The sequence below is a fragment of the Eleutherodactylus coqui genome, chromosome 2 (assembly GCF_035609145.1).
Source record: "Eleutherodactylus coqui strain aEleCoq1 chromosome 2, aEleCoq1.hap1, whole genome shotgun sequence".
NCBI lineage: Eukaryota > Metazoa > Chordata > Amphibia > Anura > Eleutherodactylidae > Eleutherodactylus > Eleutherodactylus coqui.
Genome location: NC_089838.1, coordinates 341,444,544 through 341,508,623, shown reverse-complemented (window position 1 = coordinate 341,508,623; position 64,080 = coordinate 341,444,544). Strand labels below are relative to the sequence as shown.

Genomic DNA, 64,080 nt, shown 5'->3' with positions numbered 1-64,080 from the left:
AAAGGCATGAAGTTTCGGCAAATCATCCATATTTACATCATTGAGCCATCGGGGCTGCGCCCGGCAGGCGTCTGCGCCAAATCCTACTGGTGACTAATCCTATCTAGATTGTAGTTCCAGAAAAGCCCATTGAGTCTCCCTCTCATGGTGCCGCCACTGCAGCCCCTACAGGAAGCAATGATGTCACATGACTGCTGGCGCTGCAGTGTTATGAATGGCGCATGGTCACCAAGGCCAGTGATTGGCTGCAGTGACTCACGAACGATGCATGTGATGCTATTGCTTCCTCCATCGGCACGGACTGGCGGTAATGGGCAGGGCTGGTGCATGCTGGGAACCCCTTCACGTAGTCCGCACCCCCACATAGTCGGATGTGTTCGATGTAGCCTACCGCGAAGCATGTTACATGAGTAACTGTTGAGGTTGCGGTGTACTCGGCCCCAGCAGCGTGCAACTAGCGGGGGGAAGACGTAAGCGTCGAGACTCCCTTATGTCGCGAGCCGGTGGCTGAACCCTCAGAGCCTGACGGACGCTTCTTCTCTGGCGCTCATGTGGCCGTAGCGCCGTTTCCATAGATCGCACTGAACACAGCGACAGCAGAGCGGGCGCACCCCTTTCTGTTGTGTGAAGCGCAGTCCACAGCTATCCATTAACTCCTTCACTACCACAGATATGCCTTTTGCCGGCCTGTATCAAGAGAGATTGCGGGGCGCCCTCTCTTCATACATCCCGGGTGGTGGCTGTTTCTTCCAGCCGGCCATTGGTGGCAACACCATCCATGAGCCATGTGGCTACTCGGGGCTGTTAACCTTTTAAATGCCGCTGTCAATTCTGCTGAGATCGCAGGGAGCTGTGCGGGTGTCATGGCAGGCAGCGGCCTTCTGAACGGCCCCAGTGCTGTCATGGCAGAATGCCTATCGAGCTATCCCCGTGGGGTGGCCTGATAGACTGCCTGTCAGATAGCGGTCATATCTTACATCAAAGCCCCAGAAGTTGTTGTCCCCTTTGTGGACTTAAGAATTAAAAAAAAAGTAAAAATAAACTTTTCCTAAGTAATAAAAGTTCACCCCGCCCACTTTTACCATATTTGTAATAAAATTCTAAAAAATAGAACAAAAATCCATATTTCGTATCGCCACGTCTGTAAACGTCCGATCTATCAAAGTGATTTTTTTGGTCGGCCTGTCTTCAAAAAGAAAATGCAATAAAAAGCAATCAAAAAGTTGTATGTATTGCAAAACCATACCGACACTACGTGCGGGCCGTCCCACAAACCACGAGCCGCGCACAACCACGCCAACGGGAAAATAAGAAAAGCCACTGCGCCCAGAAGATGAAAGGGGGGAGAAGAAAATGGAAAAAAGCTCCGTCACTAAGGGGTTAAAGGAAATGATGCATCACCTAAAATGTGTTTAACCCCTTCCCATACGGCGGCGGGGATCAGAGATAGAACCTCAGCCGGCTGACACGGCGGAGCCGCAGCGAACACCGCCCAGAGCAGGCAATGGAAATTTTTTTTTCCTGCAGATGAGCAGAAACCAAACAGCCATCTTTCCGCTGGCGGAGGAAACAAAGCGTTCGTGCGGACGGCGGCCATCAAAGTCAGTGGAAGCCCTTTATCCTCATGGTGGAATGGTTGCAGGATCCGCGCCATCGCAGCCTTATCTGTACTCCGCCTGCGTGCCGGCCCGTCCACACCTAGCACAGGTAAAGACGGCTCCCCACAGGTATGTTGCAAGTTTTCAAGTCTTCACCCCAAGGAAGTGCGTGAACGAGGCTTGTTATATTGCATCCCCGAACTAAAAGCCGTCCTACAACGCTCCAGCGCGGGAGTCTCAACATTTTGCTTTGATTCTGGGGCCAATGTTAGAATAGCACCCCCTGCTGTCTACACCCTCAGGTAGTCCGGGACCAACATTAGAATAGCGCCCCCTGCTGTTTATACCCTTAGTTATTCCGGGACCAGCGCTACAATAGCGCCCCCTGCTGTTTATACCCTTAGTTATTCCGGGACCAGCGCTACAATAGCGCCCCCTGCTCAGTCCATCCCCAGATATTCTAGGCCTAATGTTAGAATAGCGCCCTCTGCTGTGTATTCCTAGATATTCCTGTATTTTTGGCGCTTCTGCACGGGATGGTTATCGTTCAGAATCAGTCAGGCTCCGCGGCAATTTGAACGATAATCGTCCCGTGTAAATGCATGCAGGAACCTGCCGTTTTGTGTACACAGCCGTCTGTCACTTCTGAACACCTGTCTGCTTACTGTGAATGGAGGCGATGCCAATGGTACACCGGCGCGAGAATCACGGGGCCTGACAGCTCGTCCCAGTATGAGGACCATAATGTTATATAAACAGCAGGGGGCGCAATTCTATCTACATAATCCGGGACTAACATTAGAACTGCGCTCCCTGCTGTATCTATCACCATTCCTGGACTATCTGATGTTAGAATAGCGCCCCCTGCTGTTTAGTGCTGTAATATCCATAAATAGTAACCTTTTCAGAAAGGGTAAATACAACTATTTATAAGTCCTGGCGACATTTTTCATGGGACGGCGGCGGGCCGTATTCACGCGCGAAAGTGCGATTTTGGTCACTAAAAAGTTGATTTTTTTTAGTGCAGTTTTACTGTTTCAGCAGCTCTTTGCATTCACTTGTCGCTGCGCGTTTCTTTATTCATGTGATCCCCTTAGTAGCAAGTGATAAAAACTGATCGCACGCATGGGGCATCCGAGCGCAATCCATTATTTGTTCACACTCAAATAGCAGCGCTGCTTTTGGTGTATTTTCTATCAGACCACATGACAAATCTGTGGCAGGAACGGCTTCTTTTTCTGTGCGAGTTCTGTCCGTAGCGGAGAAGACAGAACAGTCACCTGCCTTCGTGGGTCAAGGGGATCATTACAAGAGCCAATGAGTGGCTCCTTGCAGCACCAGGAGTCTCCTGTAGTAGGCATCCTGTATTATACCCCAGAGCTGCACTCACTATTCTGCTGGTGCAGTCACTGTGTACATACATTACTTATCCTGTACTGATCCTGAGTTACATCCTGTATTATACCCCAGAGCTGCACTCACTATTCTGCTGGTGGAGTCACTGTGTACATACATTACTTATCCTGTACTGCTCCTGAGTTACATCCTGTATTATACCCCAGAGCTGCACTCACTATTCTGCTGGTGGAGTCACTGTGTACATACATTACTTATCCTGTACTGACCCTGAGTTACATCCTGTATTATACTCCAGAGCTGCACTCACTATTCTGCTGGTGGAGTCACTCTGTACATACATTACTAATCCTGTACTGATCCTGAGTTACATCCAGTATTATACTCCAGAGCTGCACTCACTATTCTGCTGGTGGAGTCACTCTGTACATACATTACTAATCCTGTACTGATCCTGAGTTACATCCAGTATTATACTCCAGAGCTGCACTCACTATTCTGCTGGTGGAGTCACTGTGTACATACATTACTTATCCTGTACTGCCCCTGAGTTACATCCTGTATTATACTCCAGAGCTGCACTCACTATTCTGCTGGTGGAGTCACTGTGTACATACATTACTTATCCTGTACTGCTCCTGAGTTACATCCTGTATTATACTCCAGAGCTGCACTCACTATTCTGCTGGTGGAGTCACTCTGTACATACATTACTAATCCTGTATTATCCTCCAGAGCTGCACTCCCTATTCTGCTGGTGGAGTCACTGTGTACATGCATTACTTATCCTGTACTGCTCCTGAGTTACACCCTGTATTATACCCCAGAGCTGCACTCACTATTCTGCTGGTGGTGGAGTCACTGTATACATACATTACTTATCCTGTACTGATCCTGAGTTACATCCTGTATTATACTCCAGAGCTGCACTCACTATTCTGCTGGTGGAGTCACTGTGTACATACATTACTTATCCTGTACTGACCCTGAGTTACATCCTGTATTATGCTCCAGAGCTGCACTCACTATTCTGCTGGTGTAGTCACTGTGTACATACATTACTCATCCTGTATTATACTCCAGAGCTGCGCTCAGTATTCTGCTGGTGGGGGCACATGGAGTAAGCCGCTGTAACTAAACGTTCCGGTACAGAAATATTTATTTCACAATTTCTATTTTGTTTTCATCAAAAATATTTCTATAAGAAAAAATAATTCTTGGCAGGAAATAATTTAAAAGCATTTTGTACAAAAGCAATGAATGTCGTTAATTATCTGGCCCCGCCCCCTGCGACTTCCGCTGCTGGACAGTCTGGCCCCGCCTCCTCCTCTCATGCTTTTTGGAAACATGAAGGCAGCTTGAGCTGAAGATCAGCGGCGGCACCATGGTGAGGGGCATCACGCGTGACTTCTAGGAACGCCCACTATGATGGCGGGGAACGGCTAATGGCAGCTGCAGAGGACTCTCCTTTAGTATAATAGACAGTGCGGCTGGAGACTGGGTGTTTGGCATCAGATGGTGCCCCCTAGAGTGTCCTAGATGGGTGGTGGGGGGGAAATCTTCTTGAGTCAGGGGTCCACAAATGACACCATGATGTAGCGCGTCCCCCAGGTGGTGGGCAGCCCCTCGTGGTAATGCGTCAGCCGGCCTGGGTGGATAAAGGACCATCCTTTGCGTGGCGACTCAACGTGGCAATTGTAGCGGATAAATCTGCAGCCGCCACCCTGTGAGGGAGGAGACTCCTTTTAGTGCCCAACCAATGCCAGCGGTGGTCGGTACCCAGGATTACCGCTGGGCATGACCAATCCTAGCAACCAGAAGGTGCCACTCACCTCATAGTCGATTCCCTTATTGTTGAGGGCGACATTAATAGTGAAGGTAGAAGAGTCGTGGTGCGGGCGCAGAGAGGGCTGCTCGTCCGGCCGGTACCGCACGATGAAGTTCAGTAACGCCTTGGCCTAAGAAGATAATGGCAGTCAGCACGGGTGTCAGGAAGGCCGCCAGAAGGGGCAGCAGTGGGCGTTACCTTAGTGTAATATCCGGGGTACAGCTTCTCGGTGACCGGGGCGATGTACTCCTGGAGAAACTTCAACCATTCCTCCTGAAACCCGACCTGCGTCATGTGGATATCCACCGTGGGCACGTTCTCGTATCCGCCCGCCAGACGCTTGTCCTGAAGGAGAAGACAAAGACCGCGGGCGTGGGAAAACTATCACTTGTGTCGCTAGTCAGCAGACGGACATTAAAATTACGCCCATTTTTAGCAAAGAAAAAAAGTGCCAGAAAATAGTTTTACAAATAAAAACAAGAGTGCAGAGTGTCCTTTAGAAGGTGGCTCAGTGGTCAGCAGTCACTGCAGGGGTCCGAGGCTCAAATACCATCAAGGACAACATCTACATGGTGGTCAGATTTGAGCCTTCGCACTGCAAAGCAGCAGCACTAACAACTGAGCCACCGCACTCTGAAGGAGGAGGAACCAAAGAGTTCATGCAGATGTGGCCCTTGTACAGGTTTGAATCCTTGGACTCCAGCACTAAAGACTAAGCCACCATGCTTGATATTCCTTCTTCTCCTACCTCCTCATGAGGAGAGGGAGAAGCAGGAAGGGAAGAAGATCATCTTATTCTTGTACTTCACCTCCTCCTCCAGCGAAGGACGAAGCTTGGTGACTCAGGGGTTAGTACTAGTGCCTTGTAGCGCTGGGGTTCCTCGGTTCATGGGTGATTATGGACAACATCACCACGAAATTTGGTTTCCATGTTCTCCCGAAGACAAGAACAGTGTGGTGGCTTAGTTGACATTGCTGACTTGCAGTGCTGGTGGAGCTCAAGGTTCAAATCTGATCATGGGTAACATCTGGATGGTGTTTTTACGTTCTCTTCCTCTGGCGGAGGACAGATGTGGTGGCTCAGTTGTTAGCACTGTTACTTCGCAGTTCCGGAGTTGTATGTTCAAATCTGACCAAAGGTGAAAGTCCATGCAGATGTCCCCAGCGCTGAAAGGCAACAGTGCCAACAACGGAGCCGCATTGACAGAACACACGGCTGTCCCAACACACAATCATGCTTCGGTTGGGTACAATGACCCGAATAGCTCACTAATTCTAACTTCGGCTACACGGTGGGCATACGGTTACACACGGGTCACTCCTTACTTCATTCCTGCCCCCAGACCACTTGCCGAAGTTCTCCATCTCCTCCACAAACTCGTCACACATGACGTCCTTGAAGATGGGGAACCAGTAGACATCCGGACAGGGCTGTGAAAAGCGACAGCACACATCAGACACTGCGTACACAGCTGCGTGGAAGGACATGTGACCCCATTCGTACCGTCAGTTACCTGCTCATAGTACTCCTCCTCGAAGATCCGGGAGTAGTTCTCATGGATGTATTTCTCCTTCCAGTCCTGGAGACAGAAGACAATATCAGACACGTGGGAGCAGGGCGAGCAGAGTGGAGGAGGGGCTGGAGGGCAGGGCGGGGCTCCTTACCACAGGGTTTTCGAAGATCTGCCATAAGTCGCTGTGGAGACGGGAAGTGTTGTATTTGGATGTGGAGATTAGGCGGCCAAATTCATCCCGATTACTGATGTGCAGGAAGACACCCTGCAGAAGAAGAGTCATAAGACCGCACCCCAACAGTCATCACCGAAAAGGAGGTGCCATGAGACCGCACCCTAACGGTCATCACCGAAGAGGAGGAGTCATGAGACCACACCCAACAGTCATCACCGAAAAGGAGGTGCCATGAGACCGCACCCCAACACTCATCACCGAAGAGGAGGAGTCATGAGACCACACCCAACAGTCATCACCGAAAAGGAGGTGCCATGAGACCGCACCCCAACACATCACCGAAGAGGAGGATTCATGAGACCACACCCAACAGTCATCACCGAAGAGGAGGAGTCATGAGACCACACCCAAACAGTCATCATCGAAGAGGAGGAGTCATGAGACCACACCCAACAGTCATCACCGAGAAGGAGGTGCCATGAGACCGCACCCCAACACATCACCGAAGAGAAGGCTACATGAAAGTGGACCCCAGTCATAACTAAAGAAAAGGCGTCATGAAACGGCACGGCAACAGTCATCAATGAAGAGGAGGAGTCATAGGAACGTACCCAAACAGTCATCAATGAAGAGGAGGAGTCATAGGAACGTACCCCAACAGTCATCACCGAGAAGGAGGTGCCATGAGACCGCACCCTAACGGTCATCACCGAAGAGGAGGAGTCATGAGACCACACCCAACAGTCATCACCGAAGAGAAGGCTACATGAAACTGGACCCCAGTCATAACTAAAGAGAAGGCGTCATGAAACGGCACTGCAACAGTCATCAATGAAGAGGAGGAGTCATAGGAACGTACCCAAACAGTCATCAATGAAGAGGAGGAGTCATAGGAACGTACCCAAACAGTCATCAATGAAGAGGAGGAGTCATAGGAACGTACCCCAACAGTCATCAACGAAGAGGAGGCACCATGAGACCGCACCCCAACAGTCATCAAAGAGAAGGCTACATGAAACTGCACCCCAGTCGTCACCGAAGAGAAGGAGTCATGCAATGGCACCCCAACAGTCATCACTGAAGGAGAAGTCATGAGACCACACCCAAGCGGTCATCACCGAAGAGAAGGCGTTAGTAGACCGCACCCCAACAGTCATCACCGAGAAGGAAGAGTCATGAGAATGCACCCTAACGGTCATCACCGAAGAGGAGGAGTCATGAGGACGTACCCCAACAGTCATCACCAAATAAAAGGCTACATAAAACTGCACCCCAGTCACCGAAGAGAAGGTGTCATGCAATGGCACCCCAACAGTCATCACTGAAGAGGAGGAGTCATGAGACCGCACCCCAATGGTCATCACTGAAGAGGAAGAGTCATGGGGCCACACCCCAAGTCACCGAAGAGGATGAGTCATGGGGCCACACACCAACAGTCATCACCGAAGAGGAGGCTCCATGAGACCGCACCCCAACAGTCATCACCGAAGAGGAGGCTACATGAAACTGCATCTCAGTCATCACTGAAGAGAAGGCGTCATGAGATCGCACCCCAATGGTCATCACCGAAGAGGAAGAGTCATAAGAACGCACCCCAACGGTCTTCACCAAAGAGAAGGCTACATGAAACTGCACCCCAATCGTCACCGAAGAGAAGGCGTCATGCAATGGTACCCCAACAGTCATCGCTGAAGAGGAGTCATGCAATGGCACCTTAAGTCATTGCCAACGAGGAGGCGCCATGAGACCGCACCCCAACAGTCATCACCAAAGAGGAGGCGCCATGAGACCGCACCCCAACAGTCATCACCAAAGAGGAGGCGCCATGAGACCGCACCCCAACAGTCATCACTGAAGAGGAGGCTACATGAAACTGCACCTCAGTCATCACTGAAGAGAAGGCGTCATGAGATCGCACCCCAATGGTCATGACCAAAGAGGAGGCGTCATGAGACCCCACCCCAACGGTCATGACCAAAGAGGAAGCGTCATGAGACCGCACCCCAACGGTCATGACCAAAGAGGAGGCGTCATGAGACCGCACCCCAACGGTCATGACCGGAGAGGAGGCGCCATGAGACCGCACCCCAACGGTCATCACCGAAGAGGAGGCGTCATAGATCTGCCCCCATTATCTTAATCACCTACCTTGTCCCTCACACTCTTGCAGAAGGACATGTCGGGGTCTACACCTGACAATGTGAAGATGTTCTTGTGTGAAAACTCCCGACGAAGCGTCTCTCCTTTAATGAGGTAAGTATGGGCGATGTACGGGACGTTCCACACCCCACTGCAAGACACATAAGAGGTGTAAGCCTGCCCCCTGCAGCGTTATCAGTCATCCCGCCCAGCTCAGGATGTCATACATTTACTCACATCCTCTTTCCCTGCACAAGATCCACATAGTCCTCAGAGCGGGCGTAGTACCCCTCAGGGCTGAGTGCTCCCCAGAAGTTGGACCACAGCTTCCCACTGCGGGACACCATGGGGGCGATAATTTTCCTGTAAAGAAAAGTTTGGGGGGGGGGGTTCGGATCAGGTGTCATCGGTGGCCCCTCCCCTCGATTGTGAACCCACACTGACCGGTTCTCCTGAATCAGGATGTACAGGGTGTCAGGGTTGGTCAGTGCCACGTCGGCGTCCAGGCTGAAGTAGTAGTCACAGGTGTCATCCAGCCGACACAGGTCCCTGCACGGAAACACATCAGCATCAGTCCTGACAGGTTCTGCTCCATACTTAGAAGTGCACGTCCCTGGCCCCGCCCCTTCCCCACAGGCCCACATCCCTGGCCCCGCCCCTTCCCCACAGGCCCACGTCCTTGGCCCCGCCCCTTCCCCACGTCCTTGGCCCCGCCCCTTCCCCACAGGCCCACGTCCTTGGCCCCGCCCCTTCCCCACAGGCCCACGTCCCTGGCCCTGGCTCCACCCCTCCCTCACAGGCCCATGTCTCTGGCCCTGCCTTGGCCTCACCCCTTCCTCACAGGTCCATGTTTCTGCCCCGCCCACATGAGACCGTAACCCCCGTACTCACATGCCCATGTCTCTGGCCTCGCCCTGGCTCAGCGCCTCCTCCGGTCCAACCACCTTCACGCTCAGAAACTCCTCCTTGTGCTGTTCAAAGAAGTTCTGGATGTGCTTCTCATGGTAAACTTCCTGCAGGGAAGCAGCCAATATATAACGCACTGACTAATAAGGGGCGTAACGATGGCCGGTCCCCGAGGGCGTGAAGACTTACGCTGTTGTGGATGTAGAGGGACAGGCGGTTACGCGGGTAGTTTATGGTCAACAGTCTCTCCAGGGACTGCGGCAGGAATGGTGTCGGCAACTCAATGAAGATGGCCAGCAGCACCCGGGGCAGATCGTCATCCTGCGGGAAACAAACGTGACACTCGTCAGCCAGGGCTCCTCTAGGAGCACACCGGGCCCTGCTGCACTGCATTGTGGGAGACATAGTGTTTACATCACAAGACTGGACGTACACTACATCTCTCACAGCGCATGATAGCATCCCCGCTAAGCTGTTAGGGGTTTCCAAGTGTAAGTGCAGCTCTGGATGTGACTGGAGCACATGAGATGATGGAGTGATGAGTATACAACATATAGCAGAATTATGAGTGCAGCTCTGGATGTGACTGGAGCACGACATGATGGAACAGCAGAATTGTGACTGCAGCTCTGAGAGTGATGAGTATACAACATATAGCAGAATTATGAGTGCAGCTCTGGATGTGACTGGAGCACGACATGATGGAACAGCAGAATTGTGACTGCAGCTCTGAGAGTGATGAGTATACAACATATAGCAGAATTATGAGTGCAGCTCTGGATGCAACTGCAAAATGATGTTAAGCACAATTTCCCTGTAAGCCGCTGATAACAGAGAACGATAGAGTGCTGAAGCCTACTGTAGGGATCCAGGCTGTACCTGCTGATAACGTGGGGGATGCTGCACTCACCTCCACCTCAGAGAGGTCCAGCAGGGTGTCGTCACAGACTTCGCAGCCGCCTTCGTGCGTCCAGGCGTTCGGCACGTAATTCCCCAGATAGTTCAGCTGCAGCTAGAGAAGAACAGGTCAGAGATGAGAAGGATGCTGGGTAATACCAGAGAGGGCACCAGGGGGCAGCAGCCAGTACCTTGGTGGGTCCGTTTCCATGGATGACGACCGGGATGGTGTCGTACGCAACGTTCCGCGCCCGGACCTTGTTCTTGTCGAACTTCATAACGACCTCATCTGTGAGAAGCAGAACGGGCAGCTCGTTACCTGGCACAGCGCCACACCACCGGGAACCCACAACTACCTACCGATGGCACCGTTCAGATTCTGGAAGATCTTGGACTTATGATCGAGGCCGATGGCGAACTTCTCCTAAATACAGAGAGAAAGCAAGTCAGGGGGGCTCTGCAGGCAGAGGAGAAGGGACAGGAGTGGGACCTTATCCCCCCAAGGCAGAGGAGAAGAGGTGAAAGTGGGACCCCCCCCCCCCTCAGGCAGAGGAGAAGAGGTGAAAGTGGGAACCCCCCCCCCCCTCAGGCAGAGGAGAAGAGGTGAAAGTGGGAACCCCCCCCCCCCTCAGGCAGAGGAGAGGAGGCGAAAGTGGGACCCCCCCCTCAGGCAGAGGAGAAGAGGCGAGAGTGGGACCCCCCCCCCCTCAGGCAAAGGAGAGGAGGCGAAAGTGGGAACCCCCCCCCCCTCAGGCAGAGGAGAAGAGGTGAAAGTGGGACCCCCCCCCCCCCCCTCAGGCAGAGGAGAGGAGGCGAAAGTGGGACCCCCCCCTCAGGCAGAGGAGAAGAGGCGAGAGTGGGACCCCCCCCCCCTCAGGCAAAGGAGAGGAGGCGAAAGTGGGAACCCCCCCCCCTCAGGCAGAGGAGAAGAGGTGAAAGTGGGACCCCCCCCCCCCCCCCTCAGGCAGAGGAGGCGAAAGTGGGAACCCCCCTTCCCCCCCCCCTCAGGCAAAGGAGAAGAGGCGAGAGTGGGTCGTTCCCCACCAGGCAGGGGAGAAGGGGCGAGAGTGGGACCTACCCTCCTCCTGGGCCGAGGAGAAGGGGTGAGAGCGGGACCCCCCCCCCCCCCCACTCCCGGGCAATGGAGAAGGGGCATGGAACGAGAGCGGGACTCCCCGGGCAGAGGAGCAGGGGCACGGAGTGAGAGCGGGACTCCCCGGGCAGAGGAGTAGGGGCGTGTGGTGGAAGCTGGGGCCCCTCGGGCAGAGGAGCGAGCAGCATGTGACATCTGGGCCCCACTTACCCTGAATTCCCCATCCAGATACACCTTAGTGTAGAACAATTGGTCGTCGTCATCATCTTTGAACTTCCACAGTTGGGTGATGCGGTAGAGCTGCGGGGCGAAGCCGATGAAACCTGCGGGGGCGCCGCACTTATATTACATGGAGGTCGCAACCATTGTCACAAAGCACACTGGCCAAGGTGAGAGGGGGTGTGGCTTATCACAACATATGTTTTTGACCCAGTTATTCTAGTGTCCCCCATTGGTGGCCCTCCGGCCGGGCAGCAACACGGCGCCATCAAGCATTTAAACTTGCTCTGTCTGTAGCTCACTGCTGGCAGCCACCATTATCAGGCTGTGACCCCTGACCTCGCCACCGGCGGGCGAACTGCCTACAGAACAGCATCAGTGTGCAAGACTGCAGACGGTGGGGGATGGGGAGGTCAGGGGTCATAGTCTTGTGGGGTCAGCTTGCTGCCGGCGGCTCTCAGCTATTGTTTTTCACTGGCCATTAGACGGAGCGGCGACCTACCGGCCGAGTGGCCACCCTACATTACACCAATAGTAACACGAGCATTAGACATGGCGGCCGCCGCGCTCTCACCTCCGGAGTTCAGGAAGCGTTTGCCGTTGCTGACGGGTGGATATTTGTCAGCGAGGGACCAGTCAGGCCAGCAGAAGCCCTCCGCAGAGAAGACCACCTTGTGATCCAACTGGTGGAACTTCCAGAGCAGCTCGATGGGGCTTCCAGCCAGGACCACGTCATAACTGAGGAAAAGATGGTGGACAGGGGTCAGACGGTCTGCAGGCCCCTCCCGCTCCACCGGCCACCATCACTCACCTGTCTACAAACATGATGATCATGTCCTCCTGCTCCCGGTACTCTTCCAGCGCCTCCTTCAGCCAGCGCACCTTCTGGCCCCCGCCGACCGTTCGCGCCACGTCGCCGCCCTTCCATTCCTGTCCCAGGCCCAGAGTCTGTGGGAAGAGGGAGAGAGGGTTAGCGAGGGGCCGCCAGACACGGTCTACAAGAATGGCGCCGAGTCCAGGATGCCTCACCTTCACTGTGTAGTTAAAGTGGCGAGCGGTCCTGAGGAAGCGCTGGTAGCCCTCCGTACTGTCTGTGGCCACCGTGATGACGACCAGCTTCTCTGCAATACAAGACAGATGAGGATGAAGGGGCTAGCAGGATCCAAGCGCCATATATACAGGGTAGAGGGATGGACTGCCGGCGGGATCCGAGCGCCATATATACAGGGTAGAGGGATGGACTGCCGGCGGGAACCGAGCGCCATATATACAGGGTAGAGGGATGGACTGCTGGCGGTATCCGAGCGCCATATATACAGGGTAGAGGGATGGACTGCCGGCGGTATCTGAGCGCCATATATACAGGGTAGAGGGATGGACTGCCGGCGGGATCCGAGCACCATATATACAGGGTAGAGGCATGGACTGCCGGCGGGATCCGAGCGCCATATATACAGGGTAGAGGGATGGACTGCCGGCGGGATCCGAGCGCCATATATACAGGGTAGAGGGACGGACTGCCGGTGGGATCCGACCACCACATACAGTTAGGGCCAGAAATATTTGGACAGTAACACAGTTTTCGCGAGTTGGGCTCTGCATGCCACCGCATTGGATTTGAAATGAAGCCTCTACAACAGAATTCAAGTGCAGATTGTAACGTTTAATTTAAAGGGATGAACAAAAATATCTGATAGAAAATGTAGGAATTGTACCCATTTCTTTACAAACACTCCACATTTTAGGAGCTCAAAAGTAATTGGACAAATAAACATAACCAAAACAAAATATTGTTTTTTCAATATTTTGTTGCGAATCCTTTGGAGGCAATCACTGCCTTAAGTCTGGAACCCATGGACATCACCAAACGCTGGGTTTCCTCCTTCTTAATGCTTTGCCAGGCCTTTACAGCCGCAGCCTTCAGGTCTTGCTTGTTTGTGGGTCTTTCCGTCTGAAGTCTGGATTTGAGCAAGTGAAATGCATGCTCAATTGGGTTAAGATCTGGTGATTGACTTGGCCATTGCAGAATGTTCCACTTTTGTGCACTCATGAACTCCTGGGTAGCATTGGCTGTATGCTTGGGGTCATTGTCCATCTGTACTGTGAAGCGCCGTCCGATCAACTTTGCAGCATTTGGCTGAATCTGGGCTGAAAGTATATCCCGGTACACTTCAGAATTCATCCGGCTACTCTTGTCTGCTGTTATGTCATCAATAAACACAAGTGACCCAGTGCCATTGAAAGCCATGCATGCCCATGCCATCACGTTGCCTCCACCATGTTTTACAGAGGATGTGGTGTGCCTTGGATCATGTGCCGTTCCCTTTTTTCTCCCCATCATTCTGGTACAGGTTGATCTTTGTCTCATCTGTCCATAGAATACTTTTCCAGAACTGGGCTGGCTTCTTGAGGTGTTTTTCGGCAAATTTAACTCTGGCCTGTCTATTTTTGGAATTGATGAATGGTTTGCATCTAGATGTGAACCCTTTGTATTTACTTTCATGGAGTCTTCTCTTTACTGTTGACTTAGAGACAGATACACCTACTTCCCTGAGAGTGTTCTGGACTTCAGTTGATGTTGTGAACGGGTTCTTCTTCACCAAAGAAAGTATGCGGCGATCATCCACCACCGTTGTCTTCCGTGGACGTCCAGGCCTTTTTGCATTCCCAAGCTCACCAGTGAATTCCTTTTTTCTCAGAATGTACCCGACTGTTGATTTTGCTACTCCAAGCATGTCTGCTATCTCTCTGATGGATTTTTTCTTTTTTTTCAGCCTCAGGATGTTCTGCTTCACCTCAATTGAGAGTTCCTTTGACCGCATGTTGTCTGGTCACAGCAACAGCTTCCAAATCCAAAACCACACACCTGGAATCAACCCCAGACCTTTTAACTACTTAATTGATTACAGGTTAACGAGGGAGACGCCTTCTGAGTTAATTGCAGCCCTTAGAGTCCATTGTCCAATTACTTTTGGTCCCTTGAAAAAGAGGAGGCTATGCATTACAGAGCTATGATTCCTAAACCCTTTCTCCGATTTGGATGTGGAAACTCTCATATTGCAGCTGGGAGTGTGCACTTTCAGCCCATATTATATATATAATTGTATTTCTGAACATGTTTTTGTAAACAGCTAAAATAACAAAACTTGTGTCACTGTCCAAATATTTCTGGCCCTAACTGTATACAAGGTAGAGGGACGACACGCGGACGGACTGCCGGCAGGATCCGACCGCCATATATATATTATATACACAGGGTGGAGGGACGACACGCGGACAGACTGCTGGCGGGATCCGACCGCCATATATATATATATACACAGGGTGGAGGGACGACACGTGGACGGACTGCCAGCGGGATCTGACCGCCATATATATATATACACAGGGTGGAGGGACGACACGCGGACGGACTGCCAGCGGGATCCGACCGCCTTATATACAGGGTGGAGAGACAACACCCGGACAGACTAGAAGGTCTGACCGCCATATATACAGGTGGAGGGATCCGACCGCCATATATATACACAGGGTGGAGGGACGACACGCGGACGCACTGCTGGCGGGATCCGACCGCCTTATATACAGAGTGGAGGGACGACACGTGGACGGACTGCCGGCGGGATCCGACCGCCTTATATACAGGGTGGAGAGACAACACCCGGACAGACTAGAAGGTCTGACCGCCATATATACAGGTGGAGGGATCCGACCGCCATATATACAGGGTGGAGGGACGACACCCGGACGGACTGCCGGTGGGATCCGACCGCCATATATACAGAGTGGAGGGATCCGACCGCCATATATACAGGTGGAGGGATCCGACCGCCATATATACAGAGTGGAGGGACGACACCTGGACGGACTGCCGGCGGGATCTGACCGCCATATATACAGAGTGGAGGGACGACACCCGGACGGACTGCCGGCGGGATCCGACCGCCATATATACAGAGTGGAGGGACGACACCCGGACGGACTGCCGGCGGGATCCGACCGCCATATATACAGGTAGAGGGACGACACGCGGACGGACTGCCGGCAGGATCTGACCGCCATATATACAGGTAGAGGGACGACACGCGGACGGACTGCCAGCGGGATTCGACCGCCATATATATACACAGGGTGGAGGGACGACACGCGGACGGACTGCTGGCGGGATCCGACCGCCTTATATACAGGGTGGAGGGACGAAACTCGGACGGACTGCCAGCGGGATCCGAGCGCCATATATATATATATACACAGGGTGGAGGGACGACACGCGGACGGACTGCCAGCGGGATTCGACCGCCATATATATACACAGGGTGGAGGGACGACACGCGGACGGACTGCTGGCGGGATTCGACCGCCATATATACAGAGTGGAGGGACGACACGTGGACGGACTGCAGAGGGATCCGACCGCCATATATACAGAGTGGAGGGACGACACCCGGACGGACTAGAAGGTCTGACCGCCATATATACAGGTGGAGGGACGACACCCGGACGGACTGCAGAGGGATCCGACCGCCATATATACAGGTGGAGGGCTGACACGCGGACGGACTAGAAGGTCTCACCGCCATATATACAGAGTGGAGGGACGACACGCGGACGGACTGCCAGCGGGATAAGACCGCCATATATACAGGGTGGAGGGACGACACCCGGACGGACTAGAAGGTCTGACCGCCATATATACAGGTGGAGGGACGACACCCGGACGGACTGCAGAGGGATCCGACCGCCATATATACAGGTGGAGGGCTGACACGCGGACGGACTAGAAGGTCTCACCGCCATATATACAGGGTGGAGGGACGACACGCGGACGGACTAGAGGATCCGACCACCATATATACAGGTAGAGGGACGACACGCGGACGGACTGCAGAGGGATCTGACCGCCATATATACAGGATCGAGGGACGACACGCGGACGGACTGCCGGCGCCAATTTATTACCGCACGAAGGGGTCAAAGTAAATGAACCTCAAAGCGATGAAGGACGTCTACGGGGGAGGTGCGAGGCGCCTCCGCACGCTGCTGGAAATCTCATCAGACCTGGACGTCCCACAATCCTCCGCTCCCGGGTATTAGTACTAATGGACGTGGCGCTGCGGCTGGACAAAGACGCCATTTTATCCCTCACAGTAACTTCAGGAGAGTCGGGGGTGTGAGTGACGCCTCGCTGTGGGGGAGGGGAGCGCAGCTGCTGGAGAACAACTGGAACGTCTCCAAGGAACCTTCCGGAGAAATAAAGACATTCCAGGAGAAAGGAGAAGATGACGAAGAGGAGGGGGGGGGGACGGAGTCATAACTCCTACTGTCATTACCAGGAATAACCCCCATTACTCCACAGAACTCCGTATACCTCCCCAGATAGCTATAAGGGTCCATATAACCCCCTCCCAGGGCCCGGCCGGACCCCCCTCCCCCCCCCCCGTCCTGTATCTCATAGCAACCAGCCCAGGTTAGAGGATGAAAGCTGCGATGTGATTGGCTGCTGTGACCTGTAGTTGGAGTCGCTCCCATATGAGTTGCGGCATGCCTGTCCCCGGGGCGGGCAGGGAGCGGCGGCGGCATCTGGTATTTCACAAGTATTTCACCCCTCGAGGTACAGAAAATACTGGAACGCCTTCCACACCTACCAGACATCTGGAGCCGAGCGCCCAAGAGCTGACACTCTGTACGCTGAGGGACCACTGACATGGCTGCATAGAGACCCCTGTGAGGGCTGGGATGGCAGCCATATTGGCTTTCCCAGCAGCGAGACCAAACACCCAAAACCACAATGAAAAAAAATGGGGTCCTATGAGGGAGGCCACGTCTATGGAGGCGAGGGAGCAGTCTGTGTAGAGGAATATGTCCTGTGCAGGAAGCAAAACAGACTATGGTGGTGGTAGTGGGAAAGGGAGCAGTCTGTGTGTGCCGGAGAGGACACGTCTGTGGGATGGGGACACGTCTGTGGGATGGGGACACGTCTGTGGGATGGGGACACGTCTGTGGGATGGGGACACGTCTGTGGGATGGGGACATGTCTGTGGAGGGTGGAGGGGGAGCAGTCTGTGCAGAGACGGGGACACATCTGTTAGAAGGGAGCAGTCAGTGTAGACACGGGGACACGTCTGTGGGGGGGGAGCAGTCAGTGTAGACACGGGGACACGTCTGTGGGGGGGGGGCAGTCAGTGTAGACATGGGGACACGTCTGTGGGGGGGGGGGCAGTCAGTGTAGACACGGGGACACGTCTGTGGGGGGGGGGCAGTCAGTGTAGACACGGGGACACGTCTGTGGGGGGGGGGCAGTCAGTGTAGACACGGGGACACGTCTGTGGGGGGGGGGGAGCAGTCAGTGTAGACACGGGGACACGTCTGTGGGGGGGGGGGAGCAGTCAGTGTAGACACGGGGACACGTCTGTGGGGGGCGGGGGAGCAGTCAGTGTAGACACGGGGACACGTCTGTGGGGGGGGGGGAGCAGTCAGTGTAGACACGGGGACACGTCTGTGGGGGGGGGGGAGCAGTCAGTGTAGACACGGGGACACGTCTGTGGGGGGGGGGAGCAGTCAGTGTAGACACGGGGACACGTCTGTGGGGGGGGGAGCAGTCAGTGTAGACACGGGGACACGTCTGTGGGGGGGGGGAGCAGTCAGTGTAGACACGGGGACACGTCTGTGGGGGGGAGCAGTTAGTGTAGACACGGGGACAAGTCTGTGGGGGGGGGGGGGGGGGAGCAGTCAGTGTGTGCCGGAGAGGACACGTCTGTGGGATGGGGACACGTCTGTGGGATGGGGACACGTCTGTGGGATGGGGACACGTCTGTGGGATGGGGACACGTCTGTGGGATGGGGACATGTCTGTGGGATGGGGACATGTCTGTGGGATGGGGACATGTCTGTGGAGGGTGGAGGGGGAGCAGTCTGTGCAGAGACGGGGACACATCTGTTAGAAGGGAGCAGTCAGTGTAGACACGGGGACACGTCTGTGGGGGGGGGGGCAGTCAGTGTAGACACGGGGACACGTCTGTGGGGGGGGGGGCAGTCAGTGTAGACACGGGGACACGTCTGTGGGGGGGGGGGAGCAGTCAGTGTAGACACGGGGACACGTCTGTGGGGGGGGGGGGAGCAGTCAGTGTAGACACGGGGACACGTCTGTGGGGGGGGGGAGCAGTCAGTGTAGACACGGGGACATGTCTGTGGGGGGGGGGGGGGAGCAGTCAGTGTAGACACGGGGACACGTCTGTGGGGGGGGGGAGCAGTCAGTGTAGACACGGGGACACGTCTGTGGGGGGGGGGAGCAGTCAGTGTAGACACGGGGACACGTCTGTGGGGGGGGGAGCAGTCAGTGTAGACACGGGGACACGTCTGTGGGGGGGGGGAGCAGTCAGTGTAGACACGGGGACACGTCTGTGGGGGGGGGGGGAGCAGTCAGTGTAGACACGGGGACACGTCTGTGGGGGGGAGCAGTTAGTGTAGACACGGGGACAAGTCTGTGGGGGGGGAGCAGTCAGTGTAGACACGGGGACACGTCTGTGGGGGGGGAGCAGTCAGTGTAGACACGGGGACACGTCTGTGGGGGGGGGAGCAGTCAGTGTAGACACGGGGACACGTCTGTGGGGGGGGAGCAGTCAGTGTAGACACGGGGACACGTCTGTGGGGGGGGGAGCAGTCAGTGTAGACACGTCTGTGGGGGGGGGGAGCAGTCAGTGTAGACACGGGGACACGTCTGTGGGGGGGGGAGCAGTCAGTGTAGACAAGGGGACACGTCTGTGGGGGGGGAGCAGTCAGTGTAGACACGGGGACACGTCTGTGGGGGGGGAGCAGTCAGTGTAGACACGGGGACACGTCTGTGGGGGGGGAGCAGTCAGTGTAGACACGGGGACACGTCTGTGGGGGGGGGGAGCAGTCAGTGTAGACACGGGGACACGTCTGTGGGGGGGGGGAGCAGTCAGTGTAGACACGGGGACACGTCTGTGGGGGGGGGGAGCAGTCAGTGTAGACACGGGGACACGTCTGTGGGGGGGGGAGCAGTCAGTGTAGACACGGGGACACGTCTGTGGGGGGGGGGAGCAGTCAGTGTAGACACGGGGACACGTCTGTGGGGGAGAGCAGTCAGTGTAGACACGGGGACACGTCTGTGGGGGGGGGAGCAGTCAGTGTAGACACGGGGACACGTCTGTGGGGGGGGGAGCAGTCAGTGTAGACACGGGGACACGTCTGTGGGGGGGGGGGGCAGTCAGTGTAGACACGGGGACACGTCTGTGGGGGGGGGGGAGCAGTCAGTGTAGACACGGGGACACGTCTGTGGGGGGGGGGGGGGAGCAGTCAGTGTAGACACGGGGACACGTCTGTGGGGGGGGGGAGCAGTCAGTGTAGACACGGGGACATGTCTGTGGGGGGGGGGGGGGAGCAGTCAGTGTAGACACGGGGACACGTCTGTGGGGGGGGGGGAGCAGTCAGTGTAGACACGGGGACACGTCTGTGGGGGGGGGAGCAGTCAGTGTAGACACGGGGACACGTCTGTGGGGGGGGGAGCAGTCAGTGTAGACACGGGGACACGTCTGTGGGGGGGGGGAGCAGTCAGTGTAGACACGGGGACACGTCTGTGGGGGGGGGGGGAGCAGTCAGTGTAGACACGGGGACACGTCTGTGGGGGGGAGCAGTTAGTGTAGACACGGGGACAAGTCTGTGGGGGGGGAGCAGTCAGTGTAGACACGGGGACACGTCTGTGGGGGGGGAGCAGTCAGTGTAGACACGGGGACACGTCTGTGGGGGGGGGAGCAGTCAGTGTAGACACGGGGACACGTCTGTGGGGGGGGAGCAGTCAGTGTAGACACGGGGACACGTCTGTGGGGGGGGGAGCAGTCAGTGTAGACACGTCTGTGGGGGGGGGGAGCAGTCAGTGTAGACACGGGGACACGTCTGTGGGGGGGGGAGCAGTCAGTGTAGACAAGGGGACACGTCTGTGGGGGGGGAGCAGTCAGTGTAGACACGGGGACACGTCTGTGGGGGGGGAGCAGTCAGTGTAGACACGGGGACACGTCTGTGGGGGGGGAGCAGTCAGTGTAGACACGGGGACACGTCTGTGGGGGGGGGGAGCAGTCAGTGTAGACACGGGGACACGTCTGTGGGGGGGGGGAGCAGTCAGTGTAGACACGGGGACACGTCTGTGGGGGGGGGGAGCAGTCAGTGTAGACACGGGGACACGTCTGTGGGGGGGGGAGCAGTCAGTGTAGACACGGGGACACGTCTGTGGGGGGGGGGAGCAGTCAGTGTAGACACGGGGACACGTCTGTGGGGGAGAGCAGTCAGTGTAGACACGGGGACACGTCTGTGGGGGGGGGAGCAGTCAGTGTAGACACGGGGACACGTCTGTGGGGGGGGGGGCAGTCAGTGTAGACACGGGGACACGTCTGTGGGGGGGAGCAGTCAGTGTAGGCACGGGGACACGTCTGTGGGGGGGAGCAGTCAGTGTAGGCACGGGGACACGTCTGTGGGGGGGAGCAGTCAGTGTAGACACGGGGACACGTCTGTGGGGGGGGAGCAGTCAGTGTAGACACGGGGACACGTCTATGGGGGGGAGCAGTCAGTGTAGACACGGGGACACGTCTGTGGGGGGGGAGCAGTCAGTGTAGACACGGGGACACGTCTGTGGGGGGGGAGCAGTCAGTGTAGACACGGGGACACGTCTGTGGGGGGGGAGCAGTCAGTGTAGACACGGGGACACGTCTGTGGGGGGGGGGAGCAGTCAGTGTAGACACGGGGACACGTCTGTGGGGGGGGAGCAGTCAGTGTAGACACGGGGACACGTCTGTGGGGGGGGGAGCAGTCAGTGTAGACACGGGGACACGTCTGTGGGGGGGGAGCAGTCAGTGTAGACACGGGGACACGTCTGTGGGGGGGGAGCAGTCAGTGTAGACACGGGGACACGTCTGTGGGGGGGGAGCAGTCAGTGTAGACACGGGGACACGTCTGTGGGGGGGGGAGCAGTCAGTGTAGACACGGGGACACGTCTGTGGGGGGGGAGCAGTCAGTGTAGACACGGGGACACGTCTGTGGGGGGGGGGAAGCAGTCAGTGTAGACACGGGGACACGTCTGTGGGGGGGGGGAGCAGTCAGTGTAGACACGGGGACACGTCTGTGGGGGGGGAGCAGTCAGTGTAGACACGGGGACACGTCTGTGGGGGGGGAGCAGTCAGTGTAGACACGGGGACACGTCTGTGGGGGGGAGCAGTCTGTGTAGACACGGGGACACGTCTGTGGGGGGGAGCAGTCTGTGTAGACACGGGGACACGTCTGTGGGGGGGAGCAGTCTGTGTAGACACGGGGACACGTCTGTGGGGGGGAGCAGTCTGTGTAGACACGGGGACACGTCTGTGGGGGGGAGCAGTCTGTGTAGACACGGGGACACGTCTGTGGGGGGGAGCAGTCTGTGTAGACACGTCTGTGGGGGGGGGGAGCAGTCTGTGTAGACACGGGGACACGTCTGTGGGGGGGGGAGAAGTCTGTGTAGACATGGGGACACGTCTGTGGGGGGGGGGAGCAGTCTGTGTAGACACGGGGACACGTCTGTGGGGGGGGGGGGGAGCAGTCTGTGTAGACACGGGGACACGTCTGTGGGGGGGGGGAGCAGTCTGTGTAGACACGGGGACACGTCTGTGGGGGGGGGGAGCAGTCTGTGTAGACACGGGGACACGTCTGTGGGGGGGGGGAGCAGTCTGTGTAGACACGGGGACACGTCTGTGGGGGGGGGGGGAGCAGTCTGTGTAGACACGGGGACACGTCTGTGGGGGGGGGGAGCAGTCTGTGTAGAGACGGGGACACGTCTGTGGGGGGGGGGAGCAGTCTGTGTAGAGACGGGGACACGTCTGTGTGTGTGTGTGGGGGGGAGGGGGCGGGAGCAGTGTGTAGAGGCGGGGACACGGCTGTGGGGGGCGAGAGCAGTGTGTAGAGGCGGGGACACGGCTGTGGGGGGGCGGGAGCAGTGTGTAGAGGCGGGGACACGGCTGTGGGGGGGCGGGAGCAGTGTGTAGAGGCGGGGACACGGCTGTGGGGGGGCGGGAGCAGTGTGTAGAGGCGGGGACACGGCTGTGGGGGGGGGAGCAGTGTGTAGAGGCGGGGACACGGCTGTGGGGGGGGGGCGGGAGCAGTGTGTAGAGGCGGGGACTCGGCTGTGGGGGGGGGGCGGGAGCAGTGTGTAGAGGCGGGGACTCGGCTGTGGGGGGGCGGGAGCAGTGTGTAGAGGCGGGGACACGGCTGTGGGGGGGGGGGGCGGGAGCAGTGTGTAGAGGCGGGGACACGGCTGTGGGGAAGGGGGCGATAGCAGTGTCTAGAGGCGGAGACACGGCTGTTGGTGGGGGGGACACGTTTGTGGGGAGGAGGAGCAGTCTGTGTAGAGGCGGGGACATGTCTGTGGGGGGAAGCATTCTGTGTAGAGGCGGGGACATGTCTGTGGGGGGTGAGAGCATTCTGTAGAGGAGTCGCCACGTCTGTGAGGGGGGGTGGGGAGAACAGTTTGTGTAGAGGTGGGGACACGTCTGGGGGGTGGATAGGGAGAAGTCTGTAGAGGCGGGCACACATCTGTGGGGGAGGGGGGAGCGGTCTGTGTGGAGGCGGAGACACGTCTGTTGGGGAGGGGGGAGCGGTCTGTGTGGAGGCGGAGACACGTCTGTTGGGGAGGGGGGAGCGGTCTGTATAGAGGCGGAGACACGTCTGTTGGGGAGGGGGGAGCGGTCTGTATAGAGGCGGAGACACGTCTGTTGGGGAGGGGGGAGCGGTCTGTATAGAGGCGGAGACACGTCTGTTGGGGAGGGGGGAGCGGTCTGTATAGAGGCGGAGACACGTCTGTTGGGGAGGGGGGAGCGGTCTGTATAGAGGCGGAGACACGTCTGTTGGGGAGGGGGGAGCGGTCTGTATAGAGGCGGAGACACGTCTGTTGGGGAGGGGGGAGCGGTCTGTATAGAGGCGGAGACACGTCTGTTGGGGAGGGGGGAGCGGTCTGTATAGAGGCGGAGACACGTCTGTTGGGGAGGGGGGAGCGGTCTGTATAGAGGCGGAGACACGTCTGTTGGGGAGGGGGGAGCGGTCTGTATAGAGGCGGAGACACGTCTGTTGGGGAGGGGGGAGCGGTCTGTATAGAGGCGGAGACACGTCTGTTGGGGAGGGGGGAGCGGTCTGTATAGAGGCGGAGACACGTCTGTTGGGGAGGGGGGAGCGGTCTGTATAGAGGCGGAGACACGTCTGTTGGGGAGGGGGGAGCGGTCTGTATAGAGGCGGAGACACGTCTGTTGGGGAGGGGGGAGCGGTCTGTATAGAGGCGGAGACACGTCTGTTGGGGAGGGGGGAGCGGTCTGTATAGAGGCGGAGACACGTCTGTTGGGGAGGGGGGAGCGGTCTGTATAGAGGCGGAGACACGTCTGTTGGGGAGGGGGGAGCGGTCTGTATAGAGGCGGAGACACGTCTGTTGGGGAGGGGGGAGCGGTCTGTATAGAGGCGGAGACACGTCTGTTGGGGAGGGGGGAGCGGTCTGTATAGAGGCGGAGACACGTCTGTTGGGGAGGGGGGAGCGGTCTGTATAGAGACGGAGACACGTCTGTTGGGGAGGGGGGAGCGGTCTGTATAGAGGCGGAGACACGTCTGTTGGGGAGGGGGGAGCGGTCTGTATAGAGGCGGAGACACGTCTGTTGGGGAGGGGGGAGCGGTCTGTATAGAGGCGGAGACACGTCTGTTGGGGAGGGGGGAGCGGTCTGTATAGAGGCGGAGACACGTCTGTTGGGGAGGGGGGAGCGGTCTGTATAGAGGCGGAGACACGTCTGTTGGGGAGGGGGGAGCGGTCTGTATAGAGGCGGAGACACGTCTGTTGGGGAGGGGGGAGCAGTCTGTATAGAGGCGGAGACACGGCTGTTGGGGAGGGGGGAGCCGTCTGTATAGAGGCGGAGACACGTCTGTTGGGGAGGGGGGAGCCGTCTGTATAGAGGCGAAGACACGTCTGTTGGGGAGGGGGGAGCAGGAGCAGTCTGCGTAGAGGCGGGGACACGTCTGTATGATCACATGCTATCTAAGCAGGTGACCGCAGACGGCCAATCATCGTCGTCAGTGCTAGGGCCCAGCGGGCACGTGACGATGTCGAACTTGACGGCACGTGATGGCGCCATCTAGCGGCGAGCAGGGATTTTCCCGTAGCGCCCCCCTCCCCCACCGCAGCTGGATGACTCCCCTCCTTCTTCCTCACCGGGTTTAACGGCGTCTTTGCTTCGGCTCTCCCCCGCCGCCGCCCCGCACAGCAGAAGCAGCAGCAGTAGTCCTCCTCCGACCGCGGGACGCTCCATCCTCCTCTGGCCGTAACACCTCAACTAGAAGACGGCCTCCCGCTGCAGGACAGACCGGCGCACTAGGCCCGCCCACGGGAACTAACTGTTCAATGGGAAGTCAGCAACTGCTCGGCGGAGCCAATCACAGCGCTCAAGGAATTCCTGAAGTTTGGTAAGCCGCAGCGCAGGCGGCCGAGAGCAGTTGCAGCCAATCAGGACGCGGCGCTTGTCACAGTTAGCCAATGGAGTCAGAGCAGACCTGGCAGACATCCAATCAGCCGGGAGGAGCTCAGTGTTATGAGGGGTCTGAGGCTGAGGGGCGCCACGTCACTGCTGCCGCCCGGCTATGGGCATCTAGCTCGGGGCATGCTGGGACTTGAAGTCTGCGCGCTGTGATGGCGCCCCTGTGTGGAGACCAGCGCTGATGACCTCATTTACATAATATTTGCATAATGCTGGGAACTATTTCTAGTAGATGCTCCACAACACTTCTGCTCGAGTCAACCCAAACAGCCAATCACTGTGAATCGGCCAACCCAAACAACCAATCACTGTGAATCAGCCAACCCAAACAACCAATCAGGTTGTGAATCGAACAGAAGTGCTGTGGAATATAGATATATGCGTGCGGGAGTGCCTCCAGAGCGCCCCCTGTGGAGGAGTTGGGTGACGCGGCATCCTAGGGCTCCCGTACCGCGTTGTGCGCCATATTCACGCTTTTCTTCAATGCACGATTTTGGTGTAAAAACACAGAAAAATCGAACATGAGTGATAAATAATGGCGCTGCCACGGATCGGGCGCACACAGCCGGAACCCACTGCGTGCCACAAATACGCCATGACATGTACCCGCGCGCCGCCAGTCCCCACACCCTACAACATGCTGCGATTTGGTTTTTTTGCGCGCGTATTTTGTGCAGTTTGTGTGAACGCCAACATGGCAGATCGCGGCGGCAACGTATTACATGCGCCAAACCTGCAGATGTCATTGGCTGTGGCGGTCCGACGCAGCACAATCGTGCCCTCATGCGAGCCGCCAGAAATATGCACGGAAAGTCTATGTTGGCGTCTCGCGGTCGGTACGCTTGTGCGCGCGGCCTCAACTACAGTACATCCAGCTTCACACGAGCGTCACGCAAATACGTACGTGCGCTGCGAACGAGGCCTTTAGCACATTGGCGCGTGTAATTTGGTGTAACACTCCAGGCGGCTCGCTGCGGCGCTACTCCGCTTCATGTAACGGCTTCCATCTTGCTGCGCACAAAACTGGCACGATGCGATTGCGCCCGGAGGTTAGACCTGTCGGCTTATTTTCCGCCATCCTGCGGCACAATTTGGGGCAGTTTAGGCCACACCCCTTCTCTTGGCCAATAACACCCGTAAAAGTGGTGGAATTTACTCCAGAAAAGTGTCGCATTTTGAACAGTAGCTCCGCCCCTACAGGGCGGGCGCCGCGCCAATGTTTGGTCCCTCTGTGACCCGCGGAGACTTCACCCACCCTGCGCACACCACACCGCCATCTTCTTCCCCTCCACACTGTAACCCGTGATCCATCCGACCAGCTGCTTTCTCCGTTGCCCCAGGCGCCGTCCGCAGTGGGCGGGGTCACAGCGGCCGCCATGTCTTGTGTGATCGGCCATCATCACCAGCAGGTCCTACAGTCGCTCCTCTGATGGTTCGGACCGGCGGACGTATCAGTGCCCCTCGTGCGCCTGTTGCCGTCCGGCGCAGTTCACAATATCGTGCAGTGAACCAGCAGTGGGCGGATCCCTCGCACTAAATGGCGCCTCGCCGTCCGCTCTTCCTGCCGCTGCCTCGCCGTCCGCTCGCCTCGCCGTCCCGCTTCTCTTCCGCGTTTCAGATTTTTAAATCGATCCGTTTTTTGGCGCTCGGGTTCTCCTTCCCTCCCGTTATTTTTGCGGCGGCTGCAGCTCGTTTTCCGTCTCCGATGGGCAAAAAGGATCCGTTTTTTTACTGGAAACAAAAGTGCCGCCTCCCGCGCCGTTCCAGCGTGACGGCGGCTTTACACGGGCGAGCGCCATGTACGGCGCAGTTTTATCGTACTCTCGAATCCGTGATTTCTGTGTGCTGTCAGTCCGTGTGATATTTACGGGCGTGGCGCCCACGCCGCTGCCATGCCAGTTTAACCACCCAAAGCCAATGAGGGCCGCGTTCTCCGCAGCATCGTGTAAACACCGGCTGCGCCGCGTTCCCCGTCTGGTGGCGTCGCTGCGAATCGCCCGCTGCCTGCGGAGGACCAGAGGGTGATACAACGCGCGGGCGTGCGCACTGCGCCGATGCAGAACCTGTGCGACGGGCGTCTTCAGCGTGTTTCTGCGGACGCACACACAAACGTTTTCTCTCCGTTCCCAGCGCGTTTCACCGTTGTGCGGTTCCCTGGCAGCGTCCTCGGCGCTGTCCTCTCGTGGGTAGCAGGCGCGCTCTGACCGGTCGTCTGCACATCGCGGGTCAGTCACGATCGCGGCGATGCTTTGGCACCAGCGCTCTCCTGGATTCGGACATGGGGCGGCTTTTCGCATCTCGCTGGTTTGTACAGTAATCCGGTGACTCATTATAATACAAGAGGGGAACCGACCAATCAAATCAATGCTCTCATTGCAGAACCTCCGCTGGAGGCTGACCTGTCGCCATGACAACAGCCAGAATCGCTCTAGAGAAAAAGCTAAGCGCTGATTGGTTGCTATGGGGACCGTCGGTAGATCCATGCCGCGTCCTGATTGACTCCCCGCTTAGCTTAGAAGGTGACGGCGCCGCTGTACTCGGTCTATGCTGCCCTCTAGCGGCGCAGTGACGCATCGCACGTCTGTACCTGAATCAGCGCTACTAGACTCATGCGCACATCGTTTCTCCGGATAGTCGTATCACGTGAGTAATGAGCGGTGACGTTTCCTTTCCGAGCATGCGCACTGTTATTTGGTGGGCAGTCCTCTTCGCGCAGCCGCAGTTCTCACGAATCGGCAGTGTGAAGCGGCGGCGGGATGCTGGAGAAGAAGATATCAGGTGAGGAGAAGCCGCGGAAACCGGGGACCACGACCCGCGGAATGTCCGCTCCGCCCGAACCCCAGCATGTCTGCACCCTGCAGCATATTTCTGATTTCAGCCGCACTTAAGCAGCGCTGCTGATTAGAGCCACCTGATTGGCTCTTCGGCAGCACGTGACTACACAGCGTGCACGCGGATTGCCTTCAGCAGCCGTGCACTACACACTACAGTTAAGCAACACGGGGTTAGGGTTAACTAACCCTAACCCTAACCCCAACCCTAAACCCTAACCCCGTGCTGCTTAACTGTAGTGTGTAGTGCACGGCTGCTGAAGGCAATCCGCGTGCACCCCTGTGTAGTCACGTGGTGCCGAAGAGCCAATCAGGTGGCTCTAATCAGCAGCTCTGCTTAAGTGCGGCTGAAATCAGAAATATGCCCCCGGCGTGTCCGCTCTGCCCGCGTAGCTAATCCTGGGCTGTATGCTTCCTCCTGTTGTGTCTGGTGACGTCATGTATCTAACCCTCCCCCTGATGATGTCATGTCCCCTCCCCCGCAGTGCGCTCTAATGACCCCTCCCAGAGGCGTGTCTTGGACTCGGCCACGCGGCAGCGGCGCCTCAACCGGCAGCTGGAAGCTTTGGAGAAGGACAACTTCCAGGACGACCCGCACGCCAACCTCCCGCAGCTCAAGCGCCTGCCGCAGTTCGATGACGACACGGAGACCGGTGAGTGCTTCCTGGTAGTGGTGGCGGGTGGAGAGGAGAGGGACCCCTGCGGCGGGGGCTTGTCCTGGTAGTGGGCGGAGAGGGACCCCTGCGGCGGGGACTTGTCCCGGTAGTGGGGGGAGAGGGACCCCTGTGGCGGGGGCTTGGCCTGGTAGTGGGGGGAGAGGGACCCCTGCGGCGGGGGCTTGTCCTGGTAGTGGGCGGAGAGGGCCCCCTGTGGCGGGGGCTTGGCCTGGTAGTGGGCGGAGAGGGACCCCTGCGGCGGGGGCTTGTCCTGGTAGTGGGCGTAGAGGGACCCCTGCGGCGGGGGCTTGGCCTGGTAGTGGGGGGAGAGGGACCCCTGCGGCGGGGGCTTGTCCTGGTAGTGGTGGGAGAGGGACCCTTGCGACCGGGGCTTGTCCTGGTAGCGGGCGGAGAGGGACCCCTGCGGCGGGGGCTTGTCCTGGTAGTGGGGGGAGAGGGACCCCTGCGGCCGGGGCTTGTCCTGGTAGTGGGCGGAGAGGGACCCCTGCGGCTGGGGCTTGTCCTGGTAGTGGGCGGAGAGGGACCCCTGCGGCGGGGGCTTGTCCTGGTAGTGGGCGGAGAGGGACCCCTGCGGCTGGGGCTTGTCCTGGTAGTGGGCGGAGAGGGACCCCTGCGGCGGGGGCTTGTCCTGGTAGTGGGCGGAGAGGGACCCCTGCGGCGGGGGCTTGTCCTGGTAGTGGGCGGAGAGGGACCCCTGCGGCGGGGGCTTGTCCTGGTAGTGGGCGGAGAGGGACCCCTGCGGCTGGGGCTTGTCCTGGTAGTGGGCGGAGAGGGACCCCTGCGGCGGGGGCTTGTCCTGGTAGTGGGCGGAGAGGGACCCCTGCGGCGGGGGCTTGTCCTGGTAGTGGGCGGAGAGGGACCCCTGCGGCGGGGGCTTGTCCTGGTAGTGGGCGGAGAGGGACCCCTGCGGCGGGGGCTTGGCCTGGTAGTGGGGGGAGAGGGACCCCTGCGGCGGGGGCATGTCCTGGTAGTGGGCGGAGAGGGACCCTTGCGACCGGGGCTTGTCCTGGTAGCGGGCGGAGAGGGACCCCTGTGGCGGGGGCTTGTCCTGGTAGCGGGCGGAGAGGGACCCCTGCGGCGGGGGCCTGTCCTGGTAGTGGGCGGAGAGGGACCCCTGCGGCTGGGGCTTGTCCTGGTAGTGGGCGGAGAGGGACCCCTGCGGCGGGGGCTTGTCCTGGTAGTGGGCGGAGAGGGACCCCTGCGGCGGGGGCTTGTCCTGGTAGTGGGCGGAGAGGGACCCCTGCGGCGGGGGCTTGTCCTGGTAGTGGGCGGAGAGGGACCCCTGCGGCTGGGGCTTGTCCTGGTAGTGGGCGGAGAGGGACCCCTGCGGCGGGGGCTTGTCCTGGTAGTGGGCGGAGAGGGACCCCTGCGGCGGGGGCTTGTCCTGGTAGTGGGCGGAGAGGGACCCCTGCGGCGGGGGCTTGGCCTGGTAGTGGGGGGAGAGGGACCCCTGCGGCGGGGGCATGTCCTGGTAGTGGGCGGAGAGGGACCCTTGCGACCGGGGCTTGTCCTGGTAGCGGGCGGAGAGGGACCCCTGTGGCGGGGGCTTGTCCTGGTAGCGGGCGGAGAGGGACCCCTGCGGCGGGGGCCTGTCCTGGTAGTGGGCGGAGAGGGACCCCTGCGGCGGGGGCCTGTCCTGGTAGTGGGCGGAGAGGGACCCCTGCGGCGGGGGCCTGTCCTGGTAGTGGGCGGAGAGGGACCCCTGCGGCGGGGGCCTGTCCTGGTAGTGGGCGGAGAGGGACCCCCTGTGGCGGGGGCTTGTCCTGGTAGTGGGCGGAGAGGGACCCCTGCGGCGGGGGCTTGGCCTGGTAGTGGGGGGAGAGGGACCCCTGCGGCGGGGGCTTGGCCTGGTAGTGGGCGGAGAGGGACCCTTGCGACCGGGGCTTGTCCTGGTAGCGGGCGGAGAGGGACCCCTGTGGCGGGGGCTTGTCCTGGTAGCGGGCGGAGAGGGACCCCTGTGGCGGGGGCTTGTCCTGGTAGCGGGCGGAGAGGGACCCCTGCGGCGGGGGCCTGTCCTGGTAGTGGGCGGAGAGGGACCCCTGCGGCGGGGGCTTGGCCTGGTAGTGGGCGGAGAGGGACCCCTGTGGCGGGGGCTTGTCCTGGTAGTGGGGGGAGAGGGACCCCTGCGGCGGGGGCTTGTCCTGGTAGTGGGGGGAGAGGGACCCCTGCGGCGGGGGCTTGTCCTGGTAGTGGGGGGAGAGGGACCCCTGCGACAGGGGCTTGTCCTGGTAGTGGGCGGAGAGGGACCCCTGCGGCGGGGGCCTGTCCTGGTAGTGGGCGGAGAGGGACCCCTGCGGCGGGGGCTTGGCCTGGTAGTGGGCGGAGAGGGACCCCTGCGGCGGGGGCTTGTCCTGGTAGTGGGGGGAGAGGGACCCCTGCGGCGGGGGCTTGTCCTGGTAGTGGGGGGAGAGGGACCCCTGCGGCGGGGGCTTGTCCTGGTAGTGGGGGGAGAGGGACCCCTGCGACGGGGGCTTGTCCTGGTAGTGGGCGGAGAGGGACCCCTGCGGTGGGGGCCTGTCCTGGTAATGGGCGGAGAGGGACCCCCTGCGGCAGGGGGCTTGTCCTGGTAATGGGCGGAGAGGGACCCCTGCGGCGGGGGCTTGGCCTGGTAGTGGGCGGAGAGGGACCCCTGCGGCGGGGGCCTGTCCTGGTAATGGGCGGAGAGGGACCCCTGCGGCGGGGGCTTGGCCTGGTAGTGGGCGGAGAGGGACCCCTGTGGCGGGGGCTTGTCCTGGTAGTGGGGGGAGAGGGACCCCTGCGGCGGGGGCTTGTCCTGGTAGTGGGTGGAGAGGGACCCCTGCGGCGGGGGCTTGTCCTGGTAGTGGGGGGAGAGGGACCCCTGCGGCGGGGGCTTGTCCTGGTAGTGGGGGGAGAGGGACCCCTGCGACGGGGGCTTGTCCTGGTAGTGGGCGGAGAGGGACCCCTGCGGCGGGGGCCTGTCCTGGTAATGGGCGGAGAGGGATCCCCTGCGGCAGGGGGCTTGTCCTGGTAATGGGCGGAGAGGGGTCCCCTGCGGCAGGGGGCTTGTCCTGGTAGTGGGCGGAGAGGGACCCCCTGCGGCGGGGGCTTGTCCTGGTAGTGGGCGGAGAGGGACCCTTGCGACGGGGGCTTGTCCTGGTAGTGGGCGGAGAGGGACCCTTGCGACCGGGGCTCGTCCTGGTAGTGGGTGGAGAGGGACCCCTGCGGCGGGGGCTCGTCCTGGTAGTGGGTGGAGAGAGACCCCTGCGGCGGGGGCTCGTCCTGGTAGTGGGTGGAGAGGGGTCCCCTACGGCGGGGGCTGGTCCTAGTGGTGGTGGTAGCGGCAGCGGCGGGCGGAAAGCGACCCCTGGGGGCTTGGCCGCGTGGTGATGACGGGCGGAGAAGAGGGGTCCCCTGCGGCGGTGGCTTGTCCTGGTAGTGGTGGTAGTGGCGGGCGGAAAGCGACCCCTGAGGTGGGGGCTTGGCTGCGTGGTGATGGCGGGCGGAGAAGAGGGGGTCCCCTGCGGCAGGGACTTAGCCTGGTAGTGGTGGCGGGCGGAGAGGGACCCCTGCGTCCGGGGGCTTGTCCCACCATTCATTCTATTTCCCTTTGTGCGAAGTCTGTTTGGTGTTGATGGTTCGGGGGGCTCTTGGGGCGGCTCGGCGGTCTCTCTATCTCCCCCTATTGGGTTGCACTTTGAGTGCCGCTGGTCTCTTGTACTTGTGGAGATCGGCTCTATGACGCTTGTGGTGCCTCCTGTGGGTGAAACGCATCGGTCTCCTATACGGGAGTATTGCAGTTTAATTGAGCCCCTCAGGGAACCTCTGGCAGCAGAGTGCTGCTGCCCCCAAGTGGTAGGAAAGCAGAATGACTTGTAATTTTTTATATCTACTTAAAGGAAAGAAGAAAAAGAAGACGCGAGGCGACCACTTCAAGCTGAGGTTCCGCAAGAACTTCCAGGCGCTTCTAGAAGAACAGGTGAGGGCGTCCTATACCACCCCGCAGGGGAAGGGGCTCGCAGCACCCTCCTGTGTCGCCCTGTGGGGGGCGCCTCCTTGCTGTCCCCTCCTAACGATATGTCTTGGTCCTGCAGAACCTGAGCTCCACCGAGGGTCCTAATTACCTGACGGCTTGCGCTCTTCCCTCCAACTTCCCTCAGCGCCACTTCTGTTCCGTGTGCGGCTTCCCGTCTAACTACTGCTGCGTGTCGTGCGGTGCGCGGTATTGCTGTGTGAAGTGTCTGGGGACGCACCAGGAGACCAGGTGAGGAAGCTCCGCCCCCATAACATACCATATCCTGCAAATCAGGTGATCAGTGTGTGATAGGTGGGAGTCCGACCCCTGGGACCCCCACAGATCCTGAGAACGGGGCCCCCTAGTCTCTCTGTATGAATGGAGCAGCAGTCACATGTGTGCGTTGTACTCCATCTTACGTTCATACAAGGAGACTTGGGGGTCCCGTCCTTGTCAGCTGCGGGGGTCCCGTCCTTGTCAGCTGCGGGGGTCCCGTCCTTGTCAGCTGCGGGGGTCCCGTCCTTGTCAGCTGCGGGGGTCCCGTCCTCGTCAGCTGCGGGGGTCTCAGGGGTTGAACATTAACACCTAACTTGTGTGGAGGAGAGAAGCTGTTATGGCGGCCAAAGCAAACAAAGTCAAAGAAGACGAGGAGCGCTAATAATGTGCGGACTACAAAACGGAGAATGATCCCCCTAGAAAGTCTGTTTATTAACCCCTTAGGGACTACCCATATGCCTTTGTACGTCCTGGCTTTCTGGGCTTTAATCTTGATTTTGAGGAACACTTTGTTTTCCGGCACCGAGCCAAGATGCAAAGGCTCATGGGTGTCAGAATGATAGATCCCCCACAAATGACCCAACTGTAAAAACTACACCACTTGTAGTACTCACTGAGGAGGGTTTTGACCCCACCGTTTCTTTTAAGGAATTAAAGGGGTTGTCCCGCGGCAGCAAGTGTGGGTAAGCACTTCTGTATGGCCATATTAATGCACTTTGTAATATACATCGTGCATTAATTATGAGCCATACAGAAGTTATACACTTACCCCTCCGGTGCTGGCGTCCCCGTCTCCATGGCGCCGACCGAAGCCTTCTTCTCCCTCAATTAGACGCACTTGCGCAGTCTGCTCTTCTGTCCAGTTGAATGGGGCCGCTCCGTCGTGCTCGACCTGTGCGGCACAAGCCAGCCGGAGCGGCCCCTTCAGCGCAAGCGCGTCTAATCCAGGGAGAAGGCGTCTTCAGTCGGCGCCATGGAGACGGGGACGCCAGCACCGGAGGGGTAAGTGTATAACTTCTGTATGGCTCATATTTAATGCACGATGTATATTACAAAGTGCATTAATATGGCCATACAGAAGTGCTTACCCACACTTGCTGCCGCGGGACAACCCCTTTAATTCCTTAAAAGAAACGGTGGGGTCAAAACCCTCCTCAGTGAGTACTACAAGGGGTGTAGTTTTTACAGTTGGGTCATTTGTGGGGGATCTATCATTCTGACACCCATGAGCCTTTGCATCTTGGCTCGGTGCCGGAAAACAAAATGTTCCTCAAAATCTAATATTAAATTTGTACGTCTTCTAAATGGTTAAAAAAAGCCCTAAAGTTTTTCCAATGTGCTTCCAGAATAAACTAAACAGATGGAAATATGTGTCTTATGAAAAATGTGTGCGGTGTGTTTGCATGTATTTGATGGAGTTGAAAATGTGAAAAAACAGCAATTTTTAGCACCGCCAATATGTGGCAAAAAACATCAGAATCCCTTCGATCTGCAAAACCTTAACGGAGTTATTCTATGTTAAAGTGACGCATCAGATCTCCAAGAGGCGGCCTGGTCACTAAGGGGTTATCAAAATCCAAACCGCTCTTGCCATAAGGAATCGCTGGGGGCTGGATAGATCTGTGTCATTCAGACCGGTCTAGAAGGAACCTGGAAGCCCCCACGGCTTCACCCAAAGTTTAATGATTTCTACAAGACGCACGGAGATCCGGGGGGGGGGGGGGGGGGGTGTTCACAACTGAACGCACATGGAGGCGCCGGTGACGGAGCCTAAACAATGGGGGGGGGGGGGGGCCACACAGTCGCCTCTTCTCCCTCTTCTCTCCTGCAGCCAACAGTCAGGTTCTGCGAGGTCTGCGTAGAGGCGACCGTGTGCCCCCCCCCCCCCCCCATTGTTGAGGCTCCGTCACCCGCGCCTCCATCTGTGTTCAGTTGTGCCCGCGTCGGATCTCCCTGCCCCTTAGTGCCCCCAGTTTTAGTAGAAATCACTTAAATTTAGCTTTGGACGTCTATCCTGAGGGCGCGTGTAATTCAAAATAAGTGATATTTTCGAAGGGTTAATATGGCGGCCGCGGTCTGTGATTACGTGTTTTTGAGAGATGTGTCTTGTTATCACTACCCCACCCCCCTCCGGGCAGGTAAAACACTGCACACAGGCTGTTCGGGGCCGTCATTGGGACCTAATTGGTCATCGCTGCATCACCCCTCCCCTCCCCCGTTCCCGTCTCCATGAGATGAGAAGAGTGCAGTATGTAAAACACCGGACATTAACCCCTTCCACACTAACCGTAATAGAAGGGGTTAATCGCCTACAGGTGATTGTATAGTATAGGGTTTTCCAGGCAGCGCCGGATACACCGGGGAGCGGGGCAGAAGCGGCTGTCCTGACCCCCTGTGGCCGGCGCTTGTAATTGCAGCTCCCACTGATTTCAGTGAGCCCCCCCAGCTTGCAGTTACACGGGGGTCAGAGCAGCGGCTTCCGCTCCGACCCCCTATGTACCGACGCTGACGGGCGCTGCCTGGTAAACTCCTTATAAATGTCATTTATGGTGCCCTCTGTAGCGGGGTCATGCCGACTTTGATGTGTGCGTCCGCCCCCTCCAGTCATGTGTTACACCCGTTAACCCTCACCCCGTGCCGCACCGCCGGCGGCAGAAAGACATTTACATTGCTCAGAAACGAGAAATCTTTCAAATGTGCTTCCAAAATGCAATAAGCTGGGCTTTAGATCGGCCGGCGGGCGGGCGGGGGCGTCCGGCATAAGGAAGCAGAAACCACTCCTTGTGAGCATTGGGGAGTCTATTATAGGTGAAGGTGATGAAAGGGTGACTGCGGCCGGGCAGGAAGGGGTTAAGAGTTAGCATTAAAGAGCCAATTAGGGTGTCTTATTTTTGGGGTTAATGGAGATATTTAGGAGGAGAGGCGCGGCACCCTACAGGATGGACTCCTAATCCCCAGTCGGCCCCTGCTGATGGCAGCCTTTAACCCTTCCTTCTCTGTCTTCCAGATGCCTGAAGTGGACGGTGTGACGCTCCGCCGGACGTGGAACTTGTGTAAATAAGGCGATGTGTAAGGATAGTGTGCTTATAGTTAATAAACGTTCCTGTTGTATCTTGGGGTGTTTGGGGGAATCACTGACTGGAGCCGCGGGCGCCGCTGATCGCTTAGATCTTCCCTGCTTCCCTCCTCCTAATAGACATTGGGCCACATTTACGTAGAAGCCGTGTTTCATACCGCGATCTTAATGCTCCTGGAGTAACCGAGACCAATCTATTAAGAGGGCCACACCCCTTTGTCCGTCTGTGCGCCAAGAGTCAGATCTACAACAGAACTCATAAATTATAGTACATTTGTTTACACATAATCCCCCATCTGGTTAAGTTCCTCAACCTTTTTATATTTTCTGCTTGTTGTCAGTGAATGGAAACATTCTAAGGTAGAAAACTCTCCTGTCCGTGATCTGTAAGCGCTGCAAGGCCCATGGCAGTGTTTGGTAGAGCTCGTCTTGTAAGGCAAGGGGGGTGCGGCTGTCCCCACATGAGGCAACAAGTTTGTTGTCCGCTCGGTCTGTCTCAGCTGATTGTGGGGATCGTCCATCTTTCCATGATGAGCAGCAGTAGGAGATGAATGTCAGATGTGGACCTGAATTCATGTGCTTATGGCTTGTGGCGGTGTCTTCTGGTGACCATATGTAAGCGCCTCATCTTCAGTTCCTGGTAGTTGTAGTCCTCCATCTTGTTGCTGGACGTTTGTAGGATAAGCTGTCAATGTTTTACTGGTGGAGATATAATGTTCCTAACTTCACCTTCTGGGAATGTAACTCGCTTCTAGCCCAGTCTCCTTTCAGTCATAGAATCATAGACTGGTAGAGTTGGAAGGCTCCTCCGGGGTCATTGGCTCCTCCGGGGTCATTGGCTCCTCCGGGGTCATCGGGTCCGACCCCCTGCTCAGTGCAGGATCACTTAATCATCCCATCTGTCCAGCCTTTGAAGACTTCCATTGTAGGAGAACTCCCCACCTCCCGTGGCAACCTGTTCCACTCATTGATCCCCTCACTGTATAATATCTAATCTGTGCCTCCTCCCTTTCAGTTTCATCCCATTGCTTCTAGTCTTTCCTTGTGCAGATGAGAATAGGGCTGATCCCTCTGCACTGTGACAACCTGTTCCACTCATTGATCCCCTCACTGTCTAATATCTAATCTGTGTCTCCTCCCTTTCAGTTTCATCCCATTGCTTCTAGTCCTTCCTTGTGTAGATGAGAATAGGGCTGATCCCTCTGCACTGTGACAGCCCTTCAGATATTTGTAGACCGCTATTAAGTCTCCTCTCAGCCTTCTCTTCTGCTAAACATTCCCAGATCCCTTAACCGTTCCTCATAGGACATGATTTGCAGACCGCTCACCATCTTGGTAACTCTTCTCTGAACTTGCTTCAGTTTGTCTATGTCTTGTATAAAGTGGGGTGCCCAGAACTGGACCCAGTATTCCAGATGAGGTCTGACTAAGGAAGAGTAGAGGGGGATAATGACCTCCCGTGATCTAGACTCGATGCTTCTCTTACATCCCAGAATTGTGTTTGCCTTTTTGGCTGCTGCATCACATTGTTGACTCATGTTCAGTCTATGATCTATTAGTATACCCAAGTCTTTTTCACATGTGCTGCTGCTTAGCCCGATTCCTCCCATTCTGTATGTGCCTTTTTCATTTTTCTTGCCCAGATGTAGGACTTTGCATTTCTCCTCGTTAAATACCTTTCTGTTAGTCGCGCCCACTCTACAAGCTTTTCTAGATCTTTTTGAATCCTCTCTCTCTTCCCTAGTGTTAGCTATCCCTCCTAGCTTTGTGTCTTCAGCACATTTGATCAGTTTCCCACAATTCCCTCCTTCAGATCATTTATAACAATGTTGACCAACACTGGGCCTAGGACAGAGCCTTGTGGTCCCCACTTGATACATTCTCCCACTTGGATGTGCAGCCATTTATGACCCCTCTTTGAGTACGAGCTTTAGTAAGTCTTCAAAAGGTAAAACAAAGAAAGGCAATCCCTCATTTTGGGGACAAGTGTCCACAGTCATTACGTAAGAAAATGCACCTCAGGGTTAAATGTCTGAAAGGACGGAGTAACTAAAGGATAAAGCAAACTTTGTATAGCAGTAAGTTACAGAAACAGACTAACTTAAAGAACCTCAACGACGGCCACATGGTTGTATGAGCAGAGCCTGCGGGGTACATACAGCAAGTAGGATTCCCCTCCGCCCACATGGTCTTCAATCTGGGCACTTGATTGTCAATAATTCTAGCCAACTTTTCAGAAGATGGAATCTAGTTAATGTTGGTGAGGGCCTTGTGACTGGGGTGGGTGCGGATGTTGGTGAGGGCCTTGTGACTGGGATGGGTGCGGATGTTGGTGAGGGCCTTGTGACTGGGGTGGGTGCGGATGTTGGTGAGGGCCTTGGGACTGGGGTGGGTACGGATGTTGGTGAGGGCCTTGGGACTGGGGTGGGTACGGATGTTGGTGAGGGCCTTGGGACTGGGGTGGGTACGGATGTTGGTGAGGGCCTTGGGACTGGGGTGGGTACGGATGTTGGTGAGGGCCTTGGGACTGGGGTGGGTACGGATGTTGGTGAGGGCCTTGGGACTGGGGTGGGTACGGATGTTGGTGAGGGCCTTGTGACTGGGGTGAGTACGGATGTTGGTGAGGGCCTTGTGACTGCGCTGGGTACGGATGCTGGCGAGGGCCTTGTGACTGCGCTGGGTACGGATGCTGGCGAGGGCCTTGTGACTGGGGTGGGTACGGATGTTGGCGAGGGCCTTGTGACTGCGCTGGGTACGGATGCTGGCGAGGGCCTTGTGACTGCGCTGGGTACGGATGTTGGCGAGGGCCTTGTGACTGCGCTGGGTACGGATGCTGGCGAGGGCCTTGTGACTGGGGTGGTTGCGGATGTTGGCGAGGGCCTTGTGACTGGGGTGGTTGCGGATGTTGGCGAGGGCCTTGTGACTGCGGTGGTTGCGGATGTTGGCGAGGGTCTTGTGACTGCGGTGGTTGCGGATGTTGGTGAGGGTCTTGTGACTGCAGTATCATACGTAATCTGTACATGAGGGGGAGTCGGAGCAATCCCCAGTGTCATACATGAGCGGGAGTCGGAGCAATCCCCAGTGTCATACATAATCTGTACATGAGGGGGAGTCGGAGCAATCCCCAGTGTCGTACATGAGGGGGAGTCAGAGCAATCCCCAGTGTCGTACATGAAGGGGAGTCGGAGCAATCCCCAGCGTCATACATAATCTGTACATGAGGGGGAGTCGGAGCAAGCCCCAGCGTCATACATAATCTGTACATGAGGGGGAGTCGGAGCAAGCCCCAGCGTCATACATAATCTGTACATGAGGGGGAGTCGGAACAATCCCCAGCGTCATAGATGTTCTGTACCTGAGGGCGAGTCGGAACAATCCCCAGCGTCATAGATGTTCTGTACCTGAGGGCGAGTCGGAACAATCCCCAGCGTCATAGATGTTCTGTACCTGAGGGCGAGTCGGAACAATCCCCAGCGTCATAGATGTTCTGTACCTGAGGGCGAGTTGGAACAATCCCCGGCGTCAAAGATGTTCTGTACCTGATGGGGAGTCGGAACAATCCCCGGCGTCATACATAATCTGTACATGATGGGGAGTCGGAGCAATCCCCAGTGTCATAGATGTTCTGTACCTAATGGCGAGTCGAAATAATCCCCAGTGTCATACATAATCTGTACATGATGGGGAGTCGGAGCAATTCAAAGTGTCATACATAATCTGTACTTTATGGGCAGTGAGAACAATCCCCAGTGTTTTAGAGGTTCTGTACATTAGGGGGAGTCAAAACAAGCCCCAGTCTCATAGATGTTCGGCACCTAATGGGGAGTTTGAACAATTCCCAGTGTCATACATATTCTGTACCTGATGGGGAGTCGGAACAATCCACTGTGTCATACATAATCTGTACATGATGGGGAGTCGGAGCAATCCCCAGTATCATACATAATCTGTACATGATGGGGAGTCGGAGCAATCCCCAGTGTCATACATAATCTGTACATGATGGGGAGTCGGAGCAATCCCCAGTGTCATACATAATCTGTACATGAGCGGGAGTCGGAGCAATCCCCAGTGTCATACATAATCTGTACATGATGGGGAGTCGGAGCAATCCCCAGTGTCATACATAATCTGTACATGATGGGGAGTCGGAGCAATCCCCAGTGTCATACATAATCTGTACATGATGGGGAGTTGGAACAATCCCCAGTGTCATACATAATCTGTACATGATGGGGAGTTGGAACAATCCCCAGTGTCATACATAATCTGTACATGATGGGGAGTTGGAACAATCCCCAGTGTCATACATAATCTGTACATGATGGGGAGTCGGAACAATCCTCAGTGTCATAGATGTTCTGTACCTGATGGGGAGTCGGAGCAATCCCCAGTGTCATACATAATCTGTATATGATGGGGAGTCGGAGCAATCCCCAGTGTCATACATAATCTGTACATGAGCGGGAGTCGGAGCAATCCCCAGTGTCATACATAATCTGTACATGAGCGGGAGTCGGAGCAATCCCCAGTGTCATACATAATCTGTACATGATAGGGAGTTGGAACAATCCCCAGTGTCATACATAATCTGTACATGATGGGGAGTCGGAACAATCCCCAGTGTCATACATAATCTGTACATGATGGGGAGTCGGAACAATCCCCAGTGTCATACATAATCTGTACATGATGGGGAGTCGGAACAATCCCCAGTGTCATAGATGTTCTGTACCTGATGGCGAGTCGAAATAATCCCCAGTGTCATACATAATCTGTACATGATGGGGAGTCGGAGCAATTCAAAGTGTCATACATAATCTGTACTTTATGGGCAGTGAGAACAATCCCCAGTGTCATAGAGGTTCTGTACATTAGGGGGAGTCAAAACAAGCCCCAGTCTCATAGATGTTCGGCACCTAATGGGGAGTTTGAACAATTCCCAGTGTCATACATATTCTGTACCTGATGGGGAGTCGGAACAATCCACTGTGTCATAGATGGTCCGTACCTAATGGGGAGTTGGAACAATCCCCAGTATCATACATATTCTGTACATGATGGTGAATTGGAGCAATCCCCAGTGTCATACATAATCTGTACATGATGGGGAGTCGGAACAATCCCCAGTGTCATTCATAATCTGTACATGATGGGGAGTTGGAACAATCCCCAGTGTCATACATAATCTGTACATGAGCGGGAGTCGGAGCAATCCCCAGTGTCATACATAATTTGTACATGATGGGGAGTTGGAACAATCCCCAGTGTCATAGATGGTCTGTACTTGATGGGGAGTGAAAACAATCCCCAGTGTCATTCATGCACGTAACAAGATTCTCTGAGATTCAAGGCTTTTAGTGTGAACTGACTGATTTGCCCAGAGAGGTTGTGGGGATTTTGGTACTAAGGGTCTCAGAGATTTGTTTTCTGGGATTTCTGAACACCGAAATCACCATCTACAGATTATGCAAAATCCTTTTTTTCTGGCAAAGCGGTGCGATGAAATGGATGAAGAGACGTCCTCCAGCTTTGGACCAATGGAAAGATGGTTGATAATATAGTTCCCTATGAATTAAAATAACCGTTAACAATAGGCAGTGTCCCTAACGAGGTCCGGGGAACGTGGGCGGGGCGTCTCGTATGATTTTACACCAAAAGCTTTTCCCTTCCTATCAGACCAACGACTTGGCGATGTGCGGCGGATCCAGCGGTGATTATGCGGCTCGCGGTGTTCTTACTTCCCTTTGGTTTATCAGCATCGGTGGTGGAAACACAAACCTTCATTGTTCTATAAATATTTTATTTATTGTTGTAATTGATTTGTTGAGTGAAACGAGTTTAAAGCAGTCAGAGTAATTCCAAGAAATGCCCTAACTATCCGCCGAGGTCCGGCACGGAGTTTCCTTGGCGCCATTAATGGCTTATAAACACAAACTCATTAGGGCTGCGCATTACGTGTGCAAAATTTGTATTTTTGTACATGTACAATAAATAGCACGTATTAAGCTTAATTACACATTGAGGAGCATGGTTGCGTGTTTTCTTGTGCACGCAAATACACGGGGCATGCATGCGCAAAACTGTAAAATACACATGCACGCAAAAACGCAACGCCCATCTCAAATACGCTTCCGCCCATGTAACGCTGGGTGTAATGTAATAATAAACAGTGACTTGCTACAACAGGTTATTTGGCCACCATATATGTAAGGCCTGATGAAGTCACCTCACCCACAAACACTACGACCTGTAGAGTGAAAACACAAATTGTAATTCAGCCCGTGTCGTATATCTTTCCATGCCAATACGCTAGCTACACCCTGTCCTCTACAGCTGTATGCACGGAAGCACCTAGCTGCAGTTTACAGGCACTTCTCAGCAACATGTGGAAAGTTTTTTCCTTTGGCCTCCTCTAGGTTAAGCAGATATGCATGGCCACTTGGCAAAACATGAGGCGCTGATCTGAGCCTATATTGCCATTCTAGTGCCTCCTTGATGCGTCATTAGTTTTTTTGTGAAATATATAGGACCAACTACCCCCGAACCCTGGGTACCTCAGGGCGAGTTCTGCATTGCCTGTATGATCACTCGTTTCACCTCCTTATTCCTTAAGCTATATATGAGAGGGTTCAGCATTGGTGTCACTACTGAGTAGAAGACAGATACCACCTTGTCCCATTTCCCAAACTCGGTGGCGGGAGGACGTAGGTAGACGAAGAAAACGGTCCCGTAGAAGATAGAGACACACGTGAGATGTGAAGAACATGTACTGAAGGCCTTCATCCTGCCTTCTGTAGACCTGATCTTCAGAATGGAGGCAATTATTAGAGAGTATGAGACCAAGACCATGACCATAGAGCCTATTCCACAAGAACACGTGAAGAAGACTGTCACCAAGTCACACAGAAGGGTGCTAGAGCAGGACAACCTGAGCAGTGGAGGGATGTCGCAGTAGAAATGGTTCAGGAGGTTTGGCCCACAGAATCGGAGATGGAAAATGCAACTGGTTTGCACTGTTGATTGCAAGAATCCAATAGATGAGGCGAGGAGGATCAGATTCAGACATCTGCTACTGGTCATTATAGAGAAGTAATGAAGAGGGTGGCAGATAGCGACATAGCGGTCATATGACATGCTAGAGAGCAGGAGAGCTTCTGTGACTGCCAGGGCAGCAAAGAAGAAGAGTTGCAGGGCGCAACCATTAAATGATATAGACTTCACCTTGGAAAACAGGTTGAAAAGAATCTTGGGAGTCACCACCGAGGAATAGCAGAGGTCAACTATGGAGAGGTACGACAGGAAGTAGTACATGGGGCTATGGAGGCTGGTGGTACAATGTACAATAGCTACCATGCCAATGTTGCCCACTACGGTCACTGTGTAGACCACTAAGAAGAGTGTAAAGAGGAAGGAGACAAGCTTCTCATCATCTGTTAGTCCGGAAAACAGGAACAACGTCACTTGTGTCTGGTTGGCGATTTCCATTGTCCTCTGTAATTATGGAAATGACATGTCAATGATACCCTATAAACTCCCCAGGTGGTTTGTGTTACCAAGTGTAGCGTTTTCAGAGCATCTTGATCAACAGGACTATGTTCACATGGTATGAATTGCGCTCAACTAAAAAAAACCAGTAAGGTGTGGAATGAATAGGGATTTCTCCCACCATGTAACATAGTATGTTAGGCTGAATGAAGACAATGCCCATGTAGTTCATTCTGTTTCAACCCTTTCCTTGTTGGTCCAGAGGAAGGCAAACTCCCTGACTGCATATGGCAGCCAGAGTAATCCCTGCATCAACATTCGAGATAAACAACCCCACTGGTCACCTAATGTCTGTATCCTGTAATATCATAGCACTCTAGACAGACATCAAGTCTCCTTTTAAACTCCTCTATGGATTTTGCCATCACCACTTCCTCAGGCAGAGAGTTCCACAGTCTCACTGCTCTTACAGTAAAGAACCCCCTTCTGTGTTGGTGCTGAAACCTGCTTTCCTCTAGACGTAGCGGATGCCCTCTCGTTACCGTCACAGTCCTGGGTATAAACAGATCCTGGCAGAGATCCTTGTATCGTCCCCTCATGGATGTATACATAGTTATTTCGTCGCCCCTTAGCCGTCTGTTTTCCGGGGTGAATAGTCCCAATTTGGATAGCCTCTCTGGGTATTCCAGTCCCGTCATTCCATATATTAGTTTAGTCGCTCTTCTTTGAACCCCTCCAGTACTGTAACATCTTTCCTGAGCGCCGGTGACCCGAACTGTGCGCAGTATTCCATGTGGGGCCTGACAAGTGCTTTATATGTGCCAAAGAAGAAGACAGATTCCGTGTCGGCTCTTCAGATGGAACACTAAATATCCAAACACACACAATAAATATATATATATATATATATATATATATATATATATATATATATATATATACACACATTTAAAATGAGCCTCCGGGTCTGGGCAGAGCTGGCTGCATCGCTGGTGACCTGGCGCTCAATGTGCATTAGTATGCATTATTAGTCTAAGACACAACATGCTGCGTTGATTGGCTAGCACTGCCCATGTGATTGGCACTGGCCCGTCAGAGCAGCATTTAGTGTCTTAGACTGCCCATGTGTACTAATGTAGTCAGAGAAGCGGTGTGGCCATCTCTGTTTGCTTTAAAGCACCAGAATGTGTAAAAATGAAAGGGCATATAAACGGAGCGGAGGCTCGGGGGCTCATCTGCTCCCGCCCAAACTTCACTTACCTGGGACATTTACACATCGGGGTAAATGGATGAATAGTAACAAACTCCTTTCCCAAAAAAAACCTCGCTGATCACATGCTCTTTTTATGAGGCGTAACTAAGCTTTCCTATACCCGGGATACAGACTCAGCTTGGCGCCACCCCTGGCCGTGGGTTGTGTGTAGTATTGCACCTCAGCCCTCATTCACTTCAATGGAGCTGAGCTGCAATACCACAAACAACCCTATGGGCAAGGATGGCGCTGTGTTTTAATGTAATTTGTACACATATATATGCACATCTGTAGGTATACACATTATAACATCGGGGTTTACATCACTGAAAGGGCAACTCAAACGTTTGCATTGAGCAAATACTACTCCACTGCACTGAAGAAATACCCCCAGCAACTGCAATCGAATACTGCCATGCAGCCCACATAATACCCTCTACCAGCATCATAAAACCGTGCAGCATAAAATACCTCCCCAAAAATGCCAAATAGCCAAGTGCAGCACTACTGGCAGCAGCATTGTCCCCCTTCCCATCCCGCCCTAACTGACTGCAGCATTGTCCCCCTTCCCATCCCATCACCACTGACTGCAGCATTGTCCCTCATCCCATCCTGTCCCCACTGACTGTAGAATTCTCCCCCTTCCAATCCCGCCACCACTAACTGCAGCATTCTCCCCCTTCCCTACTGACTCTTCCTCCTTCTTAAACCTCCCCCACCGATGGCAGCATCGTCTCCCTTCACTTCTCACTCCTCCCAGACTGACATTACTGGACAGACACTAAGTGATGCTGGAGGTGATGAGATGTTATTATTGTATCTTGACACCACCAGGAAGTCCTGGTGGAAAAAAGACTGACGGGGGTGATGCCCCCTGTACCTCATTGGCTGCAGACAACGCTCCCCTGCAGGTCCTGGCAAGCCACTAATCTGCTGCTGTTCAAGCTCACCTTGCTGATGGAAGTTTCCCGCTGGTGCTGTAAGTATCTGTGGGCATCCCCCGCTGCGTGTTAGGTCCCTGCTCCTGCTGTATTTGGTCCCTGTTGTCCGGGCTTTGAAGTAAGATCCCCGCTGCTGCTGTAACTATGCATGGGCTCCCCTGGGGCAGCGCTGCCCTCCAGCGCATACCCACCACCATGAATCGGATTCCACGCAGCCAGGGCTGAAGGAGCCCCACCCTCCCACTCACCGCAGAGGCTTTGCCGCCGGTGGTGTCAAGATACAATAATACCATGGCAGCCTGTAGCCTCCTCTCTGACCTCTTCTGTAGCTCACCTCTATCCTCTAGGAATTCTAATGAAGCTACTGAGTGAAGAGCAGTGTTGCCCTGTCATGTGACCTTGATGTCCATCACGGGTCCTTCACTCCTAGACTCAAGCTGCACGGATAATACAGGGGATCATGGAGCTCTACTAACACTGCAGTTCCTTCTCTGTTGCTCTGAGATGCAGGTTTGATATTGTCTATGGCTGCAGCCACCAGGCACAGTTAACCCCTTAGTGACGCCGCCTAGTTTGGTCCTATGGACATGACGATTTTGGAGGAATTTTCATCTCCACTTTTTAAAGTGGCATACCTATTTTTCCGTCGACATGGCGGTATGAGGGCTTGGGTACATAGAATGTATTGCGTAACTTTTTTTTATTTTTCCATGGACGGAGCTCTGTGAGGGCTGGATATTTTTTGCATGATGAGCTGTAGTTTTTATTGGTACCATTTGGTACATCCCAGAACAGGACACAGTATTGCAGATGAGGTCTGACTAAGGAAGTGTAGAGGGAGATATTTACCTCACGTGATCTAGACTCTATGCTTCTTAATACATCCCAGAATTGTGTTTGCCTTTTTGGCTGCTGCATCACATTGTTGACTTATGTTCAGTCTATGATCTATTAGCATACCAAATATTTTATTTATTGTTGTAATTGATTTGTTTAGTGAAACGAGTTTAAAGCAGTCAGTAATTCCAAGAACTGCCCTAACTATCCGCAGAGGTCCGGCACGGAGTTTCCTTGGCGCCATTAATGGCTTATAAACACAAACTCATTAGGGCTGCGCATTACGTGTGCAAAATTTGTATTTTTGTACATGTACAATAAATAGCACGTATTAAACTTAATTACCCATTGAGGAGCATGGTTGCGTGTTTTCTTGTGCACGCAAATACACGGGGCATGCATGCGCAAAACTGTAAAATACACATGCATGCAAAAACGCAACGCCCATCTCAAATACGCTTCCGCCCATGTAACGCTGGGTGTAATGTAATAATAAATAGTGACTTGCTACAACAGGTTATTTGGCCACCATATATGTAAGGCCTGATGAAGTCACCTCACCCACAAACACTACGACCTGTAGAGTGAAAACACAAATTGTAATTCAGCCCGTGTCGTATATCTTTCCATGCCAATACGCTAGCTACACCCTGTCCTCTACAGCTGTACGCACGGAAGCACCTAGCTGCAGTTTACAGGCACTTCTCAGCAACATGTGGAAAGTTTTTTCCTTTGGCCTCCTCTAGGTTAAGCAGATATGCATGGCCACTTGGCAAAACATGAGGCGCTGATCTGAGCCTATATTGCCATTCTAGTGCCTCCTTGATGCGTCATTAGTTTTTTTGTGAAATATATAGGACCAACTACCCCCGAACCCTGGGTACCTCAGGGCGAGTTCTGCATTGCCTGTATGATCACTCGTTTCACCTCCTTATTCCTTAAGCTATATATGAGAGGGTTCAGCATTGGTGTCACTACTGAGTAGAAGACAGATACCACCTTGTCCCATTTCCCAAACTCGGTGGCGGGAGGACGTAGGTAGACGAAGAAAACGGTCCCGTAGAAGATAGAGACACACGTGAGATGCGAAGAACATGTACTGAAGGCCTTCATCCTGCCTTCTGTAGACCTGATCTTCAGAATGGAGGCAATTATTAGAGAGTATGAGACCAAGACCATGACCATAGAGCCTATTCCACAAGAACACGTGAAGAAGACTGTCACCAAGTCACACAGAAGGGTGCTAGAGCAGGACAACCTGAGCAGTGGAGGGATGTCGCAGTAGAAATGGTTCAGGAGGTTTGGCCCACAGAATCGGAGATGGAAAATGCAACTGGTTTGCACTGTTGATTGCAAGAATCCAATGGATGAGGCGAGGAGGATCAGATTCAGACATCTGCTACTGGTCATTATAGAGAAGTAATGAAGAGGGTGGCAGATAGCGACATAGCGGTCATATGACATGCTAGAGAGCAGGAGAGCTTCTGTGACTGCCAGGGCAGCAAAGAAGAAGAGCTGCAGGGCGCAACCATTAAATGATATAGACTTCACCTTGGAAAACAGGTTGAAAAGAATCTTGGGAGTCACCACTGAGGAATAGCAGAGGTCAACTATGGAGAGGTACGACAGGAAGTAGTACATGGGGCTATGGAGGCTGGTGGTACAATGTACAATAGCTACCATGCCAATGTTGCCCACTACGGTCACTGTGTAGACCACTAAGAAGAGTGTAAAGAGGAAGGAGACAAGCTTCTCATCATCTGTTAGTCCGGAAAACAGGAACAACGTCACTTGTGTCTGGTTGGCGATTTCCATTGTCCTCTGTAATTATGGAAATGACATGTCAATGATACCCTATAAACTCCCCAGGTGGTTTGTGTTACCAAGTGTAGCGTTTTCAGAGCATCTTGATCAACAGGACTATGTTCATTCTGTTTCAACCCTTTCCTTGTTGGTCCAGAGGAAGGCAACCTTCCTGACTGCATATGGCAGCCAGAGTAATCCCTGCATCAACATTTGAGATAAACAACCCCACTGGTCACCTAATGTCTATATCCTGTAATATCATAGCATTCTAGACAGACATCAAGTCTCCTTTTAAACTCCTCTATGGATTTTTCCATCACCACTTCCTCAGGCAGAGAGTTCCACAGTCTCACTGCTCTTACAGTAAAGAACCCCCATCTGTGTTGCTGATGAAACCTGCTTTCCTCTAGACGTAGCAGATGCCCTCTCGCAGGTATAAACAGATCCTGGCAGAGATCCTTGTATCGTCCCCTCATGTACTTATACATAGTTATTTGGTCGCCCCTTAGCCGTCCTTTTTCCAGGTAAATAATCCCAGTTTTGGTGCCTCTCTGGGTATTCCAGTCCTCTCATTCCATGTATTAGTTTAGTTGCCCGTCTTTGAACCCCCTCCAGCACTGTAACATCTTTCCTGAGCGCCGGTGACCAGAACTGTACGCAGTATTCCATGTGGGGCCTGACTAGAGCTTTATATGTGCCAAAGAAGAAGACAGATTCCGTGTCGGCTCTTCAGATGGAACACTAAATATCCAAACACACACAATAAATATATATATATATATATATATATATATATACACACATTTAAAATGAGCCTCCAGGTCTGGGCAGAGCTGGCTGCATCGCCAGTTACCTGGCGCTCAATGGGCATTAGTATGCATTATTAGTCTAAGACACAACATGCTGCGTTGATTGGCTAGCACTGCCCATGTGATTGGCACTGGCCCGTCAGAGCAGCATTTAGTGTCTTAGACTGCCCATGTGTACTAATGTAGTCAGAGAAGCGGTGTGGCCATCTCTGTTTGCTTTAAAGCGCCAGAATGTGTAAAAATGAAAGGGCATATAAACGGAGCGGAGGCTCGGGGGCTCATCTGCTCCCGCCCAAACTTCACTTACCTGGGACATTTACACATCGGGGTAAATGGATGAATAGTAACAAACTCCTTTCCCAAAAAAAACCTCGCTGATCACATGCTCTTTTTATGAGGCGTAACTAAGCTTTCCTATACCCGGGATACAGACTCAGCTTGGCGCCACCCCTGGCCGTGGGTTGTGTGTAGTATTGCACCTCAGCCCTCATTCACTTCAATGGAGCTGAGCTGCAATACCACAAACAACCTTATGGACAAGGATGGCGCTGTGTTTTAATGTAATTTGTACACATATATATGCACATCTGTAGGTATACAGATTATAACATCGGGGTTTACATCACTGAAAGGGCAACTCAAACGTTTGCATTGAGCAAATACTACTCCACTGCACTGAAGAAATACCCCCAGCAACTGCAATCGAATACTGCCATGCAGCCCACATAATACCCCCTACCAGCATCATAAAACCGTGCAGCACGAAATACCTCCCCAAAAATGCCAAATAGCCAAGTGCAGCACTACTGGCAGCAGCATTGTCCCCCTTCCCATCCCGCACCCACTGACTGCAGCATTGTCCCCCTTCCCATCCCATCACCACTGACTGCAGCATTGTCCCTCATCCCATCCTGTCCCCACGGACTGTAGAATTCTCCCCCTTCCAATCCCGCCACCACTAACTGCAGCATTCTCCCCCTTCCCTACTCTTTCCCTACTGACTCTTCCTCCTTCTTAAACCTCCCCCACCGATGACAGCATCGTCTCCCTTCACTTCTCACTCCTCCCAGACTGACATTACTGGACAGACACTAAGTGATGCTGGAGGTGATGAGATGTTATTATTGTATCTTGACGCCACCAGGAAGTCCTGGTGGAAAAAAGACTGACAGGGGTGACGCCCCCTGTACCTCATTGGCTGCAGACAACGCTCCCCTGCAGGTCCTGGCAAGCCACTAATCTGCTGCTGTTCAAGCTCACCTTGCTGATGGAAGTTTCCCGCTGGTGCTGTAAGTATCTGTGGGCATCCCCCGCTGCGTGTTAGGTCCCTGCTCCTGCTGTATTTGGTCCCTGTTGTCCGGGCTTTGAAGTAAGATCCCCGCTGCTGCTGTAACTATGCATGGGCTCCCCTGGGGCAGCGCTGCCCTCCTGCGCATACCCACACCATGAATCGGATTCCACGCAGCCAGGGCTGAAGGAGGCCCACCCTCCCACTCACCGCAGAGGCTTTGCCGCCGGTGGTGTCAAGATACAATAATACCATGCGAGCCTGTAGCCTCCTCTCTGACCTCTTCTGTAGCTCACCTCTATCCTCTAGGAATTCTAATGAAGCTACTGAGTGAAGAGCAGTGTTGCCCTGTCATGTGACCTTGATGTCCATCACGGGTCCTTCACTCCTAGACTCAAGCTGCACGGATAATACAGGGGATCATGGAGCTCTACTAACACTGCAGTTCCTTCTCTGTTGCTCTGAGATGCAGGTTTGATATCGTCTATGGCTGCAGCCACCAGGCACAGTTAACCCCTTAGTGACGCCGCCTAGTTTGGTCCTATGGACATGACGATTTTGGAGGAATTTTCATCTCCACTTTTTAAAGTGGCATACCTATTTTTCCGTCGACATGGCGGTATGAGGGCTTGGGTACATAGAATGTATTGCGTAACTTTTTTTATTTTTCCATGGACGGAGCTCTGTGAGGGCTGGATGTTTTTTGCATGATGAGCTGTAGTTTTTATTGGTACCATTTGGGGTGCACATGACTTTTTTGATCACTTTTATCGTGCTTTTTTTGGGAGGTGAAATTAACAAATGGCATTTTGGCTCATTTTGTAGGATTTTTTTTTGACGGATATACAGAGAATCAAACAAATGAATCTGCTGTTAGGCACTCGTTTATAACTACAATACTCTCAGCCTAAGGGCTTAGTCATACAAACTGAATTGCGTGACGGATTACGCATGCAAAATGTACACAACATACGCAGTAAATGGAACCAATTGATTTCAATGATTCCGTTCACAGGAGCCTGTTTTGCACGAACTTTACGTTTGCACAAAAAATGTGCAGCATTTTGTATTTTTGTGCATATTGCATATAAAATAGTACATATTAAACCTAATTGCCCATATAAATCCATGGCAGCATGCTTGTGTATAAATACATGGGGCATGCGTATGCAGAAAATACAGTAGAATACGAGCACACGCGTTCAAAAATGCAACAACAATCATGCAAATGTGCGCATAAACAGACTTCTGCCTGTGTGAAACAGACCTTAAAGTCCCGCCCCCCCCCCCCCCCCACAGAAAACCCACAGCAACATCCCTGCCAAAAAGCGTGCCAAAAGCTGCACCATCCAGGCGTGCATCAAGTAAACCAAAGGGAAGAAATCTGCCATCACATCACAAACCATCCCCAACCCTACCGAACGGCACAGACCCACAGCAGGGATGTGGTGGGTTTGCTGTGGATTTTCCATGATGGTGGGGGCGGGGCTTCACGCTTTAAACATTATTGTGCGTTATATATATATTTTAGAATATTTAGTGCATATGAAAGCAGCTGTGATGTATGGGTAGATCTGACATGGAGTCTCCAGTGCGCAGGTGGAACTTGCCCTTTATTCTCTACCTCGACTGGTTTTGACATTTGAGCATAATATGTACCGTGTAAAATGACAAATCGGACATCTTTTATGACAGTTAACCTGTCTGTGTGTGAGAGATGGCTCAGGGAATTCTCGGCTGTGCAGGTGACGGGGTCCTTTGCCTCTGGGCTGTGTTGGTGATGGGGTCCTTTGACTCTCGGCTGTGCGGGTGACGGGGTCCTTTGACTCTGAGCTGTGCGGGTGATGGGGTCCTTTGACTGAGCTGTGTGGCTGATGGGGTCCTTTGACTCTGGGCTGTGTGGCTGATGTGGTCCTTTGAATCTGGGCTGTGTGGCTGATGGGGTCCTTTGACTCTGGGCTGTGTTGGTGATGGGGTCCTTTGCCTCTGGGCTGTGTTGGTGATGGGGTCCTTTGCCTCTGGGCTGTGTTGGTGACGGGGTCCTTTGCCTCTGAGCTGTGTGGCTGATGGGGTCCTTTGCCTCTGGGCTGTGTTGGTGATGGGGTCCTTTGACTCTGGGCTGTGTGGGTGACGGGGTCCTTTGCCTCTGGGCTGTTTTGCTGATGGGGTCCTTTGACTCTGAGCTGTGTAGCTGATGGGGTCCTTTGACTCTCGGCTGTGCGGGTGACGGGGTCCTTTGACTCTGAGCTGTGTGGCTGATGGGGTACTTTGACTCTGAGTTGTGTTGGTGACTGGGTTCTTTGACTCTGGGCTGTGTTGGTGACTGGGTTCTTTGACTCTGGGCTGTGTTGGTGACTGGGTCCTTTGACTCTGGGCTGTGTTGGTGACGGGGTCCTTTGACTCTGGGCTGTGTGGCTGACCGGGTCCTTTGACTCTGGGCTGTGTTGGTGACGGGGTCCTTTGACTCTGAGCTGTGTGGCTGATGGGGTCCTTTGACTCTGGGCTGTGCGGGTGACGGGGTCCTTTGCCTCTGGGCTGTGCGGGTGACGGGGTCCTGTGACTATGGGCTGTGTTGGTGACGGGGTCCTTTGACTCTGGGCTGTGTTGGTGACGGGGTCCTTTGACTCTGGGCTGTGTGGCTGATGGGGTCCTTTGACTCTTGGCTGTGTGGCTGATGGGGTCCTTTGACTCTGAGCTGTGCGGGTGACGGGGTCCTTTGACTCTGGGCTGTGTTGGTGATGCATCTTTTGATTCTTACCTGTGTGGAATGGACTCCTGCCAGCTGGTTCCTCATCAAATACTGCTGGAAGTCCTGGGAGTCTTTATATTAGACGAGGGCCCAAAGGTAATTGTTTTCTTCTGTTTCGTTGCTTCTAATTAATTGCTACAAATTATAAATAAGCCAATTATCCACACATTACACAGGCCTCTTGTTAGGTCCTCATTATTATTTGATATTTAATTTTTTTTATACAGTCATGTGAAAAAATAAGTGTCCCTATAGAGTTTTTGTTCCGCACATGGACATCTTAGTGGGTGAAATAAGAACAAATTGTCTTCACAGTAAGTTATTATACAAGAAGATGCCTAGATCATTTTCTTCAGATGGAAAGTAAATGCGCCCTTGGTGCTAATCCTTCTCTGTTGTTTTACACTATCTCCAGCAGGTGTTTCATGTCTTTGACATCCACTGGGAGACATTTTTCTCTCTTCCGTGGAGTACAACAGGGGAGCTTTGTCTAGCAAGCTGTATAGCTCAACAGTGAGAGCTACTGCCTGGAGTGCAGGAGGTCCCCAGTTCAATTCCTGACACCATGTATGTCATGTGTGCCCCCTAATGGTCTATTGGCACCTCCATATAGATGGTGTGTGTCCCTGTAATGGTCTCCTCCTTGCCTCCCTTGTACGCGTGGGGTGTGTGCTCCTCTATTGGTCTCCTCCTGGCATCCCCATGTAAATATCACCTCTAGAAAGGTGAGAGCTTCTTGAAGGTTCTGGAATGAAGTTCTGGTATCTTAGTGATGTCTTTTACCATTTTTTATTCTTCAGCTAACCTTCCCTCCAATTAGATGGCATTTGTCTCTTTTTAAAGGTCTCCTTCACTTGTGACCTCAGTAGTGGTGGGGGCTTCCTGTAGGTTCCAGAATAATGTTCTGTCATCTTAGAGAAGTTGTGAATCATAGATTTGAACGGTAGAGTTGGAAGGGACCTCCACAGTCATTGGGTCCAACTCCCTGCTCAGTGCAGAATTCACTAAATCATCCCAGACAGATATTTGTCCAGCCTTTGTTTCAACACTTCCATTGAAGGAGAACTCACCACCTCCCGTGGTAACCTGTTCCACTCATTGATCACCCTCACCGTCAGAAAGGTTTTTCTAATATCTAATTTGTGTCTCCTCCCTTTCAGTTTCATTCATTGCTTCTAGTCTTTCCTTGTACAGATGAGAATAGGGCTGATCCCTCTGCACTGTGACAGCCCTTCAGATATTTGTAGACAGCTATTAAGTTTCCTCTCAGCCTTATCTTCTGCTAAACATTCCCAGATCCTTTAACCGTTCCTCATAGGACATGATTTGCAGACCGCTCACCACCTTGGTAACTCTTCTCTGAACTTATTGCAGTTTGTCTGTCTTTTTTAAAGTGGGGTGCCCAGAACTGGACCCAGTATTCCAGATGAGGTCTGACTAAGGGAGAGTAGAGGGGATAATGACCTCACATGATCTAGACTCTGTGCTTCTCTTAATACATCCCAGAACAGGACACAGTATTGCAGATGAGGTCTGACTAAGGAAGTGTAGAGGGAGATATTTACCTCACGTGATCTAGACTCTATGCTTCTTAATACATCCCAGAATTGTGTTAGCCTTTTTGGCTGCTGCATCACATTGTTGACTCATGTTCAGTCTATGATCTATTAGCATACCAAATATTTTATTTATTGTTGTAATTGATTTGTTTAGTGAAACGAGTTTAAAGCAGTCAGTAATTCCAAGAAATGCCCTAACTATCCGCAGATGTCCGGCACGGAGTTTCCTTGGCGCCATTAATGGCTTATAAACACAAACTCATTAGGGCTGCGCATTACGTGTGCAAAATTTGTATTTTTGTACATGTACAATAAATAGCACGTATTAAACTTAATTACCCATTGAGGAGCATGGTTGCGTGTTTTCTTGTGCACGCAAATACACAGGGCATGCATGCGCAAAACTGTAAAATACACATGCATGCAAAAACGCAACGCCCATCTCAAAAACGCAGCTCAAATACGCTTCCGCCCATGTAACGCTGGGTGTAATGTAATAATAAATAGTGACTTGCTACAACAGGTTATTTGGCCACCATATATGTAAGGCCTGATGAAGTCACCTCACCCACAAACACTACGACCTGTAGAGTGAAAACACAAATTGTAATTCAGCCCGTGTCGTATATCTTTCCATGCCAATACGCTAGCTACACCCTGTCCTCTACAGCTGTACGCACGGAAGCACCTAGCTGCAGTTTACAGGCACTTCTCAGCAACATGTGGAAAGTTTTTTCCTTTGGCCTCCTCTAGGTTAAGCAGATATGCATGGCCACTTGGCAAAACATGAGGCGCTGATCTGAGCCTATATTGCCATTCTAGTGCCTCCTTGATGCGTCATTAGTTTTTTTGTGAAATATATAGGACCATCTACCCCCGAACCCTGGGTACCTCAGGGCGAGTTCTGCATTGCCTGTATGATCACTCGTTTCACCTCCTTATTCCTTAAGCTATATATGAGAGGGTTCAGCATTGGTGTCACTACAGAGTAGAAGACAGATACCACCTTGTCCCATTTCCCAAACTCGGTGGCGGGAGGACGTAGGTAGACGAAGAAAACGGTCCCGTAGAAGATAGAGACACACGTGAGATGCGAAGAACATGTACTGAAGGCCTTCATCCTGCCTTCTGTAGACCTGATCTTCAGAATGGAGGCAATTATTAGAGAGTATGAGACCAAGACCATGACCATAGAGCCTATTCCACAAGAACACGTGAAGAAGACTGTCACCAAGTCACACAGAAGGGTGCTAGAGCAGGACAACCTGAGCAGTGGAGGGATGTCGCAGTAGAAATGGTTCAGGAGGTTTGGCCCACAGAATCGGAGATGGAAAATGCAACTGGTTTGCACTGTTGATTGCAAGAATCCAATGGATGAGGCGAGGAGGATCAGATTCAGACATCTGCTACTGGTCATTATAGAGAAGTAATGAAGAGGGTGGCAGATAGCGACATAGCGGTCATATGACATGCTAGAGAGCAGGAGAGCTTCTGTGACTGCCAGGGCAGCAAAGAAGAAGAGCTGCAGGGCGCAACCATTAAATGATATAGACTTCACCTTGGAAAACAGGTTGAAAAGAATCTTGGGAGTCACCACTGAGGAATAGCAGAGGTCAACTATGGAGAGGTACGACAGGAAGTAGTACATGGGGCTATGGAGGCTGGTGGTACAATGTACAATAGCTACCATGCCAATGTTGCCCACTACGGTCACTGTGTAGACCACTAAGAAGAGTGTAAAGAGGAAGGAGACAAGCTTCTCATCATCTGTTAGTCCGGAAAACAGGAACAACGTCACTTGTGTCTGGTTGGCGATTTCCATTGTCCTCTGTAATTATGGAAATGACATGTCAATGATACCCTATAAACTCCCCAGGTGGTTTGTGTTACCAAGTGTAGCATTTTCAGAGCATCTTGATCAACAGGACTATGTTCACATGGTATGAATTGCGCTCAACTAAAAAAAACCAGTAAGGTGTGGAATGAATAGGGATTTCTCCCACCATGTAACATAGTATGTTAGGCTGAATGAAGACAATGCCCATGTAGTTCATTCTGTTTCAACCCTTTCCTTGTTGGTCCAGAGGAAGGCAAACTCCCTGACTGCATATGGCAGCCAGAGTAATCCCTGCATCAACATTCGAGATAAACAACCCCACTGGTCACCTAATGTCTGTATCCTGTAATATCATAGCACTCTAGACAGACATCAAGTCTCCTTTTAAACTCCTCTATGGATTTTTCCATCACCACTTCCTCAGGCAGAGAGTTCCACAGTCTCACTGCTCTTACAGTAAAGAACCCCCTTCTGTGTTGGTGCTGAAACCTGCTTTCTTCTAGACGTAGCGGATGTCCTCTCGTTACCGTCGCAGTCCTGGGTATAAGCAGATCCTGGCAGAGATCCTTGTATCGTCCCCTCATGGATTTATACATAGTTATTTGGTCGCCCCTTAGCCGTCTGTTTTCCGGGGTGAATAATCCCAATTTGGATAGCCTCTCTGGGTATTCCTGTCCCTTCATTCCATATATTAGTTTAGTTGCCCTTCTTTGAACCCCCTCCAGTACTGTGACATCTTTCCTGAGCACCGGTGACCAGAACTGTGCGCAGTATTCCATGTGGGGCCTGACTAGTGCTTTATATGTGCCAAAGAAGAAGACAGATTCCGTATCGGCTCTTCAGATGGAACACTAAATATCCAAACACACACTATATATATATATTTATAATGAGCCTCCAGGTCTGGGCAGAGCTGGCTGCATCGCCGGTGACCTGGCGCTCAATGTGCATTAGTATGCATTATTAGTCTAAGACACAACATGCTGCGTTGATTGGCTAGCACTGCCCATGTGATTGGCACTGGCCCGTCAGAGCAGCATTTAGTGTCTTAGACTGCCCATGTGTACTAATGTAGTCAGAGAAGCGGTGTGGCCATCTCTGTTTGCTTTAAAGCACCAGAATGTGTAAAAATGAAAGGGCATATAAACGGAGCGGAGGCTCGGGGGCTCATCTGCTCCCGCCCAAACTTCACTTACCTGGGACATTTACACATCGGGGTAAATGGATGAATAGTAACAAACTCCTTTCCCAAAAAAAACCTCGCTGATCACATGCTCTTTTTATGAGGCGTAACTAAGCTTTCCTATACCCGGGATACAGACTCAGCTTGGCGCCACCCCTGGCCGTGGGTTGTGTGTAGTATTGCACCTCAGCCCTCATTCACTTCAATGGAGCTGAGCTGCAATACCACAAACAACCCTATGGGCAAGGATGGCGCTGTGTTTTAATGTAATTTGTACACATATATATGCACATCTGTAGGTATACACATTATAACATCGGGGTTTACATCACTGAAAGGGCAACTCAAACGTTTGCATTGAGCAAATACTACTCCACTGCACTGAAGAAATACCCCCAGCAACTGCAATCGAATACTGCCATGCAGCCCACATAATACCCTCTACCAGCATCATAAAACCGTGCAGCATAAAATACCTCCCCAAAAATGCCAAATAGCCAAGTGCAGCACTACTGGCAGCAGCATTGTCCCCCTTCCCATCCCGCCCTAACTGACTGCAGCATTGTCCCCCTTCCCATCCCATCACCACCTCCCCAAAAATGCCAAATAGCCAAGTGCAGCACTACTGGCAGCAGCATTGTCCCCCTTCCCATCCCGCCCTAACTGACTGCAGCATTGTCCCCCTTCCCATCCCATCACCACTGACTGCAGCATTGTCCCTCATCCCATCCTGTCCCCACTGACTGTAGAATTCTCCCCCTTCCAATCCCGCCACCACTAACTGCAGCATTCTCCCCCTTCCCTACTGACTCTTCCTCCTTCTTAAACCTCCCCCACCGATGGCAGCATCGTCTCCCTTCACTTCTCACTCCTCCCAGACTGACATTACTGGACAGACACTAAGTGATGCTGGAGGTGATGAGATGTTATTATTGTATCTTGACACCACCAGGAAGTCCTGGTGGAAAAAAGACTGACGGGGGTGATGCCCCCTGTACCTCATTGGCTGCAGACAACGCTCCCCTGCAGGTCCTGGCAAGCCACTAATCTGCTGCTGTTCAAGCTCACCTTGCTGATGGAAGTTTCCCGCTGGTGCTGTAAGTATCTGTGGGCATCCCCCGCTGCGTGTTAGGTCCCTGCTCCTGCTGTATTTGGTCCCTGTTGTCCGGGCTTTGAAGTAAGATCCCCGCTGCTGCTGTAACTATGCATGGGCTCCCCTGGGGCAGCGCTGCCCTCCAGCGCATACCCACCACCATGAATCGGATTCCACGCAGCCAGGGCTGAAGGAGCCCCACCCTCCCACTCACCGCAGAGGCTTTGCCGCCGGTGGTGTCAAGATACAATAATACCATGCGAGCCTGTAGCCTCCTCTCTGACCTCTTCTGTAGCTCACCTCTATCCTCTAGGAATTCTAATGAAGCTACTGAGTGAAGAGCAGTGTTGCCCTGTCATGTGACCTTGATGTCCATCACGGGTCCTTCACTCCTAGACTCAAGCTGCACGGATAATACAGGGGATCATGGAGCTCTACTAACACTGCAGTTCCTTCTCTGTTGCTCTGAGATGCAGGTTTGATATCGTCTATTGCTGCAGCCACCAGGCACAGTTAACCCCTTAGTGACGCCGCCTAGTTTGGTCCTATGGACATGACGATTTTGGAGGAATTTTCATCTCCACTTTTTAAAGTGGCATACCTATTTTTCCGTCGACATGGCGGTATGAGGGCTTGGGTACATAGAATGTATTGCGTAACTTTTTTTATTTTTCCATGGACGGAGCTCTGTGAGGGCTGGATATTTTTTGCATGATGAGCTGTAGTTTTTATTGGTACCATTTGGGGTGCACATGACTTTTTTGATCACTTTTATCGTGCTTTTTTTGGGAGGTGAAATTAACAAATGGCATTTTGGCTCATTTTGTAGGATTTTTTTTGACGGATATACAGAGAATCAAACAAATGAATCTGCTGTTAGGCACTCGTTTATAACTACAATACTCTCACCCTAAGGGCTTATTCATACAAACTGAATTGCGTGACGGATTACACATGCAAAATGTACACAACATACGCAGTAAATGGAACCAATTGATTTCAATGATTCCGTTCACAGGAGCGTGTTTTGCACGCACATTACGTTTGCACAAAAAATGTGCAGCATTTTGTATTTTTGTGCATATTGCATATAAAATAGTACATATTAAACTTAATTGCCCATATAAATCCATGGCAGCATGCTTATGTATAGATACACGGGGCATGCGTATGCAGAAAATACAGTAGAATACGAGCACACGCGTTCAAAAATGCAACAACAATCATGCAAATGCGCGCATAAACAGACTTCTGCCTGTCTGAAACAGGCCTTAAAGTCCCGTCCCCTCCCCCACAGAAAACCCACAGCAACATCCCTGCCCAAAAAGCGTGCCAAAAGCTGCACCATCCAGGCGTGCATCAAGTAAACCAAAGGGAAGAAATCTGCCATCACATCACAAACCATCCCCAACCCTACCAAACGGCACAGACCCACAGCAGGGATGTGGTGGGTTTGCTGTGGATTTTCCATGATGGTGGGGGCGGGGCTTCACGCTTTAAACGTTATTGTGCGTTATATATATATATTTTAGAATATTTAGTGCATATAAAAGCAGCTGTGATGTATGGGTAGATCTGACATGGAGTCTCCAGTGCGCAGGTGGAACTTGCCCTTTATTCTCTACCTCGGCTGGTTTTGCCATTTGAGCATAATATGTACCATGTAAAATGACAAATCGGACATCTTTTATGAAAGTTAACCTGTCTGTGTGTGAGAGATGGCTCAGGGAATTCTGGGCTTTGCAGGTGACGGGGTCCTTTGACTCTGGGCTGTGTTGGTGACTGGGTCCTTTGACTCTGGGCTGTGTGGCTGATGGGGTCCTTTGACTCTGGGCTGTGTGGCTGATGGGGTCCTTTGACTCTGGGCTGTGTGGCTGATGGGGTCCTTTGACTCTGAGCTGTGTGGCTGATGGGGTCCTTTGCCTCTGGGCTGTGCGGGTGATGGGGTCCTGTGACTCTGGGCTGTGTTGGTGACGGGGTCCTTTGACTCTGGGCTGTGTTGGTGACGGGGTCCTTTGACTCTGGGCTGTGTTGGTGACGGGGTCCTTTGACTCTGGGCTGTGTTGGTGACAGGGTCCTTTGACTCTGGGCTGTGTGGCTGATGGGGTCCTTTGACTCTTGGCTGTGTGGCTGATGGGGTCCTTTGACTCTGAGCTGTGCGGGTGACGGGGTCCTTTGACTCGTGGCTGATGGGGTCCTTTGACTCTGAGCTGTGCGGGTGACGGGGTCCTTTGACTCTGGGCTGTGTTGGTGATGCATCTTTTGATTCTTACCTGTGTGGAATGGACTCCTGCCAGCTGGTTCCTCATCAAATACTGCTGGAAGTCCTGGGAGTCTTTATATTAGACGAGGGCCCAAAGGTAATTGTTTTCTTCTGTTTCGTTGCTTCTAATTAATTGCTACAAATTATAAATAAGCCAATTATCCACACATTACACAGGCCTCTTGTTAGGTCCTCATTATTATTTGATATTTATTTTTTTATACAGTCATGTGAAAAAATAAGTGTCCCTATAGAGTTTTTGTTCCACACATGGACATCTTAGTGGGTGAAATAAGAACAAATTGTCTTCACAGTAAGTTATTATACAAGAAGATGCCTAGATCATTTTCTTCAGATGGAAAGTAAATGCGCCCTTGGTGCTAATCCTTCTCTGTTGTCTTACACTATCTCCAGCAGGTGTTTCATGTCTTTGACATCCACTGGGAGACATTTTTCTCTCTTCCGTGGAGTACAACAGGGGAGCTTTGTCTAGCAAGCTGTATAGCTCAACAGTGAGAGCTACTGCCTGGAGTGCAGGAGGTCCCCAGTTCAATTCCTGACACCATGTATGTCAAGTGTGCCCCCTAATGGTCTATTGGCACCTCCATATAGATGGTGTGTGTCCCTGTAATGGTCTCCTCCTTGCCTCCCTTGTACGCGTGGGGTGTGTGCTCCTCTATTGGTCTCCTCCTGGCATCAGCATGTAAATATCACCTCTAGAAAGGTGAGAGCTTCTTGAAGGTTCTGGAATGAAGTTCTGGTATCTTAGTGATGTCTTTTACCATTTTTTGTTCTTCAGCTAATCTTCCCTCCAATTAGATGGCATTTGTCTCTTTTTAAAGGTCTCCTTCACTTGTGACCTCAGTAGTGGTGGGGGCTTCCTGTAGGTTCCAGAATAATGTTCTGTCATCTTAGAGAAGTTGTGAATCATAGATTTGAACGGTAGAGTTGGAAGGGACCTCCACAGTCATTGGGTCCAACTCCCTGCTCAGTGCAGAATTCACTAAATCATCCCAGACAGATATTTGTCCAGCCTTTGTTTCAACACTTCCATTGAAGGAGAACTCACCACCTCCCATGGTAACCTGTTCCACTCATTGATCACCCTCACCGCCAGAAAGGTTTTTCTAATATCTAATTTGTGTCTCCTCCCTTTCAGTTTCATTCCATTGCTTCTAGTCTTTCCTTGTGCAAATGAGAATAGGGCTGATCCCTCTGCACTCTGACAGCCCTTCAGATATTTGTAGACAGCTATTAAGTCTCCTCTCAGCCTTATCTTCTGCTAAACATTCCCAGATCCTTTAACCGTTCCTCATAGGACATGATTTGCAGAGCGCTTACCATCTTGGTAACTCTTCTCTGAACTTGCTGCAGTTTGTCTGTCTTTTTTAAAGTGGGGTGCCCAGAACTGGACCCAGTATTCCAGATGAGGTCTGACTAAGGAAGAGTAGAGGGAGATAATGACCTCACATGATCTAGACTCTATGCTTCTCTTAATACATCCCAGAACAGGACACAGTATTGCAGATGAGGTCTGACTAAGGAAGTGTAGAGGGAGATATTTACCTCACGTGATCTAGACTCTATGCTTCTTAATACATCCCAGAATTGTGTTAGCCCTTTTGGCTGCTGCATCACATTGTTGACTCATGTTCAGTCTATGATCTATTAGCATACCCATGTCTTTTTCACATGTGCTGCTGCTTAGCTCAATTTCTCCCATTCTGTATGTCCTTTTTGCATTTTTCTTGCCTAGATGTAGGACTTGCATTTTTCCTCGTTAAATACCATTCTTTTAGTCACTGCCCACTGTGCAAGCTTTTGTAGATCTTTTTGAATACTCTTACTCTCTTCCCTAGTGTTAGCTATCCCTCGTAGCTTTGTGTCATCAGCAAATTTGATCAGTTTCCCATTAATTCCCTCCTCCAGATCATTTATAACAATGTTGACCAACACTGGGACCAGGACAGAGCCTTGTGGTATCCCACTTGATACATTTTTCCACTTGGATGTGCAGCCATTTATGACCACTCTTTGAGTACGATCACTCAGCCAGTTGTGAATCCACCTAACAGTTGCCTTGTCAATCTCAGATTTGGTCATTTTTTCAACAAGTATAGTATGAGATACTTAGTCAAATGCTTTACTAAGGTCAAGAAAAACTATATCCACCGCATTTCCCTGATCAACCCAGTCGGTGATTCTGTCATAGAAGAACATTAGATTAGTCTGGCATGACTTGTTTGTTACAAACCCATGCTGGCTCTGGTTAATTACTCCATTCTCATCCAAGTACTTGCATACATGCTGTTTAATAATTTGTACAAAGATCTTTCCTGGTATAGAAGTCAGGGTCACAGGCCTGTAGTTTCCTGGATGCACCTTCTTTCCTTTTTTGAAGATAGGGACAACATTTGCCCTTTTCCAATCTTCTGGGACTTTTGTTCTCCAGGAATTTTCACAGATTATGGCGAGTGGTTCAGCAATTACCTCTGCTGCTTCCTTTAGTATCCTAGGATGTAGTTCATCTGAACCTTGAGACTTGAATTCATTTAAGTTAGCTAAGTGTTCCCTCAACATCTCTGTGCTTGTGTTTTAAAATGTTTTTTACCTGAAGATGATCTTGCAGACTGTGGAAGGATTGATGATTTAGCATCTTTCTAAATCCCTCTCCAGACTCATCAGCATCTTAAACCATAGAATCATAGACTGGTAGAGTTGGAAGGGACCTCCAGGGTCATCTGCTCCAACCCCCTGATCAGGGCAGAATTCACTAAATCATCCCAGTCAGATGTCTGTCCAGCCTCTAAAGACTTCCATTGACGGAGAACTCCCCACCTCCTGTGCTAACCTGTTCCACTCATTGATCCCCT

General features: G+C 53.3%; 5 protein-coding genes across 5 annotated transcripts; 1 reads left to right on the top strand and 4 right to left on the bottom strand.

Moving 5' to 3' along the window:
• Window positions 1-4,095: 4,095 nt before the first annotated feature.
• On the bottom strand, window positions 4,096-25,122 carry PLOD3 (procollagen-lysine,2-oxoglutarate 5-dioxygenase 3). The gene is made up of 19 exons (XM_066593893.1): window positions 24,948-25,122; window positions 12,755-12,846; window positions 12,537-12,673; window positions 12,300-12,463; window positions 11,717-11,829; window positions 10,774-10,837; window positions 10,605-10,702; window positions 10,427-10,528; window positions 9,706-9,837; window positions 9,502-9,623; window positions 9,055-9,159; window positions 8,848-8,973; window positions 8,620-8,761; window positions 6,448-6,561; window positions 6,297-6,362; window positions 6,109-6,213; window positions 4,981-5,127; window positions 4,787-4,912; window positions 4,096-4,678 (listed from the first exon to the last, which is right to left on the bottom strand). The coding sequence occupies exons 1-19, from the start codon at window positions 25,042-25,044 to the stop codon at window positions 4,523-4,525; spliced, it is 2,208 nt and encodes a 735-aa protein (XP_066449990.1). The 5' UTR covers window positions 25,045-25,122; the 3' UTR covers window positions 4,096-4,522.
• A 2,808-nt stretch (window positions 25,123-27,930) lies between these two features.
• On the top strand, window positions 27,931-36,137 carry ZNHIT1 (zinc finger HIT-type containing 1). The gene is made up of 5 exons (XM_066593894.1): window positions 27,931-28,047; window positions 28,586-28,753; window positions 32,635-32,714; window positions 32,830-32,999; window positions 36,034-36,137. The coding sequence occupies exons 1-5, from the start codon at window positions 28,026-28,028 to the stop codon at window positions 36,053-36,055; spliced, it is 462 nt and encodes a 153-aa protein (XP_066449991.1). The 5' UTR covers window positions 27,931-28,025; the 3' UTR covers window positions 36,056-36,137.
• Window positions 36,138-42,660: 6,523 nt separating this feature from the next.
• Window positions 42,661-43,590, bottom strand: LOC136610493 (olfactory receptor 5AP2-like). The gene has a single exon (XM_066589725.1). It carries the CDS (start codon window positions 43,588-43,590, stop codon window positions 42,661-42,663), a length of 930 nt encoding a protein of 309 aa, XP_066445822.1.
• Window positions 43,591-47,505: 3,915 nt separating this feature from the next.
• On the bottom strand, window positions 47,506-48,435 carry LOC136610492 (olfactory receptor 5AP2-like). Its single transcript, XM_066589724.1, has one exon. It carries the CDS (start codon window positions 48,433-48,435, stop codon window positions 47,506-47,508), a length of 930 nt encoding a protein of 309 aa, XP_066445821.1.
• A 7,288-nt stretch (window positions 48,436-55,723) lies between these two features.
• Window positions 55,724-56,653, bottom strand: LOC136610491 (olfactory receptor 5AP2-like). Its single transcript, XM_066589723.1, has one exon. The coding sequence runs from the start codon at window positions 56,651-56,653 to the stop codon at window positions 55,724-55,726; it is 930 nt and encodes a 309-aa protein (XP_066445820.1).
• Window positions 56,654-64,080: the final 7,427 nt, after the last annotated feature.

Excerpts from the sequence above, each read along its gene's own strand:
- PLOD3 (XM_066593893.1), bottom strand. The coding sequence starts at position 25,044 with ATGGAGCGTCCCGCGGTCGGAGGAGGACTACTGCTGCTGCTTCTGCTG. Across the intron at positions 12,464-12,536 it reads ATCATCATGTTTGTAGACAG|TTATGACGTGGTCCTGGCTG; the intron begins GTGAGTGATGGT and ends TCTTTTCCTCAG. Across the intron at positions 9,838-10,426 it reads TGGACCTCTCTGAGGTGGAG|GATGACGATCTGCCCCGGGT; the intron begins GTGAGTGCAGCA and ends TGTTTCCCGCAG.
- ZNHIT1 (XM_066593894.1), top strand. The coding sequence starts at position 28,026 with ATGCTGGAGAAGAAGATATCAG. Across the intron at positions 32,715-32,829 it reads AGGCGCTTCTAGAAGAACAG|AACCTGAGCTCCACCGAGGG; the intron begins GTGAGGGCGTCC and ends TTGGTCCTGCAG. Across the intron at positions 33,000-36,033 it reads GGGACGCACCAGGAGACCAG|ATGCCTGAAGTGGACGGTGT; the intron begins GTGAGGAAGCTC and ends TCTGTCTTCCAG.
- LOC136610493 (XM_066589725.1), bottom strand. The coding sequence starts at position 43,590 with ATGGAAATCGCCAACCAGACACAAGTGACGTTGTTCCTGTTTTCCGGA.
- LOC136610492 (XM_066589724.1), bottom strand. The coding sequence starts at position 48,435 with ATGGAAATCGCCAACCAGACACAAGTGACGTTGTTCCTGTTTTCCGGA.
- LOC136610491 (XM_066589723.1), bottom strand. The coding sequence starts at position 56,653 with ATGGAAATCGCCAACCAGACACAAGTGACGTTGTTCCTGTTTTCCGGA.